This window comes from Eupeodes corollae, chromosome 3, assembly GCF_945859685.1.
Source record: "Eupeodes corollae chromosome 3, idEupCoro1.1, whole genome shotgun sequence".
Lineage (NCBI taxonomy): Eukaryota > Metazoa > Arthropoda > Insecta > Diptera > Syrphidae > Eupeodes > Eupeodes corollae.
Window position 1 is genome coordinate 16,443,801 of NC_079149.1, and position 72,089 is coordinate 16,515,889.

At 35.6% G+C, this 72,089-nt stretch overlaps 3 protein-coding genes across 4 annotated transcripts; 2 read left to right on the forward strand and 1 right to left on the reverse strand.

Moving 5' to 3' along the window:
• Positions 1-2,020: 2,020 nt before the first annotated feature.
• LOC129952931 (inhibitor of Bruton tyrosine kinase) lies at positions 2,021-13,529 on the forward strand. Its single transcript, XM_056065907.1, has 10 exons — positions 2,021-2,512; positions 2,588-2,656; positions 2,710-2,900; positions 2,961-3,178; positions 3,253-3,623; positions 4,294-4,421; positions 10,765-10,908; positions 10,975-11,555; positions 11,619-11,742; positions 11,801-13,529. The coding sequence occupies exons 1-10, from the start codon at positions 2,303-2,305 to the stop codon at positions 13,350-13,352; spliced, it is 3,588 nt and encodes a 1,195-aa protein (XP_055921882.1). The 5' UTR covers positions 2,021-2,302; the 3' UTR covers positions 13,353-13,529.
• A 5,918-nt stretch (positions 13,530-19,447) lies between these two features.
• Positions 19,448-54,047, reverse strand: LOC129952928 (NADPH oxidase 5). 2 transcript variants are annotated; one of them, XM_056065901.1, is made up of 17 exons: positions 52,914-54,020; positions 27,947-28,041; positions 26,299-26,410; positions 26,140-26,237; positions 23,838-23,958; positions 23,624-23,774; positions 23,469-23,554; positions 23,294-23,418; positions 23,006-23,226; positions 21,699-22,944; positions 21,425-21,639; positions 21,301-21,366; positions 21,157-21,227; positions 20,776-20,913; positions 20,019-20,335; positions 19,867-19,963; positions 19,449-19,807 (listed from the first exon to the last, which is right to left on the reverse strand). In XM_056065901.1, exons 1-17 carry the CDS (start codon positions 53,616-53,618, stop codon positions 19,610-19,612), a joined length of 4,062 nt encoding a protein of 1,353 aa, XP_055921876.1. In that variant the 5' UTR covers positions 53,619-54,020; the 3' UTR covers positions 19,449-19,609. The 2 variants fall into 2 exon arrangements, with proteins under 2 accessions (XP_055921877.1, XP_055921876.1); XM_056065902.1 differs by lacking the exon at positions 20,776-20,913 and having other exon boundaries at positions 19,448-19,807; positions 52,914-54,047.
• Positions 54,048-70,016: 15,969 nt separating this feature from the next.
• On the forward strand, positions 70,017-71,098 carry LOC129949195 (putative nuclease HARBI1). Its single transcript, XM_056060484.1, has 2 exons — positions 70,017-70,464; positions 70,530-71,098. Exons 1-2 carry the CDS (start codon positions 70,017-70,019, stop codon positions 71,096-71,098), a joined length of 1,017 nt encoding a protein of 338 aa, XP_055916459.1.
• The last annotated feature ends 991 nt before the right edge of the window (positions 71,099-72,089 follow it).

The window sequence follows — 72,089 nt, forward strand, 5'->3', positions numbered from 1 at the left end:
GTTCCACAAATAAAAATTTTAGACCTAAACTTTGCTATGCTCAACCTCTCATCACCATACACGAGCCATTAAGGTACAAAAAATAATTCACAGGGTCTGTCTTCTTCTTCTGATAATTCGGTTTCGGCTGAGGCGAGTGCGCATGCGGGGGTGGGGGTCGCACGTGGTAGACGAGGCTGGTGGCGGCGGTGGTAGTGCGGCGCGGGGGGAGGACATCACTGAGTGGGTCTACCCGAACGGGTACACATGTGAGGGTACACGCCGTTATCGGACGCATGCAAAACACAGAGAAATCCTGCAAATATTTTATTTGTCGTGAAAATTTAATTGTTTATTTAATACTTAATGATTTACTCGGTTCACCTAACCTATGACAATGACATTTAGTATCTCGGCACAATTCAAAAATACGTACAAAAAGTTCAGCTCACGTCTTTTCATACTACTATCCAAAAAAACTATATGATGCGGACGAAGTCGCGGGAAAAATCTAGAAGAACATACAATTTAGAATATTAATATGTTTGCTGATGGTTTGGCTGATACTAAAAATTTAAACTATACAACCTGGAAAGTTTTCATGAAATAAGGTCATAATTGATTATGGATTGTTGTATCGTCTAAGGCATGGTCATCAATCTTCAACCAAAAAGGAGTTGTAGATATTATCAGACTAGATTAAATTGATTAATATTTACAACACAACTTTTACACAGTTATAACACTATCATAGGCCATTGCCGTCTACCTAAATAACAAAAGCTACCGTCTTAGTTGAAAAATATATGGAATTGATAATGAAATTGTCTAAAAAATATTTATTTTGATTGAGGTCCTGATGTTAGGTCAACCAATCTAGAGAGCTTAAGTCATCTTTGGCGTGGGTGTTTTCTCAAAATTAGCTGTTCGGATTCGGCATATAAACTGTAGGTCCCTTCCATCCCTGACAATATTTCTCGCACACAGGAATGGTTGAGAGTTGTAAGTTGTCTTTTCAATATGGCAATATTTTAATCGCTGTTCGCCTTTATCAACTTTTCATTGAGATGCTTTTTAAATCTTTAGATTCTTTATGAAAGAGGATTACTAAGAATTTAAAATCTTTGGCAACATTCGTTGTTAAAACACAATTTCTCGTCAGTGCTTGATCTGGCTCCATACTTTTTGATTTCCATTAACGTCGACTTATTTAAGTTAACAACTAGGTTCCAAGCTGCATCAATGACCTTATTTAAAATAACTTAGAAGTTAATGAATTTATAAGTTTGTGTGTGAATTCAATGTATACAAATTTTAAAATTTGCACTCAAACCAACTATATTCACAATCAATCTATGACACTTTTAATTGCAGAAAAAGCCGGAAAATCAAAACTTATGAATAATCATCAATATTTGCACTTGCAGCAGCAACGTTTTTGATAAAGAGTAAATTTTTATAATGCACCATTTTACCAATTACTTTTACATCTAATCGCCTTCTTTGTAATATTTCTTTACGTGTTGTTTATTGTTAAATGATCCGTAATTTCAAACGGCAATCATTTTAGAACCATTTTGACACTTTAAATGACAGCTGAGTTTCACAAGTGTCAAATTCCATATCTACCCACTTGTAGCCTAGATCTGAATGACTAGTAAACCACCAATATTTCCAGCATTTGTATGCAGCACACATAAGTCCATGATTTGAAGACTAATGTATGAGTTAGAACTATTGTAAACTTTCCGAAATCAGTTATTTAAAGGTTGATCCTTAATGGGTCTTAAATTAGATTTTAACAACTGTGTCTTCAAAACACTGTTATTCATGAATTTGGCTTCAAGCTTATCATTTTTGTTTCTTATCAATGAACTCTTTTCTAAAAATATTTAATGTAGTTAAACCCTTAAGAAGTCCTGCATTACCGTCAAAATATAATTTGCCCTATGTTTTCAATCCATACAACTGGAACACATAAAATCGAAATATGCCTGACGTTTCTTATGTCAAAAAACGGGTTTGCTTCCACTTTGTTTTTTTTTTCTTATCTGCAGTTTGCAGACTTTTGCGTAAAACACTCTTGTTGAAAAATCCAACTAGGATTTTTGATTCACATTCAAAAGCCTTTCGCCGTGTTGTGAAATTTAAACTATTTAGTTTTATTACCAAAACTAAAATCCACCGAGCTTATTTACTCTGCCTTACCGGTTTGCAGATGCAGTGTATTTTTAACTTTCAACCAAGAAACATTTAAACAAAAATAAAGTTGTCCTATCCAATAAAAATAAATAAAAATAAGAACGAATTCATTGATAAAATAATGGATACGTCAAAACACACTGCCACCTCGCATCCAAATATTAAGTACAATATCAACAACATTGAGTACGATTGTACCAAAAAATGCCGATCACAGTTCCATGGTCAAGAAATTACAGCCGCTCTTACGAAAAGGGCTGTGGAAGACGACAAACTTGCCGCATTTATTGCCAGGAAATGTTGCAACTTCTGCGACATCACAGATCCTCTGGTAAGTGCTGCGATGATGTGACAAGATCAACATCATCGTTCCAAATAAACAAAATAATTGACACTCGTTTTATAGGGCCGATCAGCGGTTCATATGGCGGCTTCAGTGGATCGTTATGTAATTCTCGAGTGGCTTTTGAATCAGGTAAACAAATATCACTGTTGTCATATTACGTTTTAATGGGGTGTTGTATTTAGGGGGCTATAATCAATAGCAGAGATGCTGAATCTGGGAGTAGTGCCCTGCATAGATCCATCTACTATGGCTGTATTGATTGTGCTGTGCTTCTGCTTCGCTATGGAGCCAGCATCGAGCTCCTCGATGAGGACACACGAAGTCCACTTCAAAACTGCTGCAGGCTTTGTGATTTTTCAGACTACTTGGATGTGTAAGTTTTACTTTTGGCAATGATCGAGATGGCAGCCATTAACTCGGGTATTTTAATTAGTTCCGCTGAGAAAACAGAGCTCCTAGTTTGGGGATCGAATAAGAATTACAATCTTGGCATTGGTAACGAAGAAGGGGCATCAACACCCCAGTTCATTGACTTCTTTCGAAAGGAACAAAAGTCCATCGAATTGATCTCACTCAGCGCTTATCACAGTTTGTTTGTTGACAAGAAAGGACAACTGTACGCTGTGGGACACGGAAAAGGAGGTCGATTAGGTAAGAATCGTGATACCTTATCTGTTTTTAGAGAGCTTAAAATAAAATAAAAACAATTCTAAACAATCTTTAAGGAAATGGAACCGAAAACAGTTTACCAATTCCAAAGAAAGTCAAAGTGCCCATAAAGAATGCCGGAGAGAAGATTATTTGCATTAGTACCTCGAAGAAACATTCACTTATTCTAACCAACAGAAGCGCCGTTTTTGCTTGTGGTTTGAATGAGGATATGCAACTTGGAGTTCGTGATTGTCCAGAAAAACTAACTGCATTTAAAGAAGTTGTCACTTTAAGAGATTTCGGAGTGGAAAACTTGAGCAGAGTTATTGCCAGAGATACTTACTCGTTGGCATATTCTAAGAACATGCTTTGGGTGTGGGGTGCAAATTGTGGACAATTTGGTTGGAGTAGTAATAATGAAGCTCGATTCTCAGTACCAAAACAGGTAAATAATTATATAACACAGAGGGTCCTTCATTTTGCGGTTTCGAAGGTAAAACTTGATAAATATCAAAGCGTATCGCTTTACTTTTGACTAAAGTGTTATTTTAGTAGAAAGTTTGAACGTTGCCATTTATCGTAAAGGAACAAAATTTCAGCGATATTTTATGAATTTTAATGCATCTAAATATCGAGGATCATTCTTGTAAAGAAGATCATTTGCAAAGCATAACAGAAATACATTTTAACGGTCCACTTCCTATGAAGTGAGCTTTTGACATCGCAAAAAGTGATTACATTTGAATGACAACTTTTGTAGTAAGTTTAAATAAGCTTAATGCTTTGTTCGAATAGTTTAATGACATTTTAAATGACAACTGAACTTAATTGGTGTCAAATGCCAGATCTAGGACAATTTTTTATAACGATCTCAATCATATCAGCGTACTCAGTCTTTCAACGTTTCGTAAGCGTCTCAAAATGGTTTAATTGAGCTATTAAGAATGCCTTAAGATTCATGTAAATGGGCCTTTAAACTGGCCTAAGTGTGTCCCACTCACGGATAGCCAATTTAACCTTAGCTATCCTCACCACCTCTAATAAGTCAAAACCACGAAATGAATGATCTTTTACAATAGTTATAATTTTGTTAAGTATTTTTTTCTATATTTTAGATTTCGTTACCTGAAAGGACGGAGTTGAAATTTGTTGAAGCAAATAACTTTGCCATTTCGTGCTATACAACTGCCAAGACGATTTTATTATTTTACAACTATAAAATGAAGAGCATCAAACCACCACAGTGAGTTAATTTTAATATGTTAAAAACAGTTATTTTTGTTCATAATCTATCTAACGGCGAAATCAATTTCTGTTTTCAGAGCTTAACTTTTAATTTAGAGGTGATTTACTGTCAAACTTAATCGCGCTTTTTTCTTTTGAAAAAAAAACTAGAAAAACTTGTAAGGGACATATTCGACGCATTAAATTTTTGTATGACCAGAAATTACTTCACAAAATACTAAAAAGCCCCAAAGGTAGTAAACATTTCTGGTCATTTGTTAAAATTGTGCGCAACACTACGTCATCGTCAGTTCCTACGCTCGTTTCCAATGACACTCCTTTTGTAAGCTCGATTGATAAAGCCAATTTGCTTGCAGCACAGTTTGCTGTTAATTCGATGCTGTCAATGAGTGATATGACTCCTCAAATACTTGAAAGCGTAAACCATTTCATGGGACGAATCTTCTTTTGCACTCGTTCAATTGCTAAAGTACTAAAAGATCTTCACATTCACAAATCCGCTGGCCGGGGGAGTATCCCCGCTATTGTTCTGAAGAGGTGTTCTTCAACGCTGGAAAAACCACTGCGTAAGCTTTTCCATCTGTCCTATTCTGCATGTCTCTTTCCGAGTGAATGGAAAACTGCATTGTCCAGCCAGTCCCTAAAAAAGGCAAATCCTCGTCACCATCTAACTATCGTGTAATTGCACTTACATTCCAAGGTCATGGAAACGCTGATCAATTTTCAGCTTAAGAAATATCTTGATGAACGGAAGCTTCTTAATAACCGGTAGCATGTCTTTGATTGCAATAGGCCCACTGGTGATCTCATGGTTTGTCTCACCGAACAGTGAACAAATCTTTACTTCGTTTTGGAGAAAGTAAGATTACTGCACTCGATATTTTAAAGGCATTTGATAGAGTTTGGCATCAAGCTCTCATATCGAAAATGCATGCTTTTGGTATTGACGAATCTCTTCTTTGTTGGGTTAGAAATTAACTTTCGGACCGTTCAATTCAAGTAGTATTGGACTTGTTCAAATTTGATATCCACAAAATAAACGCTGGTGTGCCCCAGGGCTCCGTTTTGTCTCCAACTCTCTTCCTTTAATTCATAAATCATCTTTTGTCTGAAACTTCTAACCCACTACATTGTTTCGCTGATGACAATACCCTCAGCTTTTCATATTCGTTTTTAGATTCTCATCCTTGTTCTTCGGATGTGGACTAACAAAGGCAGCGTATAATAAGCTAATTAAATTCTGATCTTGACAACGTTGTACAATTTGGAATCAAAAACCGTGTAGAATTTAATGTTTCGAAAACTGTCTACTGTCACAAAAGCGTAACCCTTCCCCAATGCCACTATCCATGAGCGGTACTTGCATCGAGGAGATTGAACAACTAACAGTCATAGGTATGTGCATCAAAAATCAATTGTGGAGTGATCATATATTTGACATCGCCAAAAATGCTGCTTAATGTTTAGGTTTTCTCCGACGATGTAAGAAGTTGTTTACACCTTCTGATCTGGCAATAATTTACAAAGCTTTTGTTCGTCCAAAACTTCAGTATAACTCTTATATATTTAGGCTGGTGTTGCATAACGTACTTGAGTCTTCTGGATAGCATTGAAAAAGAGCTCTGAAAATCATTGGAGATCGTTCTCTTATCGAGACATTTGCTTCTCTTGAAGGTCTCATGCATGTTGTGTTGTCATGCTTTATTGAAATAGTTGCATTCCTCCCCTTAAACAATTTAACCGTAATATCCATACTGCCCACCAGTTAACCCTATAACCCCATTTCGGCCGTACTGTTAAGTACAGAGATTCTTTCTTTAGCCGCACTACACGAATGTTAAATGCTTTACCAGGCTCAATATTTCCCACTTATTACAATGTGCAGACATTCAAAACGAATGTGCATCGGTTTCTCCTTTCTAATCTTATCCTCTTTTCCTAATTGCTCGTACTGTGTTTAATCATTCTAAGGGTATTCGTAACCCCTTAAGTGCTTTAGTGATCTTCACGTAATTCAACTCAAAGCATGTGGTGACCAAAATTAATTCCGGTGGGCAGGCCAACAACATAGGTTTTTTGCAATATTAATAACTTAGAGACCTTCTAACTCTTCCGATTACTTTCAAGTGATGTTTTGCTATTTTCTGCCTGAGTTGTATTCATTATAAACATTTATTTAATTTATTAAGTTATTCGATTATAATTATTACAAACCTTTGTGGCTCCTGACTTACACAAAATTTAATTTTTCTTTTTTAAATTCAAATAAACAATCTAGACATATGGAGACAAAACAATGTTATTAACTACAAGCCTATTTGTTTCCAAAACCCTAAACGATTTACAGAAATGAATTAAAGTTGGCATTATCACCAGATTATTTATCTAAAATTTGAAGCCCTTCATTTTCCATTTTCAAAAGGCTTAGATCATATCAGTATAAAGTTGTCTTTACTCTCTGATCTCATCTTTGCAAATTTAGGAGCTCCTTAAGAGAGCGAATTTGGACCTTTAATTTTTGTCTCAACCATCTACGATGTTATTAATGTCATTAATGATTCAACAGTCTCTTTCTACGTCTACGCTGATGATATGAAAATAAAAAAACGTCATTTCGACTCTCTCTGATTCTACTTACTTACAAGGATATTGACACATTCAGATTTGGTGGGATACACAATTTTTAAAACTCGTTGCTAAATGCCAACTCATAACATTCAATAAGCGTTAGCGATTTCATCTTCCCTCTGTAAAAGCCTGGGTTGCTTTTGACGACGCATGAAATGTTTCTCGTCCTTTGGTCTGCCTACAATTTATAAAACCTTTATACATTTGCAGGTCCAAAACTTGAGTATAACTTCCATCTCTTAGCTGGTGCTCCATACCTAAGCCTCTTGGCTTAGAAGAGCTTTTAAAATTATTGGTGAAAATAACATCATCCAACGCCACTAAAACATCAACACCTCTACATTTTACAGTTAATTTAACAGACTATGCTAAAACTGAACTTCTCCCCACAGCTTACAGCTTAACTGTAATGCTCACGGTTCTAGGAATTTACTTTTTAGTCGTACTGCTCCAATGTGAAAAGCTTTGCTTCGCTCTTTCTTTTCCTGTCATTGCATTGTTTTAGAACTAAAAATCAATGTACACTGACATCTCCTTTCCAACTCATCCCTATTGTTCTTATGCTCAAACTGGATCTTTGGCATATTAAAGCTAAGTGCTTACAATTAAAAAAAGAGGACCAACTTATTCCTCAGTTTCATAAAATGGTGTTCTAGAAACCCTATGTCACTAAATTCCAAAGTCTGCTCTCACCACCAAAACGCAGATTTCTTCACACTTATTGCATATTACACATATTACTTTTTAAAATTCAACAAAAACACATATATAAAGTTTTTGAGGCCACCTAAGTTCAAGAAGTGTAGTACCCGTGGCATGATGGTTAGTGCGTTGGACTGTCATGCCAGAGGTCTTGGGTTCGATTCCTGCCTGTGCAATCTAAAGTTTTTTTCACGGGTACTGCCTCTTGCGAGGATTCGGCATATAAACTGTAGGTCCCTCCATTCCTGACAACATTACTCGCACACAGGAATGGTTGAGAGTTGTAAGTTATTAGGCCCTGGTTCTCAACGGACTGTTGCACCATCCAATTTATTTAAGTTCAAGAAGTAGTAAAATTCTTTATAAACCAAATCAATAACCTCTATCTTGAATATTCAGTTTAAATATTTGTACTTTTCTCATAAACCTAACCTACTAAACTTTCTATTTTCACAAAGTACGTACTCAATAAAATTGAGCCAGGGTATCAGTTTGACGTCATCTATACTGACTTTGCAAAGGCCTTTGATAGAGTCACCAGAATTGGTTTTCATTCAAATATTTTGCAATGGTTGAAATCTTATCTTATAGGACGCATTTAATTTGCTTCCATTAGTAATGTTCTCTCTACTCATGTACATTTGTCATCAGGAGTCCCTCAAGGTAATCACCTAGAATCCTTACTCTTTCTTATTTTTGTTAATGAAATGCCAGATATTTTCAATGATTCCCTAAGACTTTTATTTGCTGTGCAAGAAAAATCAAATATCTTTAAACGTTTTAAAATGTCAATGTTCTTCATTCTATCGTTCTTACTATCTTACTTTCTTCGAATATAAAATTGGCAGTAGTGTTCTTGAAAGAGTCAATGAAAAGAAAGATCTTGGTGTTGTTTTTGACCTGAAACTTAATTTTATCAAACATGTTAAATATATTGCTGACAAAGCTAACTCCATGCTTGGTTTTATTAAAAATAAATTCATCAGACTTTTCAGACGCATATAATATTAAATCTCTTTTTTGTGCATACGTAAGATCTATTTTAGAATATTGTTGTGTGGTTTGGAACCCATTCTATAGAATTCATTCATTAAGAATTGAAAGAGTCCAAAAGAATTTCGCTAGGTTTGTTGTATGGAAACTTGGATGGAATATTGAAATTCCTTAAACTTATCGGTTTAGAGTCACTTGAAAATCTTCTCTGTTTTATTTATTCGTGATATTCTGTGGCATAATATCAACCGCCCATACCCTTTATCTTTAATTAAGTTAGATATACCTTTCTCGTCAACTTAGAGATTATGATTAATTCCACGTGAGTTACTTACTTAATGTGGCGCTATAGTCTTGCGGACCTAGGCCTCAACTAAAATGCGTCTCCAGGCAGCTCGGTCCCTAGCTAGCTGTCTCCAGTTTCGCACGCCAAGTTGGTTGAGGTCTTCACCCACTTGCGTGCGCCACCTGAGTCGCGGTCTTCCTTAACTACGTCAGTTTCGCTGTACAGCCCGTACAGTTCGTCGTTATATCTTCTCCATTCTCTATCTATGCGTACGGGACCAAAAATCACCCGAAGAATTTTTCTCTCGAAGCATCCTAAGACGCTCTCATCTTTCTTTGACAGGGTCTAGTCCTCAGCGCCATAAATGAGAACCGGTATGATGAGTGTCTTATAGATGGTGATTTTAGATGCTTGCTAGTAGACTTTACTTCTCAATTGCCCTCTAAGCCCAAAGAAGCAGCGATTTGCAAGAGTTATTCTTCGTTTCATTTCAGCGCTGGTGTCGTTGTCTGTGTTAATAGCGGATCCTACCTCAAAGTTATAGCTGTCCATGGTGACGTTTTGTCCAAGACGTCGTTGTTTAATGTGCTCTTTTGATGACAGCATATACTTGGCCTTGCCCTCATTGACCACTAAACCCATCTCCTTCGCTTCCGTCGCAATGCTCAAAAACGCTCCACTGACATAAAGCTTTGATCTTCCAATTATGTCAATATCATCTGCTTATCCGAGTAATTGGATGGACTTTGGGAAGATTGTGCCTCTAGTGTTGACGGTTGAGTTTTGTACAATTCTTTCCAAAACGATATTAAAGAAGTCGCATGACAGTGCACCGCCTTGTCTTAAACCTTTTTTGACATCAAATGCATCGGTGATATCTTTTCCGACCTTGATAGAGCAGCGTGCATTCTCCATCGTCATTCTGCACAAACGGATAAACTTGACAGGGATGCCAAAACTAGATATTGCTCTGTAGAGCTCTTTGCTATTGGATGCTGTCACGTAAGTTACTATAGGGTTAATTACGCAGTTAATGAACCTATAACTCGCTGTGTTAGGGAAACCAATTCTGTCTCTAATGTAATAGACTTTGACTTCCATTCGTACGTATTTATTATTTCTTTTTTTCTTCGTTTAAATATTAATTTAATTTGAATTTTAAGAAGTCTGTAAGATGATTGATGTAATCTCTGTTTGATGAATTAACTAAACTAAAGAAACGCTGAGAATATTATCATGTTAAAACGGTTTTAAACAAATTTTATTGTTGTAAGCGATCCGTTGTCTAAACAAGTTTGTTTTTGAAATATATTAGAATAGCATAAAAATAATGTCGAGAAAAGGTGTTTTCTTAAATTTCAGCGAATATATTCCAAAAACGACACGAAACCGCTGAAATACTCTTTCTGCGCCAGTTTTTAGCAAAGTTACCTAAGATTTGTATATTTCTCTTCTGCCCACCTTTTATCACAGTACAAATTACGGCATCTTTGAACCTATCTCGAGAATGATGCGAATCTGTGCCTTTTTTCCTAAGAAATGATCTCTACAACTCGCTTTAAGACCCCGAAATTCCTCCAATAATTAGCTCCAAGCTTCTACAAGTACAATATAAGTCTAAACGAAAAAAGACAACAAAACTATATTTAATTGTAGATTTAAGTTTTTTTGTTGTTGTTGTTGAAAATGAATGCTTTTAATAAAAAAAATCTTGTTTAATTATTTTCCACAGAATAGAAGCAATTAAGAGCATATCAGTGGTTGGTGGAGGCAATTCAAGATCGTCAAAAGGTTCAGTGTCAGCCCTTAAACTTCTGATGCTAACAGAAACAAATGTTGTTTTCATTTGGTATGAAATGTCTCAACAATACCTCAGGTAAAGAAATTGAACCTTATCAAATATTTCAACAGTTATACCAATTTTTGTATTATTCTATGAAAGATGTATGTTTTCACATATCCGTGTAAGCGAGATCGATAAGATCTTCTTCAAAGCCAATCAGGTGTTGATTTTATCGCAAGGCGATGTCTACACCGGCAAATGCCATCAAGTTCCAGTACAAAATTACCAAGAGAGCAGTGCCGATGCTTGGTTCACCGACGGACAATCGCGCAAAGATATTTGCAATGATCAAAAGATTCGAATTGAACTGTCGCGAATAGCTCAATTGGATCGGGCTGTGGATGTATTCTGTGATGATGATTTTACCTCATTTGCTGTGCTCCAAGAAAGCTATGCAAATTATTTCGTTCTACCAAAACTCATAGACGAGGAATATAGTTTCAAGAAACTCCTAAACGATTCGAGTGAATTTGACAATATCCATGACTTGGTGTTTTATGTGGACGGAGAGAATTTCTATGCGCATAAATTTATAGTCTTTTCAAGATCAGCAGGATTGCGAGAGATTGTTGAGGCCTACTCTGATAAGAAAATCCATTTGAACTTTGAAAGACTATCGGCGAAAATGTTTGAGTTGATCTTGAAAAATATCTACACAAACTATTTTATAACTGAAGATGGTTCGCATTACTTTTCAATCGATACAAAAAATAAATTCTGACTATAATCTCGTTTTTTTTTAGATCTCGATGATATACAGCAGTCATTAGGTCGGGATTGTCCTCCTGAGCGAGATCAAATCTTGGCATTGTTTGTGAGTTTTGTTGAAAAATTCCAACTTAACAGTTTAGCGAACTTTATCAAAAGGTTTGTTCAACAATAAAAATTGTATTAATTAATATTGTATTAAATGATTTCCTTCTAGTCACGCCAGTCATCTCCCTCGATCGATAGACAGATCCAAGTATCGATTTAGTGCCCTGAAACGCGGTGATTTTCCAAAACTCTACGATGTCACTATTCGATGTGCTGGGGATGTTGAAATTCATGCTCATAAATGCATTTTGGTCTCGAGACTGGAGTACTTTGATCTGATGTTCACACACACCTGGTCAGAGACAACCACCGTTAATTTGACAACAGTACCACCGGAGTACATGACACCAATCATAGATTTCCTCTACACCTTGAACGGAGACAGTTTTCGAAAGCAAAACCATTCGGAAACGTTTCTCTACAATATGGTTGTGTATTGTGATCAGTTTTTCATCGATCATCTGCGGAAAGTTTGTGAGGTTTTGTTGCTGGAAAAGATCAACATTCGAAAGTGTGGGGAGATGTTGGATTTTGCATGTCTTTACAATTGTAATGTCTTAAAAACTGGTTGTTTAAATTTTATCTGTCAAAATTTGTACCGAGTTCTATCGCAAAGAAGTTTAGAATCATGCGAGCCAGAAGCCTTGAATTTCATTAACGCACATTACCGTCAAATGTTTAAGGAAGTATTCGATTATCGCATGATAACTCCTGACTCAGAGGCTGTTAGTGATGAGATTTTGTTAAGTTTTGTTGATGATTTCGAGGTTGATTTGGACTACAGAATGGAAGAAGGTGACACTATCAAAACTCAGACAAAACTTAAACAGAAAGAGAATAAATTTTGGAGAAGTACACGACAACATGAACAAGATGCTATCAATTCAATGAAAGAAATGAGTTTACAAGATTCAAGAAAAGACAGTGTGTCTGAGAAGTCAAAGGTCATCCAAGAAGCAGATGAGGTTTCGGCGAAAATACACGATGAGTACAAATCATGGCTGAAAGTGGCCGACAAAAGAGATGTCAAAAAGAAGACAGTGGTTCCTGTTGCGGCAGCGGCGGTGAATGCGAATGAAGTTCTTAAAGTGGAACCAAAACCCAGAGAAGCTCTAGTTGCTCTCAGTCCACGTGTTGAGAAAGTAATTCCCGAAGAAGAAACTACTCCCACAAAGGAGTTCAATATCAATTTAGCTGAATTCACGCCAATACGAGCGGACAAACTTTCTCAGAAACAGAGAAAACGACTTTCGTCAGACACAACAATGCCTCTAACACCTTCAAAACCTGTTGAAGTACCCCAAGCTCGACCCAATGCATGGGGTATCAGTAGTCCACCAGATTTAGACTCATCATCATTTATGAATTCGCCTTCAAGTTTAACAAAAGAATCTCCAACCAAACCGGCGACGACGACGTCGGGGCCATCACCATCTACAAGTCGTACAAGTTTTAGTAAAATTCTTGAGGACGAGAAAAAGCAACGTGAATATATTGATAGAATGCGCAACAAGTCGTTAGTTTTGACGCAAATAGAAGAGACTGCAATAACTGAGTTGAGACATTTTTATAATGTCGACAATGCCGCTGATGAGATTATAACAATTGAACGTAAGAAAAGACCAGTGACTATGAATTTTGCAATATGGCAAAGAAATTAATTATTCTTATTTATTTATAACAAAAAAAAATATTTTTTATAGTTTTTTCTATATTTATAGACATGATATTTTGATTTATTTTGACAAAAACAAAAATTAATTTAAGAACAAAAGTAAATAAAGGATTTTAGGCAATTTTACCAAACATACATTTATATTGTATGTGCTGACATTAAAGAGATTTTGTTTCTTTTATCACATCTGTAAGATTCCTGAATTAAACAACTGTAGCGATACTTAATCTATCTATTGTTATGGTTTTTAAAAGAAGTAGTTGAATCTGTTTACCAGGGCACTGCTGTAAACTCTACAACTGCCATCAGCGTTGAAACAATTGTTAATCGGCGTTTCTTTGGGATTAGAAAGAAATTAAGAAATAAAACTATCGAAAAGTTCCGGTTCTTGTCTATGTACCAGAAGAATGAACAATCCCTGCCAAAAGAAAGTTCCTTTGGTGTCGCTAAGCCAGAGCGAAAGAGAAACAGATTAATAACTCATCTCCGGTGGATACCAAGTTGAACTTAGTATTTAAACTGGAGGCAGCAAGATAGAGATCAAAAAAGTTCGCGGAATCTTAGAAAGGTCTTAGAAAAGTTTGGCATCATCTATAGTCTTAACTCTCGGAAGGCATTTGGCTAAAAGTCGCTAAATACCAATTGCCTTTAATAAAGCCCAAAAAAACAACAACAGAAAAAGACACTAGGATGCGACCCACACTGATAACTCCTCATCCCGTCTGTCGATTTGTCTTGTTTGAAAGGATTGTAGGTTTTCGAGTTTTATTAAAAAAGTTGTTAGTTGAATTATTCTTAAGAAATTAAAAATTACCAACAATATTTTGTATATGATGAAATAAATATAAACAAATCTATTGAATGTCGAAAACAATATTTTCTATGAGATAAAATTAGTTTGAAGCCAATATTTTAAATTTTTAAAAATGTTTGGTTTAGGTGTTTGTTGTTTTTGTAAAAAAAAACTATCAATTCGATTTTTCTCAAAATTTTACTGAATGTCGAAAACAATATTTTATGAAATGCCGACACTTTAGAGTACGGTATTAACAAAAGCAATCCGAAAATTGTAGACGATGTACCACAAGAAAGTGTCTTGTATCTTTTATAAACAACTGATATTCCAGTAAATATCAACACTATCATGGCCGAATTTGATAAAAAAAAAACTGCAAAATTGATGTCAGATAAGTACGATATATAAACTTTACAAACATAAACTGTAACCGACATATTTGCCATCGGTTCAGGTTGCCGGAACAATGTCCCTTTTGCTAGCTCTGCCGTGGGTTCTTGAACCTAAATCGATTACAAAAAAAAATGAATTTCCGGCCTAAGCGTCAATGACCTTGTTTGACTTGTGAAAAAATCGCCTCAACCAACCCTGCCATGGTTGTCTCCCTCGCTGGGACAACAACTTTTCACTCTCCTTGCCTCATCCTTCCCATCCTCTTCTTATTAAAAGAATTTAGTTCACCATAATGATTTTACAATATATTTCAAAATTTATGTAGGTATAAATCGATTTTACATAGCTTAATTTGTATCGGTATTTAAAATGACCAATTTGAATTAATTAAATTTACGATTAAAAACAAACAATAATAAATGCTGTAATGGCCACTATGCGTTTTTTTTATTCAAAATTGTATACAAAAAATCTTAATCACGTCTTCCATTTATTAACAAAATTGGGATTTCTAATCAATATTTTATGGAGAAACCATTATTTTCTATCACTGCTCTCAATAAGATTCGTGATAATAGTGGTAGGGATACTATTTCAAGCCTCTTTGACTTGGGCAAAGAGGTCATTTGGAGTTTTACAGCTTTCGCGTACAATTCTCCGGTCTACAATCTCCGATAGATTCTGTATGAGGTTGAGATCCGGAGACCATCAACTCAACTTTATGATCACGAAACCATACCTTTAGAACCTTGGCGGTGTGTTTTGGATCGTTGTCGTGCTGGAAAGTCAATTTCAGAGGAACATTCTCCTCTGCGTAGGGGAGCATGATGTTTCACAAAATGTCCTTGTATACAAAGCGATCCATTATCCCATCTATTTTATGAATAGGCCCTACTCCCCGTCCAGAGAAGCATCCAGAAGCACCATTAAGCATCCTCCTCCATGTTTCACGGTTCCTCTTGTAATCGATGGATCTAATTCTCTGTTATTCGGACGACGAACACGTTGCACACCATCTGAACCCTTAAAATAAAATCTGGATTCGTATTAAATGCTCTTTGGAGGTTTTTTTTTCACTATTTTTAACGATTTCAAACCACCATCCAGCGTTCTCCGGCGAATCGTTCTTTCACTCAGTTCCAATGATAGATCTGTTTTAAGTTCTCTGGAGCATAAGAAGGTTTTTTTTTATTGCTCGGACAAGCAGTCGTTGCCCTTGGCCTACCACCTCTGTGGATAGTTTTCACGGTGTTATTCCTGTTAAATGATTTTATTTAGCGAGATATCACTGATTTATAAATATTAAACTTTTTTGCATGCTCTGATTATTTAATTCCACTTCTATAATCGTTAATTAATTTTAATTTAAACGTTGTTGGATATTTATTTCGCAGCATTGAAAACAAAAAAATAGAGACCAATCATTTCACAGGTTATTACTCCACAAATTGCATACAGTGAATGACTATTTTTTTAATTTAAGGTTTTGTTACGTTTCTAATGTACAGATTGATTAAAAGTAACATTATTTATCCCCTGATGTCATGTGACGAGTTCAAAAAAGAGTAGCAAAAAACTTACTTTAGCTTTGGCCAACGGTAAAACGAATTGGAGATATTTTTTTGCTATTTTTTTCTTGCATTGCACACTTTCCCGTGCTTTTGTTTCGTATATTCGTATATATATCTACTACTATCACTTCTGCGAATAAAATATATCTATTGCACGGTTCGCGTGATTATAATTTTTTTTTTTTAATTTTGATCCCGACACGACACTCTCACTCACTACAATTTTTTTGAAAATTAAATTAATAATTAAAAAATGATAAAAAAACGCAATAAAAAAATTTTATTTTAATGGGCTGTAAAAGAACTTTCAGCCTCTAACGCCACAGTTGCATTTAACGGAGCCTTGACACCCACGGCTACCAGTTTGCTCCAATACCGCGGTTCAGGATTCTTTTAGCTAGTTTTCTTTTTAATATGTTTCTGGATTTTGTTGTCCAGCGAACCAAGGAACTAAGAAAAATCCTCCCGTCTATGGACTCTGGACAATTCTCTCTTCTGAACTTTCCAAACTCTTTCCTGGGTCTGCTCTAAGTTAAGCAGATTCTTATTGTAAATAAAAACTTATTTCAGGATAGTTAACTAAACTCATACAAATTTAACGTGAATTGATGTCGAAATCAATTCACTCAAGTAGTTAGACTCGATGTACATACGTTGCCATTTGAAAAAATTTGCTCTAGTGGCTTGTAGAATTCGAAAATAAAAGAATTTGAAACTTTATTTTTCTTTTGGCTAATACTTACTCATCAATATTTTGTGCTCAGTTAGCAAACAAATTCAGCCAAACAGCAAAATTTGATGTTCTCTGTAGATTGTACATTTTGTAACAATCCAATACCCATTCTACCAAAAGAAATATTTCTTATTTATCTCACTGAGATTTCTCTTTTCAGTGTCCCAACCAAAGTCAGTATTCTCTGAACCTATCTTTAGCACAATTATCGACCTACACTACCGACTCTCAATATCGTAGATTCCGATCTTGTATATGTCATTTTGACAATTCAAGAAACAAGAATTAAAAACAAACTCAGTTTTCGTTTGTTTACGTTGGACGTCGTCGTCGGTTTTCTTTAATTTTTTTTATTATCGTCGTCTTTTGTATAATTAATAAAAAATCGCTTATGCAATTTGTAACAAAACATACAAAATGATCCCATTTCTATAAACAATACAGGAAGTACCTTACCTCAATACTGCCAAATATAACTTCGGATGCAAACCTTAAATAGAAAAAGCACATCATAAATAAAAGAGGACAGCTTAATTTGAAGTACACAAAAATGTACTGTTTACTAGGAAACAACTCTAACCTTGATAGCTTTTGAAAATAATAGGCAAAGCAATAAATCAATAAAATTGTTAATATTTGAGAAAATTATACCCCTCTAAAGTACGTGGCATGTACTCAACAAGTTTTTGGCAGAGAATGTATATTTAATTTGAAAAAATATTTGTCGAAAGTAAATTTTTACAAACTTTTAGTAATTTTTTTTTAATTTTTTATATTTTATAAAAAAAAACTATAAATTTGAAAATTTTAACAGATGTTAAAAACGTTATTCTTCGTTGCATACAATTATTTTAGAGATATAACCATTTTTGTTCGTTAAATATTAGAGCTAACAATTATTTTTTTTCAGTCAGTTTTTTGTTGATTTATAAAAAGACCGTAAATTGGATTTTTCCAAAAAATACGTCTTTTTTATCACGATAATACAAAATTTAATTCAAGTAGCGTAATTGGTTCGTGAGTTATTTTGGGTTAACCAATTTTTTTAATTGCTGCGGTTAAGAATACACCCACTCAAATTTTCAATTCGACAAATTGGAATGATTGCAATAACTTCCTATGGGAAGTTAAAAATCGCTGCGGATAAAAATTAATTTGGTAATTTTTTGGTTCAATTGGTCATTTTTATTTTCAGGTTTGGTCATGGAATTTTTTTTCATGTGGCAACCGTGACCAAAAGAGCTTTATTTTAGTTTCATCACTCCCAAGAATGGGCAGGTTCAGGAAACATAATGGACTCCATTTGCAGTCAACTTGTCATGAATTTCAAATTTAGAACTTAACTTCACAAACCTTTACGTTAAGTTCATAGTACAAGAAGTACTAAAAACATTATTGTCTACAAAACACTCCTCAGACAAGCTACAAGTCCATTCCGCTTTGTCTTTTGAATTGTAAAGAAATATTACTATTTTATTTCTTAAATTGACAAGCAACCCTTTTACAGAAAACATTAAATGGAATTGTGCAGAGAATAAATAAATTAAAGCTCAGATTTCACTTGAATGAAAAAAACATGATCAGTTGTCATTTTGACATAAGTTGACTTGACTTTATAGTTAGGGACATTTTTTCTTGACTAAGCTTCCAGACAACTTTCCAATAAAGTTGCCTTAAGGGACCTACAGTTTATATGCCGAATCTGAAGGGCTAATTTAAGAAAGCACTTTTCATAACAAGAATTACTCTGGGAGGATTTGTCAATTCCTCGCAAGAGGCAGTACCCGTGAACAAAGTTAGGTGGCACAGGCAGGGATTGAACCCAAGACCCCTTGCAACGCACTAACCATCACGCTACGGGTACTAAATTAAAAAGAAGCATATATAAAATCTATCGGAAGGTATTACAACTATAAAATTCATTAAATGTGAATTCTAATTGTATTTTCCATGGGTATAGTAAATCAATTTATTCTTGGATCAGATCTGTCAAACACACAAACTTCCCATTTTTTTTCATTCTATGGGGTAACGTAAATTTATTCATTTTTGATTTAAGTTCAAGTCCGCAGATATGGATTTTTCGGCAGATTTTTTTCAAATGTTTAGGTGGTAATTTGACAGCTCTATCGCATTCGTTAATACGTACACGAAAGGCCAAATAAAAAAAAAACAATTGCAATCTTGTTTCATGCGCTACGAAAAAAATCAATTTTTGAAAGAAATCTGATCTTACCCATGAAAAATTCCATAATTTAAGAAACAAAAATAATTTGTCGATCTTTCATAAAATGGTCCCGCTGAAGCAGTGTAAAATGACTTTATGTCATTTACACTAAAAAAAAAACAGAACACATCCATTGGTTAGTCTCTAGCATTTTGAAGAAGAAACCTTTTATTTTGGTAATATGTATGTAGTTGAATTTACAAAAATTTTACAATCTTATTTACAAATCAAACCAAAGCTGTACTTATTTGATTAAATTATACTTTATTTACACAAATTTTAAATCAAATTTAAGAATAACATGTATACAAAATTTTTAATAGAAAAACAAATAACATAACATTAAAATAAAATATATAATTTCAAAAGAAAACATAACATACGAGTAATATCCCATAACCAGAACCATTAAAATATCATAATATAGATATTAAATTATTAAGTACTTAATAAATACTTAAATTATTTATATAAAAAAATAATAAATTACAAACAACAAAATGCATAAACAAATCAAACATTTTTAAAAACACTCTTTTCTAAAAGCAAATCCATATTGATCGCATTTGTATCGCAGTGTTTTGGCCAATTGAGCTGGTCCACAATAAAATACCGTTATTTTGCCTTTCTTCTGAGCTTGTAGCTGTTTAAATACTTTATCCCAGTTTGGACGACCAGCGTTTGTTCGAGTTTTCAAACCGGTAATAAGATCACGTTTGCCCTATGTTGATGAGAGAATAAAAATTAGAATTCCCAACATTTAAGATCTCTTTAGCTAACCTTTTCATGTAAAAGATCCAAAGCAAGTTGTAAACCTACAGCTTTCATGTCTGTCTTCTGTAGAGCACTCGTTATGTACATGTGCATATCCAAAAACCTTTTAAAAATGAAATTTTCTATTAATTTTGTATTAAAAGAGGCACAATTTTTACCTTTCCATTGCTCCACCAAGCTCAGCTTGTTCAATTTCCAATTGTGATAACAAATTGACAAACCATTCAAATGATCTTTGATCTCGATTTATCCAAAAGAAATCGACTTTTCTTAGATTCATTACCGTTCGGGGAATATCACTTGCCCACTCGTATTGACATCGCGGACACGAATGTCGTGCCTTCCAATATCTATGCATTATTGATTGTAGAATCGATGCAAATGGAGTAACACCTATGCCAGTGGCAATGAGGACAGCATGTTGGGCGCCAAAAATATGACTTGATGGAGCACCATATGGTCCGTCAATGTAAATCTAGATAAAGGGGTTTCATTTCAAAGAAAAGGAATCATTTTTATTCAAAAAGAAAAGAGCTGGGGTAAAAAAAGCGAACAATATAAATTACAAAACAGTTTGATATAAATATTTCATCATTAAGCTTCTGATTACTACTTTATTTGCAAACAAATTGAGGCTCCACGTTGGGCGCCAATTCGTCTGTTAGTAAGAACATATGAATATTTGCCGATAGGAGACAAAGCATAAAATTAAATCCAACACGTTTAAGTGAAATCACCTTTCGCTATTGGATTTGCATTTCAAAAAATTCCCACATTGGGCGCCACTTTTGACGTTTAATGACAAAATCATACATCAAACTGTTTAAAACTACAAATATTACTTAAAATTAAGTTTTCTTAAGCTATGTAGAATGAGACAAAAGTAAAAAAATAAACTAAGAAAAAGACCCAAACCTCTAAAACGCCAACTTCAAGTGTAACCTTACTACTAGCATTAGTAGTTACATTTGTATTTGTAGCCGAGCCTCTTTTAGCTTTATGCGATGATCTAAGGAATGTTGGCCTGTACAAACAACTTGTTTTAGTAGATTCCTTTTGGAGAAATTAATAAATTGGGACCAATTTTGTTATTATTTCGTTTTTTTTTTTTGGATTTTGTTTTTTTGTTTTTGAAAAAAAATTGTTAAGGAGTTTTGTATTTTGTTCTTCTAAACTAAAAAAGGGTTTTGGCAGTGAAATGTTTTCTATTTAAAAATATGTAAGCACAAAGAACCCAGAACTTAAAGTAATCATTTTAAACTAGAGATTAAAAATAAAAAAAGAGCTTTAAGATACCTCTAAGGGTTTTCCTACGGGATAATTTACACCATGCGTGCTGGTTGGTGGAGAATTGGACGAAGATGGGGCTATTTCCGACCAAGAAATAAACATTTTATTTACAATTTGTTGTTTTGGAGTTTTTGAGAGAACTTGACTTACATGAGCTCCGTTTTACGATGCGACCTTCTTCGGCTTCTCTTTGGGTGTACATTCCAGGTGAAACAACTATAGGGAACAATTTTCATTAAGGTCTATCAGTTTTTAAAAAAATGACACAATTTACTCATCGAATTTGAAGACGGTCTCGGTTCACAATTCTCAAGACTGGGAGTCTTAAAAGCTATGATTGTGGGTTTGTGACGCATGTAGCGGAAACTTTGTGCCAGTGACTTGTTTTGCGGGCTCAAATAGGCCAACCCCAGCGTCTGCAGACGAGCTCTCCTGATTTTCGCTTGGTCAAAAGACTTTTCCGATTCTGATCGAGTGTATTCCCGTAGCCTAAATATCAAAAAGTTTAAGTGTAAAGTGAAAAATTTTGTTTATGTGTCTGTACGAACGCTCTTATCCTTTCTCTTTTCTTGAACTTTCCTTCCATGTCCGGCATGGAAAGACTCTTTTCCAAGGGAACTTTATTCATGAGATTCTGCAATCTCTTGTCGGGTGTCAATTTACGTCTTGGCAAGGGAACTGGTTCGAAATTCCCATCATCCGATACAAATCCATCATTCGCGATGCCTGAACCTTTTGGCGAAGCAGCTGTTTCCTTTCTTGAAAATGTTCTCTGTAAGGTTTGTCTAATACTTTTCATGGTTTTATTTTCGGAATCCTCGGCTTTGGTGTTTCTTTCTATTGCCAACTTGGAAATGCCTATACTTTGTTTTGTCGGATCTGAGGAATTATTCTGTTGCATTTTGGCTAGAAAGTCTGTCTGAGGGGTTGATGATTTGCCATTTGTTTCATTACTCGTGGAATTTGAAGAACTTTCTGGTACATGGGCTGATATTTCACCATTATGGAGTTTTTCCTGCTCTTTTTCGAAATAATCTGAAAGTCTGTTTGTCCATTCGCCTACACCCCGAATGTGCAACCACATGTAGTCCTCTTGCTCGGGAGCACTGCTTATGGTAAATGGATGCCATTCGTAATTGGCTATCGATGGAATATTCACAAAGATGTAGTCCCCAGGTCTAAAGTGGAAGTTATAAGGACGTTTTATCACCAAGTGCACAACCTTCGAGGGCAACAGTAAACCAGAACTGATATAAGTTTTTCCATGCTCTGACTTCATCCAAACGAATCTGAGAATTCTTTCCACTGCATAGACCAATCCTGGCAGGATGAACCATTTCCAGAAGTTCGGTCCATGGAAAATGGTCAAGATCCAAAATGGCACATAAAGCAAATGTGTCCAGTAGAATACTTCAAAACTTCCCTTCCTTCGAACAAACGGTTGTGAGCAAACAAACATGATCAGTAAAATGATAATTAGGGCACACCCTGTTGGATTGGCCCAACCTTTAACCAGCCCAAAAAGACCTGGCCTACTTGTCAAAAGCCATTCGGTTAGGGTAAAGTTACCGGCATTTATATTCGGATCATACACCACGACCGTGGAGAAATTACACAAATGCATGATGGTGTGAATTATGCTCAAACCTGAAACCACCATACCTGTCAACTTATGGAGGTAGATATGATTGTCAAGTGGTAAGTACGAACTAAATCCTCGTGATCGCAAATAAGTTAGGGAATGTCTTAACATCAACACTAAAATCCAAGCGCAGTTAAAGTTTAGGCACTGTCCTAAAAATAGATAATTTTATGTTAAGTGTTATTAGGAAATGACAGCTGTCATCGAACTCACCACAGGCCCTTGCTAGAATTGTGTTAAAATTACTATTCCGGTACTGGATGGATCTCGACACAAACAGACCCACATTAATGGCTATGTACATCACCAGATATGACACGAAGACTTGGTTGTTGCGAACATACGCTCCGGTAAATTGATGTGGAATTGACAAACACCGCTTACTGGCCTTAGGTTTCGCTTTTTCCTGCACCGGAACAAGCCATCGGTCGATTCTAAAATTTACACAAAACGAAACAAACATGGTTTTAATGTCCTTAGTATTTGTAGTGAACTTTTTACGTTATACTCAAGTTTTCAAGTAGGCCACCATGTTTGTGAAGTTGATTCTTCAAGGCTTCATAGGTTATTGTTCCTCGATTGTAGGGATCGGCATCTTCAAACATCGCTGTTGTTAGGTCTTCTATCTAACAATCTATTTTAGTAGAGTTTAAAATAATTAAAAAGTTGTACTTACTTGGTCCTCTGAGAATCTCATTCCATTCTCTTCCATGCAAGCACGTATCACATCGTGAAGTTCTTTGTGTTGGATCAAACCATCACCTTTTGACAATAATGACAGATGCATTTTGAAAAGTTCTTAAATGTCACAGAAATAGTATAGTTTCTTACCGTCAATGTCATAGACTTTAAACAGGAAACGAATCTTATCATCAGCTGATTGACCAGAAAATTGATGAATTGCATCGATGAATTCTTGGAGTGAAATGGAACCAGAATTGTCTTTGTCAAAAATTTGGAAGACACGATCTGTGAAAAAAGGCTGAAAGAAAAAAAAAAATTGAACATTGTTTCATTTTACTTTTGACGGAATCAGCAGGCTTACATTTTTGGATGTAACAATCTTTTTAAATTCGGCTCTACTGATTTCCTTTTCATTTCCAACAGTTCGTCGAAAAAGTGATTCCAATTGTTCCAGAGATTTCTTGTCAAAACCGTTTCGGGGCCTAAAAAACGAAATTTTTAACTTTTCTCTTAAGTCACACAGATAGTCATTTTGACAGCTGCAATGACATTAGCCACATACAGAATAAAAAACAATAATGTCATAAATATAAAAACGACAGTTAATTTTGTCATATTGGGAAGCCAATTTCAATCTGTCAAATTCTGCTTACAATATAAAAAGCATATGCAACTTCAAACCTGTTGTTGTATTAAATTTTTATCACTTAATTCCTTTCAAGGCTCTTTACCAGGCGTTCCTTTCAACTCAAGTATTAAAATACTTACGTTCACCCAATTGGGCAATATGCATTATCTTATCACGCGTCAATTAAGACAATTTGTCAAAAAGTCACTTTTATAATGAAATTAACCAACAGGAAAAAGACAAAAATTAATTTAAAACCACCCGTGTTATTGAAGTCCCCATATATGACAGCGACTTGACAGTATTTATACGATGCTACAAAAATCTGCGTCTCTTATAAATTCATGTCGACCTTCAACAACAAAAAAAAAAAACTGAATGTCACTCGAATTAAGTGCTCGCACGCGTAGTTTCCGCATCGGGATAAGTGCGCAAAGACAAGATCAGTTAACACGTTAAACATGTCAAATTTGACAAATATTCCATATGAAATGGGGAAAAGAAGATTACTTAAGTCTGCTGGATCTCATATAGACTTAAAGGCAGGGTATACAACAAGCGACAGCCAAGTTTACATCAATTTTCAGATCCCACCACTGCGGCAGAACGACACCGACCGTCCTTATAAACGTAATGACCATCCTACGCAAAATGATGTTTTTCCACTCGAATGGGTTTCCTACGCATAAAACAAGTCGCAGCAAACACGTCCAACTCCAGACGATCATGCGTGCCCGGATGGTGGACTTTTGGATGTCCAATAATAATTTCAATGTAACTCCTAAAGATATGTGTAGATCTATGCATAACTGCAGCATATATGCATGATCGTTGATCGTACGAATATTGTTTCATTCATTTCCATTAATGTTTGGCATTCGGAGTCCACAAATGGTACCTACATGGATTTGGAAATATATGGAATGACGTGGATTCACATATTAACCGCACAAATATTCATGTAGACGCAGAACAAGAGCCTTGATCTCTCCAAGAAGAATGCGTGAGTGCATTTGAATCTCGTGACATTTAAAATATATGCATGTACGGTACGAAAGCCCTTTACAATCTTTTTAATCCATCCAGATAAAATAATTTCCTTTCACTTTGGCGCCAAACAAAGAAAACTTTTGACAGCAATTCAAGTAATTGGATGTCAACCCAAATAAGTATGTATCTTAGGTTTTGTGGATTGAAAATATAAATTTGAACTATCTGACAGTCAAATGAAAATTTAACTGACAGCTACTTAAGGCATTGTATTTGAACTCATATCAAAGGAACGTTCAAGATCATTTAAGTTTTCGTCTTCCAGAGCATAAATTAAGACAAACCATTCCTCTTAAGCCTATGTTGTAAAACGGAGTTTTCCATTGGTTAAATGAATCAATTTATTTTTCATTTAAAGCTGACAAAACTCTTATGAGATTTTCCATTGGTAAATAGAGATTTCATTCAAAAACTTTTTTTTTGTTTGTCATTGTGGTAGTGTTAATTTGTTAATTAGTGGGGTAGAGCTGTCAAATTCCAGCTAATTAATTAAAAAAAAATCTATTAAAATGCAAAGAAAGGTAAATATGCCGAAGAATCCAGATTTGATCCGAAATCAAAACATTAAATCCATTTATTTTGTCCCATGACAAGCAAAAATGGGTGAATATCTGTTTTGACAGATCTAAATCAAATATAAATTGATTTATTTTACAAATGGAAAACCCCATTATATTCACCTTTCCTGTGTTCTAATGTAAAATATAAATCGATACATTTTTAATTAGATTAAGTTTTTTTAGGGATTTTTTAGTTTAATGTTTGAAGTTTAACAAATAATGAACTTTGAGCAGGAAATGTATTGAACATGAAAATTGACGTTTGATTTTAGCAATGACAATCCCCAGCAATTTTAACCTATTTTCCTCTTAAATTGAATCGTACCATAGATAATAAAGTGAGTAGATAACAAGTATCTACTCCTGTCACTTTTGATATATGTATGTATATTTCCGACCTGTCAAATTGCATTTAAGAAAGTTACCTTAAGTTTGTAATTTTTGATATAAATTCCATCACTTGGTTAGTTGAAACCAAATTAGTTCCATCTACATCAATGAGCCTGTAGAATTTGTCAACCATCTAAAAAGAAACAAAAGCCAACTTATGACGTTAAGACATTTCAAAATATTTTCGAACATACCCCACGAGCTTCCCAAATTTCTTCAAAATTATTAAACGTTATTTTACTTTCGCCACATATCACATAAGCCACTGATTCCAGTTGTTCAGCAAAATCTTTTTGACGATCTTCCCTAAAAAGAAAAAAGCAGCAACAGAAATGCAAAATTTAATTTAGATGAAATACCACAGAGGGCGTTGACTTATTAACAAACATTTACAAGATTCACATTATGTCAAAACAATGTTAGTTGCCAACTCTAAACAATATCTCCTGCTCCTCCAAACAGACATCTTATGTGTGTTTAAAGGAACCTTCGACCGACGCGACGTCCATCGTTGTCGTCGCGTCGCATCGCATCGTCTCTGTCTCATTTACTTGTGATCCTCCTAATTCAGACATCGTCTTGTAGCATGACTTTAGGTAGGTGGACACACTCAGAGCTCTTAACAAGTGTAATTTACCATATCAGAGAAACATGCCATGGTCCCGTCCGTCCCTGCGGATTTGCGGGTTCCAAAGTTTTCTTTCAAACTAGAGGAGTAGGCAGCAAGGCCTCCTGTCTACCGAGACTTAGATGCAATCCGATTGTACATTGTGCACATATTCGTGTACCAATAGTGGCGCTTCGTGGTAATAACAAGCGCTTAACAACATCACCGATCGCGCTGAAACGGTCGTTGACGATCGTTGGTGGTGATTTGCATGCCAAAGAACACCACTTTAGCGTTATTCCTGGCAACTTTGTTGCGTGGCCAGATAGCTAGGCTGGGAAGCTAGATTAAACCCCAGGTTGCAATCCGCAATAAAATTAAAACTAATTTTTCGCTATAGAAGATGCAAGACGTATTGTTATTTTGATGACAGTGATTTTGTGAGGAATTTATTTTGCGCGCCATCTGGTGCATGCGGGAATAGTGCGAAATAGTTTTAAGTGACACTTTAAGTATAATTACGCGAATATTTCAAAGTCACTCTGCACATAGGTACTTTGAACTGGATTTTCCAGCTTAATTACGATCCGATGTCACTTGCAAGAGATGATCGCGTCATTCATCAGCTTAAGTATGGACATAATGACTGATCTCTCAGCGCTCATAGGATTCACCTTTTCCTTGTCTCTGACACCTGCAGTTCATATGATTTGATTGACTTTTGATCCAACCGCAGCAGCATGGTGGATTGATTGATTGCGCGCCTTTTGCCAAAGCCATACTCTTGTATAGCTACGGATATACCATTACATCTTTCAGGGAGGCAAAGACTGCAGCAGAGTAAATTTTTGTGGAGGTAGTTTACGACTTTGAGCCGCACCATACACATATACGGGGCATTAAATGACTTTGGCACGTGACGGTAGCATTTTGACTTTCGATAATTGTCTTTTCAACGAATCACCTCTTAAGAGCTCAGACGAGTTTTATATACCCTTGTTTGTCCCATTTGGATGGCGATGGCGATGGCAGTTTGGAGACAGCAAGATAGAGCATTTGAGTGGTGTTGAAGCCAGAATAATACAAGAGTGTCAAGTTGGAAAGACATTATTTCTTCTTGACTGGCAGTGTTGAATTGCTCGAATTCGATGTCAGTTTGATGTTAATTGAACTTGACAGTTTTGGTAAGGGATAGCTAGAGGCTTGGGGTATTAAAGGTAGATATGAATACTTACGTTAGTCGTCCCTTGAGATGTTCAATCCAACGATCCTGCACCAGATATCCCTGGCCATCGATATCGAAGAGGTGGAAGAGTTTTTGCTGGAATTCCTGAAAATAAAATAAATTATAACATCGTCAATTTTTGCGTCTAGCATTGGTGTAAAATTGTGAAAAAGTCAGACGCGCAACTGAAGCATTTCCATTTTTCTAAAAGAATTATATGAAATACATTTTTATAAGAAAAGAAAAACTTAAATGCAAATGAAAATTGAGACTTGAAACAAGTGAGAAATAGTAAGACTCGGGAGTTTTTTTTTTGTTGTATTTGTTTTTGCAAGATAAAAATCGGAACGTGTAAGTTTGTACCTTTAATTTTTCTTCAAAAAGCATCCAGTGTAAACACATATTAAGCTGTCACTTTTGGTTGACAGATTTTTGTTGACTCGTGCTTTGCAAGCGATTGATTGTATCATCACTCTTGTGTTGTTGATCTATTAAGTTCTATTTTAATTTTAAAAATATATTTCCACCTTTTTATCTATATTTGCACCCTAGAAAAGGTTTACTCATCATCGGTCAGACCGCAAATATAAGCAATATGAAATGCGTGTTCAGGGAAGTGAAATTCTTCAATATGTTTCAGAGCCTTGCACATGACGTGATTTTACTCATTTCAAAACGTCAATTTCAAACAAAAACCCATTTAAATTATAAGGCATCAATTCACACTTATGTTAGGATGGTAAAATTTTCATTTTGTACTCTAAAACAAGACAAATTGGTTAAAACAATTTGGTAGTAACGAATTGCAGTGTTGTTGGCTACGAACTGTTAAACTCTATTCGCGTTCCACATACCATCCACATATACCATTCGTCACTGTCTGCAAACAGAAATAAAGCTCATGTGAAAGAAAAGTCAAAATATGGAAACATCCACAGTTCGCAGTTATTATCTCATGTGCAAGATGCTTTAAAGTTCAATTTGCCCAGTGCGTGATGCTAATAGCACATAAGATAAGTCAAATATGACAATCAATACAATGACAGTTTGTGTAATCGAATTTAAAAATATAAAATGAGCCCATTCTAAAGTATGTGCAACATAAGATAGTTCAGCTCATGTTACATCACACAAATGCCGCTTTTTCGCGAAATTATCGGGTTTGGCCTAAAACCTACATCAAAAACTCAAGTTTTCAAATACATTAATCGTAAGCTACAAGTTTTCGTAAACAACCAGTTTTATATAAAACATGACGAAAACAAGTACCAATTCAAAGATGAACTAAATAAACAAACCTTTCGAAACATTCAGCGCTCACTTAAATGTAAACAAAATGGCTGATGACTGCTGTCAAAACAAATAACGAAATAATGGGGTAACGAAAACGAAAAACAAGAAGTATTAGAATAAACCAACAAAAGGTTTCTCTAACGAAAATATTTTTCTCATCTTTCGTTTTATTTATTAAAATCAATTTCCATTGACAAGAGTGCATTTTATTTTCTTAAAAAATTATTGAAGGAGTAAACTTTTACTTACAAATCGATGAAATTCGATGTTCCAAAAATTGAAATGTCAAGCAAGAACGTGTAAGTTGTTTGCCGAAAACTCAGTTTTACGTTTGTGGTGAAATTGAAAATGACAGCTCTAAGGTGTATGAAGCAAGAAGTGAGGTGAATATATTAAGAAAACAGTGTGTTGTTGTCAATATATTTTCACTCTCCTTGAAATCACATCGTCCACATTTCATATTAATCATGTCCTACTTTCCAAAATTAATCATAAATAAACGTTATTCAGTAAAGACAGCTGAAATGGTGGGTGGTCCGTCACTTTAGTTAATTATCAGGTTATTATATATTTTTATCAAGTATTTAACATTCAATTTAAAACTCGGAATATAACACTTGGAAAAATAAATCACAGCCAGAAAAAAGCATCTCAAACGAATCATTATAAGGATTTATTTTTATAGAAGATAAAAACACATGAATCAAGTTTTGCCATAAAACTAGTTCACCATAAATGATGCAAATTGTGGCTCTTATAATTTAGCTTGTTGTGTTGTTTTTGGTTGTTGATGTTAGGTATATTTTTATTTTTATTTTTATTTTTGAGAGTTATAAGACTTTATAGGAGTTATCGCTTTAAATGTTCACTTACTAATTAGTAACGGATTTTTGTAATTTTTCAATTAATTGCCAATTAGTGGTTTCGGATGTTTTATTTGCCTGGTTTGTTTATAGTTTATAGCTCTCTATTACTAACCATATATTCAATGATGCCCATATTAAAAGAAGACGAAAAAAAGCAAACGTCAGAAAACTAAAAACTTGAAGAAAAAGAAAAAACGTATTTCACGAAATCAGCATGATGCCAATTTAAGTGGTGATGGTGAAGATCATGGTGGTTTGAAATGCCATCAGGTATGAGATATGTCAATCACAATTATGTTGAAGAAGTTAAAAAAGGGATTAAATTCTTTAAAAGGAGAAGATCTTTTTGAAATCAAATCAGTTTTGGAATTGTTCAATTAAACCGTTGTGTGTGGTCTTACATATTAACTAGAGCTCGAGAAATAACAGTCAAAACTTAGGTAAATATATTTTTTTAAAACATTTAATTAAATACTCTACTGGGAACATATTTATTTGTGGCTTTTACGCAACTTACTTAATGACATTATTTGCACCATTAGCTTCCATAATTTTGTCATTCATGTACATAAATGCGATGTTACTTGATTTGCTTTCGATGAAGTGATACAAAATCTTAAGTCTATTAATATTCATAAGAACTTATTAAGGTAATGTTTGAAAATAGAGCACAACATGCTCTTTTTACAATGATTAGTTTTTCTAATAAACTGTTTTAAAGAACAAGGAATGTCTTTAAAAGTTCTGTGGTATACATTATATGGCATTAAAATGTTCAATTTTTCTTATTTAGTCTTCGAAAATATCGGGAACAATCGTTTGTTTGACAAAGTCAAATGTTAAGTAGTGCATGGGTTTTTCGAGTCCATATAAACGAGTAATATAAGCCAGCGAATTGGTTTTCTACAGCAATCATGTCTCGTCACTCGTTACTCTTCGCTATTTCTCAATTCTTACTCATTTTTCAATACTTCCAAGGAATTATTTGTAGCATTCTTGTTGTCCGCTCCTCCTCACGTACACGTAAGTAGTATTTACATGAGCGCGACAAACGAACGACGAATGAATTACAAAATGTGAGTTTGAAGACATATTTCCACACAAATTCTTAATAAACGATATAATATAGTTTCTATTTGATTTTTGATGCATACTTTTAGTTTTCAATATCATATATTAATAAATTTAAGAAAACAAATTAACTCGTCGCGAAAAAATGTAGTTGATACGAACTGTCAAACTTTTTGCGTTATCTACACTAGCAACGAATAAAATAATCGCGCATACTTAACATAAAAAAAATCATTCTTATTTTGATTTCAGACTTCAGAGGTGAATAATGTTTGGATGTGGCTCCTTTTCAAACTTCATTCGTGACGAATTAAAAACTCTCATGTGAAAGGAATGTCAAAATCGACGAATATTCGTTCATTCGTTGGTCGTGCTCATTTGAATAGTGCTGTAAATCCAATCTCTTCACAAGTTATTTTTAACTCGTTATTTTTACTACATTCTTTTCATTTATCCTGTTTTCTCCTTCTCACTAACTATTTGAAGCACGCTATTTCTCATTCTCTACAATTCACGTTTTTTCTTATTTAGAACTATTAGTAGCGTTATTCTGAGACATTTTTATTATTTGGGATTGCTGGACGTCTTGACAGGATGACACTTACACTTATCAGCGCTTGGCAGCCAAAAATGTAACAACTTCGGAGAGTATAATATCTTCAAGTCGATTTTCTCAAAAAAACAATTAAAAAAGGTTGTATGATAACTTTATTCAGATACGATCAAAAGTCGTAGAAGCGGCAAATCAACCTTGGTTAACTTTGTATATCCGTTCTCTTATGATAAAGCGCCATCTTGCATATATTATAAGGTTTGGGTACAATATAGACTATTAGAACCAAGGCGCACATACTGCTCGTTACCTAAAAAGGTGGTGACCAAAATAAGAAATACCAAAACGAGTAGTTTTTCAAATTACCTAAGCCATTCGCAAGGAGGTCGAAAACTATGGGCAAGTGTGCGCAACTTTAGTTAATGCAAGAGTAAATTGTTTTGAAATAGATACAAATATGTTTAACGAAAGCCTTGTTAATTCTTCTGTTGAAACCACAAGTGTTTCAAATTCTCATTACCATGAAGTTGCTGGGCCTGCCATCTCTGTTTTCGGTTTTTCCTTCGTCGACTCTGCCGAGGTTGTTGAATCAATTTTCTAAATTAAATCAAAAGCCGTTGGTATTGACGATATACATCCATCATTTCTCAAAATTTTACAGCCTATTCTTCTATCATACTTAACCCATATTCTTAAATTTATCATCATGTCTGGTCACTATCCTATGAAATGGAAGTTAGCAAAAATCTTACCTATACCAACAAATTCCAAAGAGATAGAATTTATGTCAATTGCTATTTTGTCCTTTTTTTCTTTCAAAGACTCATTCAAAAACAATTAAATAATTTTATTAATGCCAACAATCTAATTACCTTCTCCTAGGCAATCTGGTTTCCGGAAGAAACATAATTGTAGAACTGCCCTAATCAATGTTATTGAGGCGTTGAGGATGTCAATGGATAAAGATCATGTGTCATTTTTAGACCTCTTAGATTTTTCGAATGCTTTCGATTAATGAATTCAATTTTTATTTTGCGGCAGCGAACCTAATTTTGTTCATACCTTAGAGGTAGATCACAAGCTGTGAAAATAAATGGCTCGCTATCATATTTCCTTCCGAATTTAAATGGTGTTCCGCAAGGCTCCATTCTTGGTACATTGTTGTTTTTAATGTACATTAATTCAATTCCCAACTCAATGAAATTTTGTTCCTTAGCTTTGTACGCCGATGATGTGTAGCTTTACTTAAATTGTCCCCTCGGTTTAATTGAACATTACATTGAATCCTTTAAAGACTAAATGTATAGTTATTTGATAATGGAATGCCTTGTCACACTCTGTCTTTCCCAGCCATTGCAATATTTAGGAATTCAAAACCAATATGCACCTACATCTCCTTTCAACCCCTCTTCCACTTTCCTAGTGCTCACACTGTGTCTACATAATAAGGGTAGTATTGTCCTTTTGATTGTGCGCTTATTATAAAAAAAAATACCTTACCTAATATTCTTGAATATTGATTTTAGTCGCTATTCATCATCCCATTAGCTTCATATCTTAACTTTTTATTCCCCCAACTAGTGAGCTTCTAGCTCAATAATTCTTACTCGTTAATTGCAAATCTTAACTCCATGCTCGTTTCTTTTCTTGATTCGCTAATCCTTATTTGACTTAGTTTTTACTCGCTACTTTGCTCACTTTTATAAATATTATAATTTCTAAAATTATTAACACTCTTTAGGATATGTATATAGTAGCAAGAACGTTGAAATGTGTAGACATGTGCATTCAAGAGGACACAAGCGTCAATAGGTTTTTCTCAAAACCCACCTCTGTCTATCAACTCCTACTCTCACCTCCCCGCGCTGAACATCGGATGCCTAGTACCTCAACTTTAGATTGGGTTCTAACTACAATGGAAAGTTGATGGGGGCAGCAAACGAGAGAGGGGAGAGAGGTGTTTCCACTAAGGCACCTCTCCTTTTCCAGAAGGCAGCGGACGAATTCTCGAGATGGAATCAACGGTGGCGTCTACAGTTCCAATAAGGTTGAACTACTTAGTGAACACCTTATAGGGCTTCTTCGACATATTCGGAGCCCAGGCCTATAAGGAGCGGTTTTATTAATTAGCGGAAGCCTTAAACTGCTTCAAAGCAGATATTACCGCCATCCATGAAGTGTCTCCGATCCGATCGAGTCTCTAATAACCTCTTAAGGTGTCCTATGCTGCCTGCATTAAGCATTGAAAACCAGTGGCAACATTGCTTTGCAGCCATCAGAGATGCCGCCTCTAAAATGCTAGATTTCACTCGGCCGCAAAAGAGAAACGCTTTGTTTGACGACAAATGCCGGCAAGCGCATGCAGCAAAACAACAGGCATACAAAACGGCGCTAAACAGAAGGACCAGAGCTGCTCGCAAGCTCGACGAGCAGAAGAGGAGAGAGGAACACCGGCTTCTTAGATGGAAAAAAGAGAGCATGAGAAGCGCGCGATCGAGGAGATAAAGGGATGTCACAACAGGAATGAGGTTCGTATATATATATAACGGCGATGACAAACCGAATTCCGCTGCAAGGGAGATAGAACCACTCAATTGACAATTCCGCCTACCCGACCTCGACGAAGCGAAGATAGCTATATCTAAACTGAATTCAAATAAACCTGCTGGAACTGACGGCATCGCTGCCAAATTATTCAAAGCAGGTGATGACTTGGTAGGAGGCATGCACCAACTCATCTGCAAAATTTGGTCGGAAGAAAGCATGCCCGATGAGTGGAATCTCAGCATAGTGTGGCCGATATATAAGAAAGGAGATCCTCTAAATTGCGCCAACTACAGAGGCATCAGTCTCCTTAACATTGCGTATAAGAACCTCTCTGCCGTATTATGTGAACATCTGAAGCCATTCGTCAAAAACCTGGCTTCAGACCAAGAAAGTCCACTATCGACCAAATATTCACACTACGGCCGAAAGATCTTCGCGTATGACAGCATCTATAGGGAAGAGCTCTACCGAGCAATGTCTAGTTTTGGCATCCCTGTTAAACTTATCCGTTTGTCCAGTATGACGATGGAGAATGCACGCTGCTCCATCAAGGTCGTAAAAGATCTCACGATTGAATTGTGTAAAACTCAACCGTCAACACTAGAGGCACAATCTTCCAAAAGTCCATCCAACTGCTCAGATGCACAAGATGATATTGACATTATTGGAAGATCAAAGTTTAGTCGTCAATGAGGGCAAGACCAAGTATATGCTGTCATCAAAAAAGGACACTGAGCAATGACGTCTTGGACAAAACGTCAACATGGACAGCTATAACTTCGAGGTAGTTAAGGACTTTGTCTACTAAGGCACCGCTATAAACACAGACAACGACACCAGCGCTGAAATCAAACGAAGAAAAAGTCTTGCAAATCGCAGCTTCTTTGGACTTAGAGGGCAATTGAGAAGTAAAGTCCACTAGCGAGCATCTAAAATCACCATCTATATGACACTCATCATCCCGGCGCTGAGGACTGGACCCTGTCAAAGAAAAATGAGAGCGTCTTAGGATACTTCGAGAGAAAAATTCTTCGGGTAATTTTTGGTCCCGTTGGAATAGATGGAGAATAGAGAAGAAGATATAACGACGAACTATACGGGCTGTACAGCAACACTGACCTAGTTAGCAGAATTAAAATCCAATGGCTTTGATGGCTGGGTCATGTAGAGCGATTGGACATGAACGCTCCAGCCCGGAGGGTCCTCGAATCCAATTTCGAGGGACGTCGCAGTAGAGGAAGGCCGCGATTTAGGTGACGCACTCAGGAGGGTGAACACCTCAACCAACTTGGCGTGCGAAACTGGAGACAGCTAGCTAGGGACCGAGCTGGCTGGAGACGCATGTTGGTTGAGGCCCAGGTCCGCTCCAGATTGTAACGTCACCTTACGTAAGTAAGTAAGTATAGTAGCAAGCTAGTGGGTATTTTATATAGTAATGAGCTTGTTTCAAAAACGTTTAAGAAAAATGATCACCCTTAAAATACGAAAGAGTACAAAAACTCCACTTAATTTTATAAAATTACGCATAAAAACATTTCATTAAGCATTGCACTGTTTACTTAAATATAAACATTTGAACAATACTTCTTTTCAAGAGACCAGATTAAACCACTGTTACCAGAGATTGATTATAAACAATAAGTCAATGAGAAAAACCTCAACTGTCATCGGTTGATAGATTTCAAAATTAATTTGACAGTAAGTTGCAACTTCTCGCGGTCACGATCAGTAATTTTGATTCATGTTCTTCTCTTCATCAATCAAATACCACAAAAGCACAATAAATCAACATCAGAGTATAAATGTGTCCTTGTTTCCATTTTTTTTTTTCAAAAAATAAAACCGCAAAAAACCACCTTTCATCTATCATTCACAAAAGACTACATAATGTCCTCCAGCTCCACCTTCAAGCCATCACAGCACCATATGATAAAAAAAGATGAAAAATGTTCAAAATATCTGATAAAATTTTGAAACATTCGTGCATGTAACAAATTTAAATCGCGATTCAACTCTTGTCTCGTAAACGATCTCCAATAACCAATTAGTTCGAGTTCCCTCATTAAATGCCACTTTAAGCAAATAACAAAGAATAAGAAAAACCGATCTAGACGCTGCAACTCCATTTTTGTTTTCTTCGATTTGTTCACCTCGACTAAAGTGTGTGTAAAATGCGAATAATTGGTGAATTTTAACACGAAATCCCATTCACTTCACGAGCAGTGGAAGTAGTACCAGCGGCATAATATGGAGCTGGATTGGAGTGGAAGTCACCACCTCCTACTCCAAGAGATTCTAAGCTTGGATTGTCGCGTCCCGTCTGTCGGTGGAGTCTGTACGTATGTACACTTAAGATACATACTCAAAGATTGGTTCTGATGGTGGGTAATAGTGCTAAATAGTGAATGTTGCAGCTTAATAGAGAAGACGAGAAGTTAAATGTGTTTTGGAGGTAACGGGAATGTTTGACGTTTCGGTCGGTCGTCGGTAGTCGGCGTCCGTGAAGTCAAGCGATGATACTACCAAGAACATAGAATAGAACTTGATAGTTAGTTAACGAATAAGTCCCCACATGATCTTTTTATACTCTCTAGGCGATTTTTGTTTTCAGAAGGAGGCGTGGACTTTATTGCAGCAGCGGCGTGCACCTTACCGAATGTTTTTTAGATCGTGTTTTGATAAATGCGTGCATTTTTTTAAGCGTTATATAGAGGCACTTGTGCGTATACTTGTAGAGCTTTGATTGTTTACACTATGGTGATAAATCTAGGTCATTTGGAAACCACACCAATACGCGGTTATTTTATTAGAGCAAATAGCATTGAGATGATGACGATGTAGATTTTTAATAAATCGATTATATTAATAATTTCAAAATTTTCCATTATTTAACTGCAAAAGCGATTTAAGGATTGGGAATTAAGTGACGTAATCACGTAATGGTAATAGAATAGTAACTAAGTACCCAGGTCTTCAAAGTCTTAAGCACGTATACGACACAGTTCACAAAACTGATTACAGATATCTCTTTCTAGAATTTCCGAAAAATTGATTTTTTTTCAAATTATAAATGGTAGGACTTCAAAAAAGTATCAAAAATAATGCGGTCCAGAATAAATTAAGAACTAGGTTTTTGAATTTTTAAAGGTATTTCAAAATTATTCATAATTTTTCAATACTCAAAACATCAATGGCGCTTATCTTAATAGATACTGCACAATTTCAAATTGGCGGGACTCATAATATCGACAATAACGGATTGACTTGAATTTTGAAATGTACGTATCTTGGAAAATAATAAATCCATAGGTTTTCGTGTTTTGTTATAAAAAATTTGAGTTTTATTATTCTAAACTTAAAATTACTAATAATATTTTTTCGTACGATGAAATAGTTTGATTTCAAAATCAATTTTTTCTAACAAGATTTTTAGTCGAAAACCAATTTTAGTAAAATTTCTTTATAGTTTTTATTTCTTTTATAAACAAACGCGGATTGGATTTTTCCAAAAAAATGTATCACAGAATGCATTTTGAAGTCAATACCTTCGTTAATTCACGAGATATTAATTTTTACCCAGTCTTAGTAATATTTATTCAGGTTTTTATTTTAAAAAAAACGTCTGCTATTTTCTGTGCATTTCAATTTTTATGAAAAAACTGTCAATTCAGTCTTTCCCAAAATTATACTGAAGGTTGGAAACTATATTATGGTTTGAAGCCAATATCTTTAATTTTTAAGAAAATGTTTAAGTCGAAAACAATTTTTTTTTAGTTTTTTGTTTTTTTTACAACAACTGTCAATTCGATTTTTCTAAAAGCCTTACTAAATGTCAAAAACATTCTTCGTTGTATACAATTATTGTAGGAGATAAAATAATTTTTTGTTTGTAAAATATTCAAGGTGACAATTAATTTTTTTAGATTTTTTGATTTATAAAAAAACTGTTAATTGAATTTGTTTTCAAAAAATACAAGTTTGGTATCACGTCACAATATCTATATACATAAAAATCAATGCCACTTTTCGTTGTAATGTTATAACTCAACAATGCCTTTATCGATTTGGCCAATTTTGGTCTTGAATTATTTGTGGAAGTCCAGAGAAGGTTTGTACGTAGAGAAAATTAAAAACAAATCTTGAAAAAGTGTAAAATCAACATCTTTCTATACTCCATTTACAAACAATTTGTACTAATACTTAAAAGCGGATTTGAACCTTTGGCAAAACAATCGACGAAAGTGACGTTAGTTCCGTCAAACAAATTTAATGTGATCATATGTATGTCATTTCACTTTATAAGCGATAATTATTGCTTTATGTTGCTGTCAGGGGACTTTCGTCAAACATTTCCTGTCATTCCTCGATCAACTTCTGCTGATGAAATAAACGCCTGTTGGAAGTCATCAGTTCTTTGGAGACATGTACGAAAATTAAAACTGAAAATTAATATGCGTATTCACCTACATAATGATGCAACTGCCCAAGATTTACAAACAAATTATGTTAGAAATTGGTGATGGCAAAATACCAATCGACAATACCAACTTATTGATCACTTTACCGAATATTAATCCACCAAAACTGTGAAATGGCACCAGATTGGCAGTGAAAAAGTTATCGCCAAATTTTATTGAAGCTACAATCTTAACTGGTAAATCAAAAGGAGAAGTGTGTTTGATACCGCGTATCCCTATGATTCCAACTATGCACGCTCGAAAAGACATCTCTATACAAATCTCTTATTTAGAGTATAGAGACTTTAAAACATTAAGAAATGTCAAAATTTTGGATTCGACAAACCGGACCGATTTCAATAACTTCCTATGGGAAGTTAAAAATAAGTATTACTCTGAAGTCCCCGAGCGCTAGAAAACCCACAAATCTTAAGCAATATTTGACCAAAATATAAAAAGTTTTTGATGTTCAAATGGTAGACATGTGCATTCAAGAGGACACAAGCGTCAACAGGTTTTTCTTAAAACCAACCTCTGTCTATCAACTCCTACTCTCACCTCCACGCGGTGAACATCGGGTGCCTAGTACCTCAACTGGAGATTGGGTTCCAACCTCAGTGAGAAGTTGTTGGGGGCAGCAAACGAGAGAGGTGGGGAGAGGTGTTTCCACTAAGTCACCTCTCCTTATCCAGATGGCAGCCGAGGAATTCGCGAGATGGAATCAACGGTGGCGTCTACAGTTCCAGTAAGGTTGAACTACTTAGTGAACACCTTATAGAGCTTCTTCGACTTATTCGAAGCCCAGGCCTGTAAGGAGCGGTTTTATCCGGCTCCCCATCCTTGGAGTTATACTTAGGATCTGGCCCTCCAGGTTGGAGGTTGTGCGTCGGGGTGACTTCCTGGCCACGTAAAAGCTTTCATAGTTGCGAAGCACCAACAAGCCTCGGATACGGACGGATTAACTGTTGACAACCAACGCAAACGAATAAAGGACAACGAACTTCGGATATGCACGTGGAATGTTAGGTCCCTTAACAGACCACGTGCGGCCGAAGAATTAGCGGAGGCCCTAGAACGATATAAAGCAGATATCATCGCCATCCAGGAAATACGATGGGATGGGCCGGGCAAAAAGAGGATGAAAAACTGCGATATATACTATGGTGACTGCTACCACGAAAACCAACAGCGCTTATTTGGATGCGGATTCGTCATATCGGAGCCAGACTTAGGCAAGAAGTCTTGAGCTATAGGTGCATCAATGAGCGCCTCATGACCATACGCATCAAGGCTAAATTCGGCAACATTAGCCTGATATGCGCGCACGCCCCCACAGAAGAGAAAGACGACAACACCAAAGATATGTTCTTCGAGCTCTTAGACAAAACATATGAGCAGTGCCCTAGCTACGATATTAAAATAGTCCTGGGCGATTTTAATGCCAAGCTAGGAAGGGAAGACATCTTTGGTGGAATAATCGTGAAGAACAGCCTGCACGACAACACTTCCGACAATGGATTCAGGCTCATAGATTTTGCTGCGGGGCGAAACGTCATGGTAGCCAGTACGCGTTTTCCACACCTCAACATCCACAAAGGAACTTGGACTTCTCTAGATCAATCTACCGTCAACCAGGTTGACCATATTTCGATCGACGCCAGACACGCTTCCAGCATTATGGACTATAGAGGAATAAGTCTACTTAACATCGCCTATAAAATCTTCTCTTCCGTAATATGTGAACGTCTAAAGCCCATCGTCAACAACCTGATAGGTCCTTATCAGTGTGGTTTTAGACCAGGAAAGTCCACAGTTGATCAAATATTCACATTACGGCAGATCCTGGAAAAAACTCAAGAACACCAAATCGACACCCACCACCTTTTCATCGATTTCAAGGCCGCACATGACAGCATCTACAGGGACGAGCTGTATAGAGCCATGTCTAGTTTTGGCATCCCTGCCAAACTCATCCGTTTGTGCAGGATGACCATGGAGAATTCACGCTGCTCCATAAAGGTTGGAAACAACTTAACAGAACCTTTTGATGTCAAAAAAGGCTTTAGACAAGGTGATGCGCTGTCAAGGGATTTGTTTAACATTGTATTTGAAAGAATAGTGCAGAGCTCACACGTCAACACTAGAGGCACTATCTTTCAAAAGTCTGTCCATTTACTGGCATATGCTGATGACATTGACATAATCGGAAGAACTCAGCGTGATGTCAATGGGGCTTTTGTGAATATTGAGGCAGAAGCGGCAAAAATAGATTTAACGGTTAATGAGGTCAAAACAAAGTACATGCTGTCGTCTAGAAAGGACATACAACACCGACGTCTTGGTCAAAACGTCACAATCGACAGACGTAACTTTGAGGTAGTCAAGGACTTCGTCTACCTAGGATCCGCTGTAAACGCAGAAAACAACACCAGCGCTGAGATCAAACGCAGAATAACTCTTGCTAACCGCTGTTTCTTTGGACTTAGAAAGCAATTGAGTGGTAAAGTTCTCTCTCGAGGGACCAAAGTGTTGCTATATAAGACCCTTATCATCCCCGTCCTGCTATATGGTGCAGAAGCATGGACCATGACAAAAGCGGATGAAAGCACCTTGGGTCGCTTCGAGAGAAAAGTTCTTCGTGTAATCTACGGTCCCGTATGCATCGAAGGGGAGTGGAGGAGAAGATGAAACGACGAACTGTACGGGCTGTACAGCGACGTAGACTTAGCAAGAAGAGTAAAAGTCCAACGACTAAGATGGCTGGGTCACGTAGAGCGCATGGAAACCAATGCTCCGGCCCGGAAAGTCTTCGAATCCGCACCCACAGGACAGCGCAGTAGAGGAAGACCGCGGATCAGGTGGCGCGCACAAGTGAAAGGTGACCTCACCCAACTTGGAGCGCGAAACTGGAGACATCTAGCTAGGGACCGAGCTAGATGGAGAAGTTTGTTGGGTGAGGCCCTAGTTCACACAGGACTGTAGCGCCACCTTAAGTAAGTAAGTATAAAAAGTTTTTATAAAAATAAAACGCCGAGTTTTTATAAAAACAACTGGAAAATATCACCATTTAAAAAGTTCGTAAACGCCAAAGTGTACAACGATAATTAAAATATCAGACCACCTTAAAATGTACTGAAAATCGTTAACTTGAAAATTTTAAATGATTCAATAGGACGTCAAAAATTATGTCCCAAAGATTATGACCAGGAAAAAACTGTATGTACTAGGTTTTCAAATTTTAGTACTAAAAGGTATTAACAAATTATTTATGTAATACTCAAAACCACAAACACGTTCATCCCATTACAGTGAATTTTTTGAGTTGGCAGAACTCATAACTTAGACTGTATGTATAACTTATTTGTTAGTTAGCAATTATGTAGAGATTTTTAAGGCACGTTTTTCACTTAACTTAACTTAACTTAAAAATAAAAAAAAAACCGTCAGCGGACCATGAATAAAAGAAGACGTTATCGCTTAAACACATCTGCCATCTGTAATCTTAATTTATATTATAACATTTCTAAAAAAATACAAAAGGTCAAAGTACGGCTTCTACGGTGGCCTAGCCCTTCAGGTTTTTCTGAAATCTGGCAAAATCTATCAGATTAAAAAAAAAACGTATTCTTGCAACATGATAGATGTCTTAAAATGCACAATAATAATTAATTGCAGTTATGAGATTATTTATTCGCATTCTTCCAGAAACCTCACAACTTTTGAGCCTTATACCAAATTTCAAAATTAAATTTAAATTGGGTGGCGCAACAGTCTGTTGGGAACCAGGTGACTTACAACTCTCAACCATTCCTGTGGGCAAGTATTGTTGTCAGGAATGGAAGGTACCTACAATTTTAGGCCGAGTCCGAACGGCTAACTTGAGAAAGCACTTTTTCATGACAAGAATTACTCTTGAAGGATTTGTCAATTCCTCGCAAGAGGCAGTACCCGCCAAAATTAATTTTTAAATTAAGGTGGCACAGGCAGGGATTGAACCCAAGACCCCTTGAATGACAGTACAACGCACGAACCATCATTCCACGGGTACTACACCAAATTTTAAAACATAATCTGTTAATTCACAATCTCACCTACTTAAAATACAAAACATGAATAAACATGGCATTAAAATTGAGCCAAGGGACTTGAAGACTAGACAAGTCTCTGGTATCCGATTGATCAACTGCCAAGAAATTACCTTCCAATTTAGTAGTTTATTTAGAAATCTGAGTGGAAAGTAAATAAAGAAAAATAGCAAAATGCCTCTTTTACTAATTAATTTTATTTAAAGACTTCTGAAAAACAATCAATTAGAAAAAAACTTAAAATAATGTAATTTCTGTACGAACAGCTGAAGTAGAGTTTTTGGGTTCTAATTTTGCAAATGAAATCCCTTATGTCATTTGACATAATACAATACAATATTTTTGTCTAGGCAAATCAGTTGTCCAATCTAACAATAAGAAATTCACCTTCTGTGGTGAGTTGGTAGTGATGTTTTATATGAGAGCTAATACATTATCCGTGAATGAATGAATAACACCGATAAAAGTTAGACTAGAATCTTACTATGGATGGGTTTTTGACAGTTATACGAGTCTCGAATGGATCTTATGTGATTCCGTTCTGAAATCTTAGGACGATTGATAGTGCATTTGTATCTCGATGGCTGTGTTCGTTGATTAGTTGTGCATTTGGAATCATGTGTGCTTTCCATCAATCAAAAACCAATCTATTACTGTTGATATTATTAATTTTTGTTAATTAAAATTAACTAACTGGGTTTATTTTGCATGAGAAAGCTATAGAAAAGATATTTATGTTTTGTTATGTTTTCACCAAAGGTTTATCTCAGTTTAGATTGAATAAATCTTTTTGGTCTTTCCACCGTACAAGAAGATTTAATTTTCCGAAAATGCAAATGGTGTTTCGATGTGTCTTATGAAGTGCAAGTGAGATAGTTTGATTCGTGTTTAACAAATTAAAAACTGAATAGTTCAGCACCATATAAGAATATATACAAAAACATGCAAATAAACACATCATAACGCATTATCTGTAAAACCAACTCCTCCAGAAAGGTATTTCTTGACAAATTTTGAATCGACACCGATCCCCGACCGGAATCGAGTCGAATCAAGTTCATTTTAACTCGATTCAAGTATGTAAAGTATTGGGGCGATCTTCAAGATCGCTTCAACACCACATGTTAATGTAGTAGTCTACGAACAACCCCCCTCCTTGAAGCAATTGTTAAATTAACTTTTTTTTTATAGAATCTCAATTTCCAGATGTTTTCTACCATTTCTTCTTGAAAATTGTCCGTTTTATAAGTTTTATTTTTTTTGCTAAGTTAATTTTAAGATTTGATTTTCACAAAACTTTCTTCTATTTGTGTTTTTTTATTATTATTCTGATAGTTCTTCTTTCAGTTGTAACAATTTTTAAATACAAAAATCTGGCCACTGCGTATCGTTTTGTTGGCAATTTCTCATTGTACTGTATATGGAATACCGAAAAACCGCACATATCATCGTAAAATCGCTACACATCCGCCATTTAAAACAAAAAAAACTTCCAGAAATGTAAGGGCCAGTTTATTCAAACTAATTATTGGATTTTTTTGACAGGTCGTTTATAGCGATAATTGAAAATTTTAATTCCTGTCATTAAGGGGCCGGTTATAGCTATCAGTAAAATCCATCAGTAAAGTTTTTGTTTTTAGTTTTTGAACATGTTACAGATTTATTTCCCGTAAAAGATTGATGCAAAAAGATGAATCCTATATTCAAATATTTTTTTCAAAATGCATTTAAAGTTTTATTTAATTTTTAAATCCATTTTATTTTTTTTTTTAAATAATGAAATTTCGTTTTATTGAATAGGTGACTGCCAAAAGCCAAAAAAAATTCCATTTCGTTTTACTGTTGGTGTCCCAATTTTTTAATGTTCCGATCATTTGTCATCATTGTCTCTGGCGCGAAGCTCGATGTTATGATCGGAAGTAAACAACATTTAATGACGTAAATTTACTGATTTCTATAAACGTTCATCAGTAAAACATTTTAGATTCCTTCTGTTTCAAATTTTATTGATGGATTTTACTGATGGCTATAACCGGCCGCAAAAATAAATTTCGTGATTGAAATTCATCGTACATTTTTTCTGACAGAATTCTGTGATTGGAATTATGTAAAACACAAACCAAAGAAATGATTGGTTTCACTTTATGATCAGGAAAATAGAAAAATGCATTTTAAGCAAAATACTACTTTCTAATTACTTATTTTTCTCAAAAAAGTTCTTTGTGAGATTTCCGATCGATAAGTACAGAATTCGTTATTCCAATCAAAAGAAAACACAGTAAAATATCCAACAAATTTTTTAGGGTTGATTTCAATCATAGATATAAACTGGGCCCTTTTTGTAAACAGTCCTGTTTCTGTTGGTTCGATTAATTTTTTGTTGTTAACATATTTCCTACATAGTATATTAATTTGTAAATTGTATGTTAAAAAGAACTTTTTGTTGGATTTTTAAATTATTTATATTGCAATAAAATCTAGGTGGCTTAATTGAAATTTCTGTAACGTTTATTAATTTTACAACTTTATTTTGGCAACCTTAAAGGTGAGGTGAACTCAATTTTCTGACGTTTGCTTGTGTCAAAATGTCAGCAGATCGCGTTTTTTTAGTTAATCTAAAGCTGAAATTTATTGCAGATAAATAATACAAAAAACGAGTCAACATTGGAATTAAAAATAGTAAAGTAGAAATTTAGCTATACCTTCCTACCTTGTGGTATTCTAAACATTGTGTAAGAAGTGTCATAAAATCTCGTGCACGTCTCGCGAAAAGCTTTTTTCATTCTAATGGTGCTTACACTTTTACCAAAATTATTAAACTTACAATTTTCTAAAATGTTAGTATTCATTCTTTTTTATAAGTTTAACCACTTCTGTGGTGAGGTCTTATTTTTAAGGTGAAATTCTCTTTGCTTGACTACTTACTCCCACTTACTAACTTACTTAATTAAGGTGGCGCTATAGTCCAGGCCTGGACCTCAACCAACATGCGACTCCAGCCAGCTCGGTCCCTAGCTAGCTGTCTCCAGTTTCGCACGCCAAGTTGGTTGAATTCTTCACCCACCTGAGTGCGCCACCTGAGTCTCGCTCTACCTCTACTGCGCCGCGCCGTCCCTTGGGATTGGATTCGAAGACCTTAGACTTACTGGCACTTAAATTTGTTAATTATTTGCATAATTTTTTAAATTCAAATTAGAAAAGAAATAACTACACAATTTCAATATCACACAAAAAACAATACAAAATTGTGTAAGCTTATGAGAATCGTAATAATCTTTTTGCAATTTTTGTGCGAATAATTAGAGGCAAAGGTAAGTTAAGTAAGGTTTTAAGTTGAAATTAAGAACATCCAAAAAACTAACTAATTAAGTTGCCTTGGTCTAAATTTGCGTATAAAGAATGCAGTTGACTGCATATGAAGTCTCTCATGATCTGAACAATGTCTTTCTTTAGACAAATCAGCTGGCAAATGACGCAATAAGAAATTCACCTTCCTGTGGTGAGTTTTGATATAACAAAACTAAATTATAACCATCTCATAAGAAACAAAAGCTGCTAAACAAATAATTGTGACATGTGACTCCAGAATGACAGAAGAGGTTTGCAAATATGGGAGTATAAAATTCTTGCCATTGAACACAAATAATATTTGATTCTTATTCTGTCAAACATGTTTTCTTGCACTTTGTGAATTTTATCTCTAGACGGAGGAATGCTAATTAAATTGTTTTTTGACACTCCTTTCTCCGAATTCTCTAAGTCAAAAATCAAATTTGTTTACGTTGTTTGGAATCGAATGACTTTTAAATGTCAGTTTAGTGTTTTGACACAAAGGTTTTTTCATCTGTTTTTATTAGCAATTAAAACATTTTACTGCAACCAGTTTAATTTAAATAAGAAATTTAAACTAAATATCAAAAGAAACTAATAAAGTTAAACACAAATGCACAGTAATGAACGCTCTTTCTGAATATATAACATTTATGTCATAAGATATTGAATTTTATTAGACAGTTTTTTTACATTTTAATCAGTTTTCCTGTTCAGAGAGTTCTTCCTGACCTACATAAAATAACTGTCAATCTAATGACACAAATAGAATCTATTTGATTATTAGTGTAATATTTCTAATCTTTTGAAATCAACAATAATTACGAAAATTACTAAACTATTAAAATTGAATAAATAATTTCTGAAATACCAGGATTTTTTAAATAACGGTTAGGAATGAATTAGTTATAATTGCATTCTTTATTTTCTAACTGGTTTCAATAATTTTTGCTATTTTTAAAACTACTTTGAATAAAGGTAAAGCGAAGAAATGACAGCTATCTTTTTTTTTTTATTTTATTTAATCTTTTAACAAACAATAGCCATTAGGTGAATATGATTATAAATGCAAAACAATTTTTCTGTTGTTTATATTTTATTTTTGTTTTGATTAAATGAAAGTAATAAAAAGCTTGTTGGACGTGAACAACTTTATTCAAATAAGAACTGGTTATGTCATGGGGAATCTGCCTTAAGATCCCAGACTTGGGAGTGTTTTTGTCATCATCATGATAATTGATTTCTTAGTACAAGAATGAATAAATAAAACAGTACTATATACTACTCAGTCGGCAGCCCTTTAAAATTGTATGTTGTGGCTTTGTAAATATTTTAAATAATTTGAGGGAATTAAATAAAAATACACATTTGTATAGAATTATTAACAATGAATAATTTTTAATTGTGTGAAAATCAAATAAATATAATTTTACAAATAAGTTATGCATATTTTAAAATAAATTGTAATTCCAACTGGTTTTTAAAAGCATGAAATGTGAATGAATTTGGGATCTATGCTTTAGGCAATATATTTATTTTTGGCTCATGGAGAAAATTAATGAATATTGGTATTAACATTTATAATTTAAATTATCGGCTTCTGTCAGCATTATATATTTGTTATAAATCTCAAATTTATACTGCATAACCAAGCTTTAATAACTATTAAGCTTTAAAAAGTATGCTTTATAACTTATAACAAGTGCGGTTAACCAAAGTAAATTTTAACCTTGAAAGTCTGCAATAAGAAAAGATATATTTTGTTTGATCCAAAATTTGACAATTTATGAAGAATGCTAATTTAATTTATATTTAATTTAACAGTGAATGAAACAACCAAATAATTGAGTTCAAAGTTAAAATGTGCCTTTTTCGGATTATTTTCCATCGGTCGTGACTTGTGGGCTTTCAATGGCAACTAAGGAATCAAACCCTAAAAAAAATAGAGTTCAAAACCAAATAAATCCTAAAACTTCCCTTCAAAGTTATCAGCAATATAACCTGAGTCAGTTATAAGATATCATGAAAGCATCTTTCCCAAGAACGTTGTGCAGCATTAGGAAAACACAAGATAGCTTTATAGCACCTTGGTTTGATCTAGAGTGTAAAAAGGCCAGACAATTATCGTTTGGATGGTTAAGAGCTTATCTTAGCTCAAGAGATGAACACTTTAAAAGACAAAAACTTAAAGCAAACAGCTATTATAAGACCTTGTGTTCCCAAAAAAAATAAAATATTTATACAGAAGCTAGGCGGTTTTCTAATTGTATAAACTCTAATTGTATGAAAAATCGAATTTACAGTTTTAGTACAAAAACTAAAAACCTAAAAAAAACAATACTAAAACTTGGTAAAAATTTAATTTCGACTCAAATAGCTTTTAAAAATATTCTTTTCAAACAATGTCACAGAAATTTTAAGAAATGCTACTAAAATTGGTAAAAAATTGTTTTCAACTAAAAATCTATTAAACGAAACTATATTTTCAAACAAATTTCTTTATATGAAACATATTTTTGGTAAATTTGAAATTTTTAAGAATAATTCAAATTTTTAAACCCAACTCAAAAACCTACACACTTTTAAGCAAGACAAATTGACAGACAGGATGGGAAGTTATCAGTGGGGGTCGCATCCCAGCCTCTTTTTTTTAATATTATTATTTAAATCTTTCAATGAACTCTAATTTCTATGCAAAAAATATAAAAATGAGGTAAAATAAATCTCATCATTTTGACAGGAATTACTTAGGGATCCATATTTTGGATAATTAGTATAGATTCAAACGTAGTACCCCTGACATGATGGTTAGTGCGTTGGACTGTTGGACAACAAATGGACGAAACAATAAAACGAACGATGGAACGGACAATCCCAAAGTACAAAGAACGGGACCAAATGGACGCTTATAGAAACGCGACAATTGACGCACTACGTAGGCACAAGAGTGGCTTACTGCCAAGACTCAAAAACTTACACAGACGACTTACAGACCCACGCGACTTGGAGGCTATCAATTAACAAGTACTGGGACCGCAAGATCCGGTCAGTTAATTCGAGTGACCCTGGTATGTTCCCCAAAATCAATAAGATATTCAGGAAAAAAAACGACAATGACCTGCCGTGTCTTAAACTCCAAAGAACCGAAGAGAACAGAGACGTACTCAGGACAGCGCAAATAGATCCAGAGGAAGCCATCTTTGACGATGACTTTTACATAATTGAAGATCCGAAGGAAAAAGTATAGGCGGTGGGAGCTGCTTTCCAGCAAGTGTACAAGGTGAATGTTAGCATTCGCCCAAACCACGACCTGGAAAACAGAGCCCTACTTAATCACTTTTACCTCCGTAATGATATCACACATTGGCGATCTGAGAACCGCGGTTTCATGCGGTTCAATGACGATTCCTTGGCAAATGCCATAATCGCCGAGCAAACGGGACCAAGTCCCTTGTTAGTGACGAAGGTTGAGCTTCAGCTCATCTTCAATTCAATAAAAAACAAAAAGTCAGCAGGTGTCGATGGTATATCCAACGTTGTACTGAGACATTTACCGACGGAAGCAATTGACATTTACACCACACTCTTCAACAATGCACTGAATAATGCATATTATCCAGTGCATTGGAAGACCGCTGTGGTTCATCCTCTCCCGAAAAAGGGAAAGGACAACTCCAACCCGTCAAATCTTCGGTCGATAAGTCTTCTTCCGAGCATCAGCAAAGTTTTCGAAAAAATCATTAATAGGGCTCTGACTAAGTGGGCTGCGGACAACAAAATAATTCCGGATAAACAGTTCGGGTTCAAGGCGGGTCATGACACAATTCATGCTGCGTCTAAACTCGTTTCTGATATCCAATGGAATAAATCAAAACAACAATGCACAGGTGCTGTTCTGGTTGATTTGGAGAAGGCCTTTGGTTAGAGGGTCTTTACCTAAAACTGAGCAGGCTTGGCATAAGCAAGCAATTGTTGTATATACTATATGATATGCTTAACGGTAGAAAGTTTGTTGTCAAAAGTGGCAATGTAACTTCTAGCACAACATTGTCAATTAAAAATGGTCTTCAACAGGGAGCGGTGAATTTGCCGATTCTCTTCAGCATCTACACCAGCGATCTGATAGGTAGTCTTACAAAGGCAATTGCGTACGCCGAAGATCTAATTGCGTACAGAACGGCCCGAAAGGTTGAGGTTATTAGAATTCTCTTGCAGCGTGATTTCGACAAGATTCAGCGATATTGCGACGACTGGAAACTGAAAATAAATGTCCAGAAGTCAGAGACAATTCTGTTCCGGACTCCGTTGGCTAGGGCCACTAGGGATACGTGTAAGAATTGGCGCAAGATGGTCATCGTTGATCTTCACGGGCAGCCATTGGCGAGCAAAAGTGTAGTGAAGTACCTCGGTATCTGGTTAGATCCGTATTTATATTTCGACAGACATATAAATGCTGCTCTGACCAGCGCCAGATTAGCCTTCGCTCTGACGAAACGGCTGTTTTTTAGCAGTCGGCTTGACCCCAGAGTGAAGGTAATTTGCTACATGGCCCTCATACGGCCAATGATCGTGTATGGTTGTCCTGTGTGGTTCAACGTTGCCCCTTCAAAGATGGAGAAGTTCCGGGTGTTCGAGCGGCAGTGTTTACGACGCTGTACCGGCTTATATCGAACAGCCGAATCTTCTTATGTGCATTACTATTCCAACGAGGTCCTATACAACGGGGCTCGAATCAACAGAATTGACAATTTCGTGGTAAAACTCGTTCGAGGTCACATTGCAAGAGCTATGTCTTCGACCAACAATTTAATTTTAAGGGCGTTCTATCCGAACGACCAGTATTTTGAAAGTGCACGCTTGAGCGGGTTCATTCCACCAGAGGCATTCCTCTTTTTCGAAAAATGCGGTCTGATACAGGATAGATTGGCAGTTCCGTTAATCTACCACGTCAGACGAAGAACCGTGGATAGGCGACTCCTGTACAATCGGGACGTCATGGCACAAGGTGGAGCAGAGCTCCTTCGGTTCAGAAGGGCTGTGTCCGTGCGGGACCGAACTGATAGGGTGAAGTTATTGATATTATTTTTTTTTTTCAAAATTTTCTAATAAAAACAAAACAAATAAAATTTAAATTGAAGTAAAATAGATCTTAAGGCCGAAAGGCATTAGTAATTAGTGTTTTAGTTTAGCTTAGAGTGTCCGTATGGGACCATTAAGTTAGTTGTAAGTTATGGATAATTATGCTAGTTTTATGAATTTTTGTCTAGCTTTAAGATAGGTTTAAGATTGAATAAATAAAAATGAATTTGAAAAAAAAAGTGCTTTGGACTGTCATGCAAGGGGTCTTGGGTGTTCAATCCCTGCCTGTGCGACCTTAATTTAAAAAAAAAATAATTTTTATTTTTTATAAAAAAAACTGTCGATTCGATTTTTCTCAAAATTTTATCAGATGTCAAAAACATTATTTTTCGTTGCACAAAATTGTTTTGGAGATGAAATCATATTTAAGTCGTAAAATTTTTGAGGTGACACATTTTTTTCAGTTTCTTTGATTTATAAAAAAAAAAACGTTAAATGGATTTTTTTCAAAAAATATACTTCTTTGATACCACTTTACAATATATTATATAAAATTTTATTCAAGTCTCTAGCGTTTTTGATTCGTAAGATATTTAGGGTTAACCAACATTTTCACCTTTTTTTCAAACTGATATGGTATAAAAACCACCCATGCCATTTTCTTGAGAACCCTTTCTGCATCTTTCTGCCTTATTATCTGTATAACAAAATTTATTTGAAGTCGATATCTCTTCTGGTTCTTGAGCTATGGACGATGAAAAAACGTCGCGAACGTACGGACGTACGAACTTACGCACATTGAAACGTCGAGAAATGTCAAAATTTCCAATTTGACAAATCGGACCCATTACAATAACTTCCTATGGGAAGTTAAAAAGTTTGAGAAGTGAAATCCTCAAATTTTTTGAAGAGCATAACTTATTGACTAATCGAATTGGACATTCTTAAGATAAAGCCAAAATTGGTTTTGAATTATTTTATTTAATGTTTTTTATATTTAGTTTAAAAACGGATAAGTCGTAGCAAGTTTGCATAAATTTGATGCTAATTTGAATCAATCTTTGAAATAAAAACATAAATTTGAAGACCAAAAGCTGTTTTTGCCGCGTTTCTTATTTAACCATGTTTCCACAAAAATCAATTTTTATGGAAACTTCCACCAATCTTATATTTTTTTCAAAAATTACTGCAATTTCGAAACTATTTTTACTTAAATATATTTGAAAACATGACACGTGATATAAGTTTTCGATCTTAAAAAAATTAGTTTCATATGTTGTGTTTTATTAAGGGGAAACTTCAAAAATAACGATTTTGTAAAAACGAGGTTCAAGGTAAAATTGAGCGACATGGAAATGTTTTTGAAATTTGACAGTTTTGTGTAGTTAATACAAATGTTTTGGCATATCCATTTACACCTCAGCACTTTAGAAAACAATTAACATTTTGATTTATAACACTTTTTCCAAAAAGCAAAAAAAACCAAAGCAAGAAAAAATCTTCTTTTTTTTCAAATATCAAATAAATATCATTAATGCTCAAGCTCAATTTTTAATTTCAGAAAAATAAGTTGCATCTTAAAGAGAGTCCTGATTCCATTCATTATCATAAACAAAATTTGAACGATTTTTCAACACTTCCAAATTTTAAAAAACCTAACTTATAAAATTTTCAATATTTCACTTGAAAAACCCACCTCATCGAGAAATAATTTTCTAAATCCTTCCCTCGTATGTTTCCCATCGCCCATCAGCAAACTGCATTCCGATATCAAAAGCCATCTAATTTTCTCCCTTCGCACTTCCAATTCCATGTAACTGTAGTTTTGGTCCATATCTAAGTGGTACCTATCCAAATAGCTTACAATTCGATTTTCATCTTCCCGTTCGGCTTGAATAATGGCAGAATTCCCATTTCCATTCGGAAGGGACGCTCGACGATGATGTTCGAAAACCGAACTCGCCGGACTATTATCCACCGATACGGGCATAGTTGGTGGTGTCACAGACTCTGCCACACTCTCCATGATCCTTCGTGCAGGAGGAGAAGATGATGAAGGAGCAGGATTATTTTCTATCACAATAGCTTCAATGGTAGCTGCAGTTTTAACCGATGCTTCTCCTTTATCGTTTGTTGTTGATGATGATGCTTCACTTGCTGAAGGATCAAGGCGATTCTCATGAAGATGCTCCAGATATGAAGCAGCTTTCTGCAGAAAATGGGTCATTGGATTGAATTCGATGTTGCTAGGGACATCGCCTATGGGACTACTTGCAGGAGTATTATCAGAGAAGGAAACTCTCTTGGGAGTTCGCGAGGGAGGAATGGGCGGAACGTCTAAGGAATTAGTCGATGATATCGAATCCCGATGCTCAACTTTCAAATGCTGATTTGCATCCATTTTTTTTTTTTTGATCTTTCTTCTTATCACTCACAGTTTAAACTATTTTCTATCTTAAGATCGTTTTACGATCTTAGTTTCCACTTATTTTGTTTGCATTTTACCACTGATCCACACTAATTGAGTTGCGATCCATACGATTTCACTCAATAAATTGAACTATGTTGAACACTCATATGAAAAACCACTCAAATAGTTTGAGTGATCGATGCTACGATCAACCGACGACGCGACGGCAAATATACGATCCACAAACTGGAAAAAACGATCCGTCGAGACTTTGAGGAGCCTTTGAACTCGAGGTGAGCACACGATCGAAGAACAAGAGTCGAATCGGGCCGTACAGCACGACGAAGTGAACTAAACTGAAAGTGATAAACGCGAACGATGATCGGTCTACCTGTTCTGTGGTGCTTGGCTATGCTCTGTGCTGGCTGAGGTGCTGACTGCTAAGGCAACAAAGTTAGCTGGATTCACGTGAGATGCGACCTTGCGCGTACCTATATTCACTTAACAAAAATGCAGACTCAGAGGGATTCCTCTTTGGGGGCTCTCTAGGGCGCAATGGCTAGAAGTTGAAGCAACACGATCGATAACATTGCACTTTCAGCCGTGCGTTGTCGCTCGTCGAAACAGACGCCAGCGCCACTTTGGTTCGCACTTTCGTATAATCGTATCTAACTACTCTTGTCGCGTACAAGTTGAGCTAAAGCTAAAAGATAAAGATGTGTATCGAGAGTAATTCAATCCGTCAGTTGTTTTCGTTTTCGTTTGGTTTTGGTTTTGGTTTTTTGTTTTGCTCGAGGAGATTTGTTGGTTGCGATCGAATATTTTGACGTTTATACGTGATCGTGACGAGTTATATGTAAGTTCCATCGGAACATTCCAAAGGAGATTGTCTTTTGTTTCAAATGCTGATCGGGGAGTTTTTGGCAAAATAAATTTATCGATTGCTTCTTCGGGAAGTACGTGCTAGAATCCGTTTTTGGTATAGATATGGATTGTACGGCAGCGATAAAAGTGAGGCTTTGCATTTGACACTTGTCATATGCATATGTTCGGCTCTACACCTGCCTTTGATGATGATTAATATGTTGTTTTTCCAAAGTATCTTTTTACTGTCAAGTTCATTAGAGGCAGAGAAAGAAAAAAAAATTAAAAGATACATTTTTTAAGTTTGAAAGATATTTTTGTCGGTTAAATCGCTGACCTTACGTGAGTTCACTTTAAAATTTGATCGCATCAAATTTTGGTTTTGTGTTGTTGTTTTTGTTATTTTATAAAAAAGTGCAAAATAATTATTAAAATGCGCATTGTTAGAAATCAATTGAATTCAATGAGTTAAGAGCTTTGAAATCGCATTAAGCAAAAGGGCGATGACATGATTAACATGGATTTGTTTTTTGACCATGAATATGCATTAAGAGTATACGAAGTTACGATGGATGACGATGGCGACCTTAGCCTTCGATTATTTTTCGGTTTTTTTTGGTCCAAAAATTCTCTGAAGATTAAAGTCTTGAGAAATGGTATGTATGAACAATTTTACACTGTGAAATATAAATCAACAATGTTGATGGGTGTTTTAATGGTTAAGTGAAGGCAATTTATTGGTGGTTTTTTGTTTTTTGGTAAAAGCTGAAAGAGTGTTAAAAAGAAGAATTGGTAAAGAAACTTGTTTCATTCATAATTTATGATTCATTTTAAAGTTTTATTGAATAAAGGTGTGTTGAATTATTAATTGAATTTGGAAAATATAAACAAAAACTTATAATACGTTGAATTATTGTTGATCTTTTGAATATTGAAAAGAGTGAATAATCTGCATTATGGTAATAACTACGTACACATTTTAAAAAAATTTCACACATATTAAAAGTGTATGCGGTCGCTTATTCCTAATTTCTTCAACCAAAACGATATTTTGTATACGTATTTGACGTTAAATTTTGAAGACAGACAATTTGTGTCATTATTTAATTTTCCGGATTGAAATTGCGACGGGAAATAACTTTGCGTATTTTGTTTAGCAAATCACATATACTTACTTACTTAAGGTGGCGCTACAGTCCTGTGTGCATTAGGGCCTCACCCAACAAACTTCTCCATCTAGCTCGGTCCCTAGCTAGATGTCTCCAGTTTCGGGCTCCAAGTTGGATGAGTTCACTTTCCACTTGTGCGCGCCACCTGATCTACGGTCTTCCTCTACTGCGCTGTATACGTGACCCACCCATCTTAGTAGTTGGACTTTTACCCTCATCAGCTCATCGTTCCATCTTCTCCTTTACTCCCCTTCGATGCATACGGAACCGTAGATGACACGAAGAACTTTTCTCTCGAACCGACCGACCCAAGGTGCTTTCATCCACTTATGTCATAGTCCATGCTTCTGCACCATGTTTTTTCCTCATTAACCGGTTAACCCATTTTGGCCGCCTCTGCCTCAATACTCATAAAAGCCCCTAGACATCACGCTGAGTTCTTCCGATTATGTCAATGTCATCAGCATATGCCAGTAATTGGACAGACTTTTGAAAGATAATGCCTCTAGTGTTGACGCGTGAGCTCTGCACTATTCTTTCAAGCACGATGTTAAAAAAATCACAGGACAGCGCATCACCTTCTCTAAAAGTTTTTTTGACATCGAAAGGTTCTGTTAAGTTATTTCCAACCTTTATGGAGCAGCGTGAATTCTCGATGGTTATCCTGCAGAACCGGACGAGTTTGGCAGGGATGCCAAAACTAGACATGGCTCTATACAGCTCGTCCCAGTAGATGCTGTCATATGTGGCCTTGAAATCGATGAAAAGATGGTGGGTGTCGATGTGGTGTTCTTGGGTTTTTTCCAGGATCTGGCATAATGTGAAGATTCGATCGACTGTGCACTTTTCTGGTATAAAACCACACTGATAAGGACCTATCAGGTTGTCGACGATGGGCTTTAGACGTTCACATATTACGGCAGAGAAGATTTTATAGGCGATGTTAAGTAGACTGATTCCTCTATAGTTGGTGCAGTTTAGAGGATCTCCTTTTTTCAGGATCAGGCAAACAATACTGAGGTTCCATTCATCGGGCTTGCTTTTTTCCGACCATATCATACAGAAAAGTTGGTGTATGCTCCTAACCAACTAATCTCTAGCTGCTTTAAAGAGCTCGGCACTCAAACCATCCGCTCCAGCGGCTTTATTAGACTTCAGCTTAGATATGGTAATCTTTACTTCGTCTAAGTCGGGAGGACGGGATTGTTGGCTTTCGTCACCTATATTGAAGGGATCATCCTGCCTGACAGCGGAATTCGGTTCGTCGTCGCCATTATACAGTCTGCAGAAGTGGTCCTACAACATCCTCAGCCTTGACTGCGGTTCCACTATGATGTTTCCATTTTCGTTCAGAAAACTTTCGAACTTCATTCCTGCTTTTAAACCTCTCAATATCTTTGACCACGCGCTTCTCATGCCCTCTCTTTTTCCTCCTGAGAAGTCTGTGTTCCTCTCGCCTCTTCTGCTCATAGGGCTCATGAGCAGCTCTCGTCCTTTAATGCAGCGCCGCTTTGAGCGCCTGTTGTTTGGCTGGATTTGCCTGCCGATATGCTCATTAAACCAGGGGTTCCTTGTTGGTGGCTGCTTGAAACCCAGCACATCAGAGGTGGCTTCTCTGATTGCATCTTGGCAATGTTGCCACTGGTTTTCGATACATTGTGTTGGCGGCAGAGAACTTCGAGAGAGGTTACTTGTAACTCTGTCGGAGAAAGGCTTAGCAAACTCTTGCGATTGAAGCCGTTCGACGTTGTACCTTCTGCCTGTTTTGCTTTGGGTCTGGAAACCCGAAGTGCTACCTTGGCTACAACGAGGTAGCGGTCCGAGTCGATGTTATCTCCTCGGAAAGTTCCGACATCCATGATGCTGCAAGCGTGCCTGGCGTCGATCGCAATATGGTTAATCTGGTTGACGGTAAATTGATCTGGAGAACTCCAAGTTCCTTTGATGAGGTGTGAAAAACGCGCACTGGCTAACATGATGTTTCGCCCCGCACCAAAATCTATGAGCCTGAATCCGTTGTCGGAAGTGTTTTTGTGCAGGCTGTTCTTCCACCAAAGATGTCTTCCCTTCCTAGCTTGGCATTAAAATCGCTCAAGACTATTTTAATATCGTAGCTAGGACACTGCTCATATGTTTTGTCTAAGAGCTCGAAGAACATATCTTTGGTGTTGTCGTCTTTCTCTTCTGTGGGGACGTGCACGCATATTAGGCTAATGTTGCCGAATTTAGCCTTGATGCGTATTATCATGAGGCGCTCATTGAAGCACCTTTAGCTCAAGACTTCTTGCCTAAGTTTGGCTCCAATGACGAAGCCGCACCCAAATAAGCGCTGTTGGTTTTCGTGGTAGCAGTCACCATAGTAAATGTCGCAGTTTTTCATTATCTTTTTGCCCGGCCCATCCATCGTATTTCCTGGATGGTGGTGATGTCTGCTTTATAGCGGTCTACGGCCTCCGCTAATTCTACGGTCGCACGTGGTCTGTTAAGGGAATATCTGAAGTTCGTTGTCTTTAATTCGTTTGCGGTAAGTAAATTTAATTCGTTTGCGGTAAGTAAATTAGTAAGTAAATTAGTCCGTATCCGATTCTTGTTGGTGCTTGGTAACTATGAGGCTTTTACGTGGCCAGGAAGTCACCCCGACGGCACAGCTCCCAACCTTGAGGGCCAGATTCTGAGTATAACTCCAAGGATGGGGAGCCGGATAAAACCGCTCCTTATAGGCCTGGGCTCTGAATAAGTCGAAGGAGCCCAAAAAGATGTTCACTAAGTAGTTCAACCTTACTGGAACTGTAGACGCCACCGCTGAATCCATCTCAGGAATTCCTCCGCTGCCAACAAAAAAAGCAAATACGGCAGCACTGAACAAAAAACATGGAAGAAATGTCAAAATCAACCATTTTTGCGTTTTTTGTATGTAAAAAAGTGAACTTTTAAAATTAATTTCAAACAGAAATAAATGTTTCCTCGCTCTAGAATTGCTGTAGTTATTAGTTATTTGCACATATCTATCAAATAATAAAAACCGTGAGACGAAATTTGTGCTGCGGTAATGGAAAGTTGAGCCTAAAATTCTTCTGGAACTACATATGTGTATTCAAACCATAAACACCTTAAAAGGTTGTCATAATAAATTGCGGTCACGATTTTACTTTTCCAGAATGTATGTGTTTTTAATTGGTGGCTGTATTGGGTGCAAAGACACTCCATATATAAAGACCGGAAACCAATCTGTCATTCTGGTTTGCCTACAAGCTGAAACGTCTACCACTGTGCTAATAGTAATTCACCACTGCTAAAGTCAATACACCACGAATTGATGAGAAAATACGAAGAATGAATTGAATAGTGCTTACCTGACCTAAAATGGACAATTTAAATCGGGTGAGCTCAAAAGTGAGTTGTATTTTGTGATATTGTTTCATATATGTTTTTTGTGGAAGGTAATAACCTAGAGAACCTAAGAAAACTGATATTACTTATAAGAGTTCGATAGAAAAACATAAAATCAATAACACTAACAAATGGGTCACTTAAATATCATTTTCAATTTAAAAAAAAAACACATAAAATCTTGACATCGCCACAATTAAGAAAAAATTCCACAAAACTTCAAATCTAAAACTCTTGCCTTGGCCCTGCTTTAAACTTAATTTTAAAGTAACTTGATTTATATTTGATGTTGTTTTTCATTTTTCTACTTTCTGGTACTGCTGAAAAAATACACATATTATAGCTAGTTTACACTTCTAATGTTTCTGAGATTTCTGACATTTCTCCACCAAAAAGTCAAAACAATTTTGTATTTCTTTTCTTTCTATTTGAAGTATGCGATAAAAGATATTTGACAATTCATTTAACACATACAAAATTAACAAAAAGGTATCCGGATACCCTATCTTTCTGAGTTTGAACGCAGCCATTATCTTGACTCAACTGTCTTATTTTTATATAAAATATTCTTCCCTTCAAATTATTATACCGTGAATTTTATTATTCTGATTAATTAAAATAACTTTGGTTTATTTTTTTGTTAATTCTCGATACTGAAATTACTGATTTTTAACGTCTGTCAAAATCTTGAAACAATTTTCACAGCAAAGCAAAAGGTTGGACGATGGTGAATGCACATTTTTTCCACCACACTCGTAAAGTCGTAAAACAAAAAAACTAAAATAATGATTGGCCACGTATGCCTAAGTCCATTAATTAAGACTTATTTTGCGAACAAGCCCCTGCTGGCTGATCATTATCAATTAAGCAGCCGTGTCAAATTCAACGGTCACGCCAGACAAATCAATCAGAGATTGAATGATAACAGCCAATCAAGCCTCCTACAAAAATGGTAAGAGGGTAGGGTGTTTTTTTCTTCATTAAAGACATATCGAACTTTATAATATAATGATCAAAAGGATCGCTTTAATATTGGTCAAGTTTTTATCGCTCTTAATTTCAACAGCGTCGACGACGACAATGACGAGCGACGACGGTCAGTGTTGCAGCGCAGCGTTGAAATCACCTAATAAGCGTCGAAATAGTAACATTTTAACCCGCGTGTCTGTACGTGTACAGTGTGGTAATTAATTCATCGTATATAAACAGCCAAGCCTACACATTTTAAACGTTCCATTCCTATATCTAACTTATATACGATACGAGTACCTTTTGTTCAAGAAATTTATACTCGGCACGGATGATAAAAAGTCAAGAGACTTTCACAAAAAAAAAACAGCCTTAGCTGAATTTGTATCAATCTCAATTAGACCTAACGAAGTGAAAAAACCCAAGCTACCTATAGAAGAAAACGTCAAAGAAACGAATTGTGTACAGGCTGAAGTCTAAAGTGAATTCCCAAGACTGACAGCGACAGCAGCACCGGCAGCAGCGGCAGTGGTAGCAGCAGTCACTACTGTCAACATGTCCTTAAACGCATGTAAATCTGTGTTCCGTAGTTGCACACTCAAAATCGGCAATTTAGACGACAAGAGGTGTCACCAATTTGGTCACTTATTCAGCCTCTGGATGGAGATTATTAGCGCGCAATGTGATATACTCTCCAAAAATAAACCTCTGAATACCAAACCACGCCATTTTCGATGATTTATGTGTGCAAGCGAAGTTTGTGTTGTTCAAACTTCAAATTCAATGGAGTCTTTCCTTATGAAACCGAAACTGCAACCGAAATGACATTTTATTCAAAACTGACAGCTCGTCATGTGGTAAATATGTATGATATATGAATGTATGAAGTCTCATAATGAAAAATTGATGGCACTCCCTGTTTGGGCTGAACATCGCAGTCGATGCCTTAGAGTAATATTGTTCCCCATGGAGACATACCGCACCGCGAATGCACGGCCATATAGAGTGTCCCAATGGAGGCAATTTACGAGTAGCTTTGAGTTTTGTAAGAGATTTGGATCAATCTCCCACAACAATGTCATATATCTATGAGCTGAGGTGAGTTTTCAGACCTCAGCGTATATGACATATGACAAAGCGGCTCATGATGGCTAATAGGACACCGGTAATATAGTTGTTTCGGGACATTGGACGTTTGTGTCATATTTCTTCTATGGAAGAATGTGCTAGCCCAAGAAAGAAATATGGTGGGTTATATACCTGTAGGTGGGCCGTTCACATTGGGCAATTATTCCTCATGAATAAGGATAGTTTGCCGGGTTGAAATTAATTGTTATTACGTGCTATGCTCTATTCACTTGAACGTTCATATAAAGAGAGACGTGGGATTGAAGTCGTGTGCGACGTCTGTTGCACCCGGCACCAGACACTAGACACCACAGCTTCAACATCAACATCATCAGGGCTATATAGTCGCCAGTGGTGCAGGCGCACGCAAGAGACATAAATCTTTTAAGCGGATTAATTATTTTGGTGCATGTGGATTCCAAGAATCGCTTTACAACAGCGGGAACAACACTATGCTCAGGTAACAGTATGTTTTTCGAATTAACTGGAATTAATAAAGAGGAAATCAAACAGGTTTCATTTTTTTTACTCACCACACCGCCAGCCACTGCCAGCCGCCGCCGGCCGCTAGAATAACTTCTGCAAATAAATGCAAGTCATTTATATTTTGCAAAACAAATAACTTCATATACTTTATGCACATCTTTGCTAAGTTACAAACCTAACTGGTTGGCTACATATCGGGGGCTTGAAGTTGAAGATATACACCCGTACCGTACGCGTAGTCCAGTGTATAGATCTTTTAACTCGTTTAACTTAATTAATTCGAACAGCATGAGTTACTAAGACTATGAGGTAAAGAGAAAATAAGTCACAAATAGAGACTCCATCGCATATCCCGTAGGGAAATTAAATACTGGGTTATATTTAAGCCGACAAAGTGTAATGTACACTTTGTCGTAATATGCAATTAATAAGGATTTCCAGAAAAGGAGGCTGTAGGTGTGGTGAAAAATGAGGTGGAATTGAATATGGGAAACTTTTTTAATTTTACACAAAGGATTAGAGTGAAAAATTTTATATTTGAGTTATTTTCATAAACTGACAAAGTATATTAATGACAAACTTTAGAAAATATATTTTTGTTAATAGGTTTTCAGACATAAAATAATTAAAAGTGGTTTTTTAAGATGGATATGATACAGAATTAAAGTTGCAACAAAGTAAAAGGAATTCGCACCGACATACATAGGACTTTTGCAACTCATAGTAACATCACTGGTAGAGCATTTATTGACTCCAAAATTTAACATAGGTTCACGAGATATGAACTTGAGATATAACGCCTAAATCGTAAAATGCCATAGAGTCCCAAACTAGTCACAAGGCCCAACAAGTTAAAAAAAAAAACTGCCAAAAAACCCAAGGCGAATGTCATAACGCCCGAGCAATTTTTTAAGAAAAGAACGCCCAATATGTTATCTGTCATTTAGCCCAAAAGAATTTTTAATTTTGACATTGGGTCTTATGACATAGAAGTTGGGCTTTGTGACACTTATTTTAGGCATAACGACGATTATGATTTTCATCATTTCTTATGATTATCACCCGACCACTTCGACGCTTTCTTGACGTTCCGAGTTTTTGAGCGATCTGACTTTTTTTCGTTCAAAGTTTGATACTTTTATGTTCAAAAGTGAAACGAATCGTTTAACTGATTTGTGTTCCAATTTCAAACAGATTTCTGTCAGTAAAAATTTGACGTTGGCTTTGAATCAGGAATTTTTTTTCAATAATAGGAATTTTTAATAATAGGTATAAACGACCTGCCAAAAAAACCAATTGTTCAGCACCTAAATACATTATTTTTTAAAACAATGTGAAGGACATAGGCTGAGTTTGTAATTGCAGGTGTTGTTGCCAAGCCTTCCCTGAAATATGCTCAGATACGTTTATAAACACAATACAAAAGTTGACAAAATAAGGAACTTTTTGTTAGAAGCTCCTCCTCTCCCTCAAACTATTTTCCAATAGCACTCAAGTCCCTTTTTTCAAAGTTCACTGAAACGCTGATTAATTATCAGCTCAAGAAATATCTTGAAGAACGGAAGCTTCTTAATGACCACCAGTATGGCTTTCATACCAATAGGTCCACTGATGATCTCATGGTTTATCCCACCCAACAGAGGAACAAATCCTTAAATCGTTTTGAAGAAAGTCAGATTATTGAACTTGAAATTTCAAAAGCATTTGATAAAGTTTGGCACCAGGCTCTCTTATCGATTATGCGTGATTTTGGTATTGATGAATCTCTTTCTTGTTGGATTAAAAATTACCTTTCTAACCGTTCAATACAAGTAATACAAGTTGTATTGGATGGTTTCAAGTCTGAAATTCATAAAATAAATGCTGGTGTCCCGCAAGGCTCCGTTTTGTCTCCGACTCTCTTTCTTATATTTATAAATGATTTTATGCCTTCCAACAGTAACCTCAGCTTTTCATATTCGTTTCTAGATTCACTTCCTTGTCCTTCCAGTGTGGAACTTAAACGGCAGCTCAATGATAAGCTCATTAAATTCTGTTCTTGACAGCATTGTCCAACGGGGAGTCAGAAACCCTGTAGAACGGAATGCTTCGAAAACTCAATGCTGTCTCCTGTCGTTAAAACGTAACACATCTCTGATGACATTTGCATACAGGAAAATAATCTACTGCCAATACTCGGTATGTGTATCACAGATCACATTTTATGGAATGATCACATATTTGATATTGCCAAAAATGCTGCCAGGTGCTTAGGGCTTTAAAAATGATAGGTGATAGAACTATAATCGAAACATTTACATCGCTAGAACACCGCCGCGAATTAGCCAGTTGGATTCCACCCGATTTTTAGATTTAGCCGTAATACTCGTACTTCCAGTAATACTCAACAGTTTACTCTTGAGCTCAATTTCGTCAAGTAAAGAGATTCTTTTTTAAACCACACAACGAGAATGTGGAATGCTTGGGCCAATTTTGTTTTTCCTTCCCATTTTGATGTTCAGAACTTTAAGACCAATGTGCACCGATATCTCCTCTTGAATCCTTCCCAAAGCACAATAAATGTACAGAGTAGAGAACACAGCACCATTAATACAAGACAGAAAGACAGAAGAGAAAGAACAACAGAAAGAACACATGACAACAGCACGAGGTAGGTTTCGAGACGTTCCTCCATCTTTCTACTAACCACGCTCACTGATGCTTGATTTCGGTGATCGATGGGAACCGAAGCTTTATCAGTAACTATAGGCCGTTGCCCATTCGTTTTTAAAACATAAGACGAACATGGGAAAAATTAAGAAAATCAAAAAGGAAAGTGACACATTTTTATAAAAATGAAAACCTTTAGATGAGGTCCACATTTACACTCAGATTCAGTCCTGTTTAAGAAAAATAATTAATTTCATATAGCTAAGAAAACGAAATAATATCGTATTTTCTAAAAAAGGGACTTGATAACTTTGAATTACATTTTCATACGCACCCTTTCATTGTTCTTTAAACTGCGATTGTAAAATTTGTCAGTAAAATCAATATTTTCATCATGAAAAAGTACACAAACATATTTTGAAAATGTTGTACCGAAATTTGGAGCAAGTAACCGCAACTTTAAGAGAAACTTTAAAAACTTTAAAAGAAACTTGAAAATTGATTTCAGCTTTTTGTATTTGTTGGCAAACAAAAAGATACAAACTGTTAGTTGAAGTTGTATTTCATTATGTTCTGTACATAATAGACGATGAAGAAGCTATTTGCCTCCGAATTAAGGTTATCTCACATTTTTAAATTGTTACGCACCTATCGATTCATCATCGTTACTTACTTACTTGTTAAATCTAACAGTGACATCCAACTGTCAAAATATTTAAACCCTGACTCAGTGGTGTACAATTCGTCAAACTGTACCGTGGAAATTTAGAGCACAAAGCTAAGTGCAGAACGATTATCAGAACTATAATATTTGTGATCTAAAAATTAGTTATTCTATTTCTCACCAGGCGACATTTTGTTTTGTAAAGTTTGGTATCACTTCCATCTATTTCATAAAAAGTAGTGATTCCACATTAACATTTCCATTTATCTGGAAATATTTTGTAATAACACAACGAAAAGCTTAATATTGATTAATTTGACTTTTTTGTCTATTGTGATATCGCAAGAAAGTTTAGTGTAATAGTTTTTTTTTTCACAAACATTTCACTGAATACTATCTACGAACACAACTTTTGATAAGTTTGACAGTGTTTGTCAACGGATTGACTAATTTTTCGCAAACAAATATACTTTAACTATAATAGTATGAATTGCCAATTATCTTCTTCAAACAAATATATCAGAAATTTGTCAGTTAACTATCTGACAAAAAAGTTGTATGACTATGAGACATACTTTCATTGAAAGTTAATTAGATATTGTCATCTTATTGACAGCTACTGTCGAAGCACTGAGAGATCTTACAATATTTTAAGATCTGACAATTGTCTGGTCTGTACTCAGCATGATAATACTGTTTTGGGCTTGAAAACCATGAAGCGTTAATTTCTTAGTCGGAAATCAAGGTTTGTGGTTAAAAATCTACTTTTATCAATAGTTTATGAACAAACTCAATCTATGTCATGATGGTACCCATAAACCTTTGTTATGTAACTTCTGCAGGGATTGAAAAGGTATTAAATGATATTGAGTGAATTTCTGTGTATCGATTTCCCCATCTGTCATTTTTGAAGCTGTCATCTTTTGACATTTAACAAGTGGAAACTACGCCATTACAATAATGAGAGGATGTTTTATATATTTTTCTTTGGAACCACTTAAAATAGTTATAGGGCTTATCTTACAGCTCACAGTCGATTCAAGATCTTTAAGATTTAATGTGAAATCATCAAGACATGCAGACACTCGTTTGTTTTAAATATAAAAATGAAACCTCTTATAAGATTAGTTGGCAGGTAAATATGGCACGTGTGATACTATATGAGATCACTTTCTCCAGACACAGTTTACATAACTTTTTGGCATAAAACCACCTTTCTTCTAAGATTCTAGTTTGGCCAAGGCACTCACCATCAGCATCACTGCCATCAACGATATGTTCAAAATGAAAAACATTATTTCCAATATGATTAACGGTTCCACCATCATTGTACTACACAATGACTTGGTTGTTGGAGTTGCTTATATGCGTGCGATCAAGACATTAAAATCTTTGATGGCTATCACCAAAACACCATCAATATACACCAACCTATACAACACACACAACTCTCCAATGCGTACGTTTTTCTCTGGGACTTGTATTAAAAGCCATTTATAGATGGCGCTGGCATATAGTCAAACTCATAGAGGCAGTAATTTATAATTTTCACCAGAGGCACACGCTAGACAAATTATCTTTAAGCTATTAAATCTTACATTGGCAATAATATCTCCCCTCAAATGGAGTGTTGTGAGTATTGCGCGCATTGATCTCATAAATCCTCCTTCAAAAAATTGGTGCCCGTTGTTGCATCGTGTAGATTGGGTTTTGCACGATTTCAATTGGATTATGTACTTTTATAAAGTTGACTGCGATGATGTTAAGTGCTGAATAATACAGTTAGTGAAATAGAATCAAGGTCTTAAGACGATTCTAATTTACGATTTAGGAACGTAAGATAGTTTCAAAATGACACCTTAAAGGCTGAGTTACATCGACAAAATTTGACAGAAGTGTCTTTCAAACGTGAGTCTTAAAAGTTTCGTTCTTCTTTTAAGCTTCGAAGGCCGCATACATAAATCTCCAGCTTGAAAGGAACACAATCGCACATTTTTCACAATCTAGTAAATTATTACCTTCATTCTAAAACGAAGTGTCGAAAGTTGCCTCAAACGTGTTTATCTTAAAATTAATTTTTCGTTACAAAGGACCAACTATATTTTACGATCACAACACGCATAATAATTTAACGCATCTCAAAAATGATAATTACTATAATTTAAATAACAGATGCAGTGATGAAAATGAAAATGGCAAATTGGATAAAGCCTTCGCAGCAGAGCTTGTGGTCATACTCATCACTTCATTGTGCGCGCATTTATGAAATTGATTTACAACACGCCGAAGTCACTGCCGACCGCAAAGCTCACAATGCAAAAGCGTTTAAAAATTTATAAAGAACCAGATGCATACAACTTATATTTATGACTAATATACAGCAATTATATTGGAATAAAAAAAGAATAATAATAATAAATTGAATGTTTGTTGAAATCGATTTTTGATTACATTTCGAAAAATATGTTGTATCGTGTGATGGCTGCGTCAAAATGAAACTCATAAGACATTTAAGTTGTTTTTCATGTATGATAAATGTGGCTTTGTGAATTGTTGATTGAACCTTAAGATTTTAAACTACAGATTATGTTTGACCCAATTTAACAATAGCTCAACGAATGGCTTTAAGGAGTTATGATTGATTTCATTAAAGACCTTTAAAATAAAACAAGTTTATGTATTCCGTTTTTACTGTCAAAAACCTATCCAAGATAATAATGCTGCAGTTAAGAGTCTACATAGACAACGTCAGCAATCTACTTAGGGTTGGTTATAGTAGCATAATCTAAATGTGGACTTTTAACTGTCAGAAATGGCTTAGGAGTACCAAGACAATTCTTATAGACTTACGACTTACTTTTTCTTTAAGGGAGTTAAGTTCTTAAAAACCATACTAACAATTGGCAAATGTAAATACAGGCAATTCACAATTGTCAAACTCAGCTGTCATTTAAAGCGACATAATAGCCGCGTTTTATTTGGCCAGTTTATCTTCTTAACATTTCTTGAGATTTGTCTCAGACAGATTGACAGAGAATGAGAATAAAATAAAAAAACAATTCAATGTTTATTGTCAGCTGTCAATCGAATAAGCTTTGTATTTCTTTTCATTATTTTTGAATCGTGCGATTAAGAATTCTTATAAACCGAATCATACAAATTGTGTTCACAGATTTCTTAAAACAAAAGTTAGATTTTGTATGAGAACTCTTTTTTATATTTCTAAAAAAAATAGAAATCTCTGGAATCTTAGAAATATTTATAATAAGGCCAATGCTCAATAAAATGAAACTGTAAGGCTCATCATACTTAAATAATATTATTTGACATTTAGAGCGGAGTTGCCATTCGGTCATTTTGCTTCTAATTTTTTGGACTTATTCATTTTAATTTCAGGAAATTATATTTAGTTTTTTGAACCTTTCCATTGTTTTATTGATTCTATACAAAATATTTAGTTTTTTGTTATCTAGTTAAAAAATATTTCATTTAACGATAAATAAAAATGATAATGTGGAAACACTGTATATTGAAAAAGTTGAAAGTGATACCAGATCTTGAAAGACAAACTGTCAGTTCGTGTGAAATTTTCTTAGTTACTTTAGGTGGCGCTACAGTCCTGTGTGAACTAGGGACTCACCCAAAAAACTTCTCCATCTAGCTCGGTCCATAGCTGGATATCTCCAGTTATGCGCTCCAAGTTGGGTGAGGTCTTTTTCCACTTGTGCGCGCTACCTGATCCAGCCATCTTAGTCGTTAGACTTTTACAATTCTAGCTAAGTCTACGTCCTTGTACAGCCCGTACAGCTCGTCGTTCCATCTTCACCTCCACTCCCCTTCGATACATACGGGACCGTAGATTACACGAAGAACTTTTCTCGCGAACCACTTTTTCATAGTCCATGCTTCTGTATCGTAAAGCAGGATGGGAATGATAAGGGTCTTATATAGGACTTTGGTAACTCGAGAGAGGACTTTACCACTCAATTGCTTTCTTGGCCCAAAGATACAGCAAGAGTTATTCTGCTGTTGATCTCAGCGCTGGTGTTGTTTTCTGCGTTTACAGCGGAGCCTAGAGAGACGAAGTCCTTGACTACCTCAAAGTTACGTCTGTCAATGGTGACGTTTTGACCAAGACGTCGGTGTTGTATGTAATTTGCCCTCATTAACCGTTAAACCCTTTTTTGCCGCCTCTGCCTCAATACTCACAAAAGCCCTTTGACATCACGCTGAGTTCTTCCGATTATGTCAATGTCAATATATTGACAGCGCATTACCTTGTCTTAAACCTTTTTTGACTTCGAAAGGTTCTGTTAAGTTGTTTCCAAGGTTTATGGAGCAGCGTGAATTCTCCAAACAGACGAGTTTAGCATGGATGCCAAAACTAGACGTTCCTCTATAGAGCACGTCCCTGTAGATGCTGTGATATGTGGCTTTGAAATTAATGAAAATATGGTGGGTTTCAATTTAGTGTTCTTGGGTTTTTTCCAGGATCTGCCGTAATGTAAATATTTGATCAACTGTGGACTTTCCTGGTCTAAAACCACACTGATAAGGACCTATCAGGTTGTTGACGATGGGCTTTACACGTCCACACATTAAGGCAAAGAAGATTTTATAGGCGATGTTAAGTAGACTGATTGCTCTATAGTTGGTGCAGTTTAGACGGTCTTCTTTTTTCAGGATCGGGCAAACTATACTGGGGTTCCATTCATCACCATTCACTACTCCTAACCAACCACGGGTTTCTTGTTGTTGGCTGTTTGAAAGCCAGCACATCAGAGGCGGCTTCTCTGATTGCATCTTGGCAATGTTGCCACTGGTTTTCGATACATTGGGTGGTATGCGAAATGCATTGTCTCAGTCTCAAATCTCATTATTTTGAGCTTTTGCTAGCTTTCGTATGCAAAATTGTTTTGAGACAAATCTCACAAAAATGAGATCGATCTCATTTTATAGATCTATCTCATTTGAGATGTTTCCGTATGCAGAAAGAAAGCGTTGTCTCATTCAAATGAGCCAAAGCTCGTAAAATGTTGAGACTGGAAATTAGTTGTCTCAGGTATAACAATGGCTGAGTACATGAATATTTTTGCTCCTGTTGAGTCAACAGGAAATTATAAAATTCTTTATAGGTTTACCCAAACTCAAATTGAGGCCTTAACAGATTATTTTTTTCAAAGTAGTGATACTTTTCGGGGTGGTCGTTTATCTAATAAAACCAGAATGATGGTTTTTCTACGATTCGTTGCTGATCCTGGTTTCCAAAGTGGAATTGCCGAAGATTTCGGAATCGACCAAAGTTCGGTATCTAGGATCATCATCGAAGTCGGTGAAAAAATTGTAAGGAAAAAAGAGGACTGGATTAAATTTCCGAATACGTTGGAGCAGACAGATGCCGAAAAAGTAATTTGGCTAAATAAGTATCAATTCCCATCCTGCATTGGAGCAATTGATTGCACTCACGTGCGCATTAAAAAGCCTATCCGTCACAGTGATGAATTTGTAAATAGAAAAGGTAGATAACACAAAGTTTGAGTGTTCTCAAAAATATAATTAATAATTCTCTTTATTTTGTGTTAGGTTTTCATTCAATAAATGTTCAAGCGACATGCAACGGAGCGGAACTGTTTACGAGTGTTGACATCTCTTGGCCAGGGTCAGTACATGATTCGAGAATCTTTAAAAATTCTGAAATTTACCAAACTCTCCTTGAAAGTTCATCAACTATACTCATTGGCGACGAGGGCTATGGAATTACTCCGTTTTTAATGACTCCGTACTGGAACCCTGTCAGTGCCGCTGAAGTTAACTTTAACAATATTCTAACGCAAGAAAGAGTTATTATTGAGAGAGTATTTGGCCAGCTTAAACAAAAATTTCCTTGTCTGCAATATAAATTAAGAGTGGCAACACGCAACGCACCAAAGGTAATAATGTCGTGTTTTATTCTGCACAACATTTCAAAAGCATTCCAGGGTGGGGATGAAAATGAGGAAAACCAGATGGATGCTCCAATGGATATAGAAGAAGAAGAACATACCCCTCTCTTTCCCCCCAATGACACATCAAGGAGAGATTCTCTTCTCAGAGTAGCTGGTCAGAGCAAAAGAAACGAAATTGCGAGGCTTTTGCTCAACCAAAACCGTTAGATTGTGCACATTTTTTTTTAAATAAAAACTAAAATAACATAAATATCAAGAGTTTTATTTATAAGATATGTATGTACATTATGTAATTGTTTCCCTTAAAAATTTTCAAAAGAAATTTCATTTTCTTGTGTAACTTTATTTTCAAGGAGTTTTAATTTTTTGGTTAACACTAAATTTTGCTTCAGTAAAATTAGCCTCTGTAAATCAGTTAATGAAAGATCCCTCGTTTCCCCCGTCTCGTAGTTTGATAAAACTTCTATTTCATTATTAGCATGTCTTCTTTTCCGTGACGAATCCTTCAAAATTTTCGTTGCATTTGAAACGGAATTAGAGGATTCGTCTCTGCTTATGGCTACACTTTCTGCTCCTGTAATAAAATATTCATAATGAAAAATCAAACAATTATTATAAAAAACAATTGTATTTTACCTTCGAGCCTATTTAGCACCGGATTCGGATTTTCAGACCCACCATTGATTAAATCCCATAAATCCTTTTCCCATGACTTAAGTTTTATTTTTCTATTTCCCGTTTTATTGCGATCACATTTTTCTTTTATTCTTATTTTGATATTTGTAATTTTTTTTGAAATTTGATTTATTTCAATGTGTTTGCCAATTTTTTTTTTTTCAAACTCCGATTTGAATGCTATTAAAGCATTTTTTTTTCTTTTTTTTAGGTCAGGAGTTTGACTTTTTGTCAAAAGCACTATATTTCTTTTAATAAAATTCGCAAAAAAAATATTTGTATCATCGTTTTTTTTTGAAAAGTTATCATAAACACTACTTTCACTTGAAGAAGACATTTTGAGACTGAGATAGTGAGATGAGACAAAGCTCTTGCATACCGAATTGAGCTTTGTCTCGTTGCAAATGCTCTATCTCACAATCTCGAGCTCATTCTCAGAGCTCAATCTCATGAGACTGAGACAAAGCATTTCGCATACCACCCATTGTGTTGGCAGAAGAGAACTTCGAGAGAGGTTACTTGT

Coding starts and splice junctions, on each gene's coding strand:
- LOC129952931 (XM_056065907.1), top strand. CDS start 2,303: ATGGATACGTCAAAACACACTGCCACCTCGCATCCAAATATTAAGTAC. Junction 2,657..2,709: donor TCGAGTGGCTTTTGAATCAG/GTAAACAAATAT, acceptor TGTTGTATTTAG/GGGGCTATAATCAATAGCAG. Junction 4,422..10,764: donor AAGAGCATCAAACCACCACA/GTGAGTTAATTT, acceptor TATTTTCCACAG/AATAGAAGCAATTAAGAGCA.
- LOC129952928 (XM_056065901.1), bottom strand. CDS start 53,618: ATGGATGCAAATCAGCATTTGAAAGTTGAGCATCGGGATTCGATATCA. Junction 28,042..52,913: donor GAAAATTATTTCTCGATGAG/GTGGGTTTTTCA, acceptor TTTTATTTTCAG/GAATTCCAGCAAAAACTCTT. Junction 22,945..23,005: donor AATTCTAGCAAGGGCCTGTG/GTGAGTTCGATG, acceptor ATCTATTTTTAG/GACAGTGCCTAAACTTTAAC.
- LOC129949195 (XM_056060484.1), top strand. CDS start 70,017: ATGGCTGAGTACATGAATATTTTTGCTCCTGTTGAGTCAACAGGAAAT. Junction 70,465..70,529: donor TGAATTTGTAAATAGAAAAG/GTAGATAACACA, acceptor ATTTTGTGTTAG/GTTTTCATTCAATAAATGTT.